At 44.6% G+C, this 69,412-nt stretch overlaps 1 protein-coding gene across 1 annotated transcript; it reads left to right on the forward strand.

The window, feature by feature from the left end:
• Nucleotides 1-12,318: 12,318 nt before the first annotated feature.
• ERH (ERH mRNA splicing and mitosis factor) lies at nt 12,319-51,263 on the forward strand. Its single transcript, XM_089671332.1, has 4 exons — nt 12,319-12,428; nt 18,393-18,480; nt 49,827-49,947; nt 50,821-51,263. The coding sequence occupies exons 1-4, from the start codon at nt 12,426-12,428 to the stop codon at nt 50,921-50,923; spliced, it is 315 nt and encodes a 104-aa protein (XP_089527458.1). The 5' UTR covers nt 12,319-12,425; the 3' UTR covers nt 50,924-51,263.
• The last annotated feature ends 18,149 nt before the right edge of the window (nt 51,264-69,412 follow it).

Raw genomic sequence — 69,412 nt, forward strand, 5'->3', positions numbered from 1 at the left:
GTTTTTTTTTTCAATGCAATCTGCCTGCTCTACCTCAAAACTATCAGCCTGTACAAAAGAGTATACAATTTGTGCTGCAAATCTGTATACTTCTTTCCTCTTCTGTCTTAAAAAGAAAAGCCCACTATATTTTTTGGGAAAATGCAATCTGGTTTTTCTATGGCCGACGTATAGCAGCCTGTGTGAACATGCTTTAAAGCTGTTGTGCACATCTGTTTTGATCCATTCTTGGAACAAAAAACAAGAAAATTATTTATTTCCAGCTGCTGGTTACTTGCTCTTTCCTCTTAAAAAAAGCAGCTTGGCAGAAAAGTATTACAATCTTAGCAACAAATTTTTCCTTATTCAGTCCATGAAAAAGGAAGACAGTTTTTCAGTTGGAAATGCAATCTTCTTGCTCTCTGCTTCATAAATTGCAGCCTATCCAATCATGGATTTAAAGATGTTTTACAGTTCTATACAATGTCTATATTTTCAAATGAAAGCAAAACATAACCATTTTTTATTTCTAGATATAAAATGCCATCTAATTTTTTTAGAAATTGCATGCTGTCCATATAGGCCTATATTTTGTGGTGCAAGCATGTAACCTTTTTCCATCTTCTGTCTCTGAAATTAGACTTTTTAAAATTTTTTGATACGTGATTTAGAAAACCCTTTTTTTTGGTTGATGTGCTGAGCCAAATCCATACTTTTTATGTGAAAATCTTTTGGTGTTCAGATGAGACTAAAACATAATGATTTTGCCTCAACACTAAACAATATGTCTGGCAGAAATCCAGTACAGCTCACCATCCAAATAACACCATTTCTACAGTAAGCATGGAGGTGGCAACATCCTGGTATGGGGGTGTTTCTCTGCAGAAGAGACTGGAGCACTTGTCAGGATAGAAGGAAAATGGATGGGGCAAAATACTATCAAATTCTTGAGGAAAATCTGCTGCTCTCTGCCAGAAAGTTATCAATGGGAAGAAGGTTTACCTTCTAACATGACAATGACCCAAAGCACACAGCAAAAATGACCACACAGTGGTTGGAGGAGAAAAAGGTGAATTTCCTAGTCAGAGCCCAGACTCAAACCCCATTGAAAAGTTCTGCAAAGAGGAGTGGGCAAATATTGCAAAGTGATTAGAGACATATCCCAACAGACTAAAGGCTGTAATTAAAGCAAAAGGTAGTTCAACAATATACTGACACAAGGGGGTTATCCTTTTTTCAACTCAGTGATCCTGTTTTTGAATTTTTTATATTTTTTTCTGACATGTTGGTGTTATATCTTTCAGTTGGATGTAAGTTGCACTGAGCAAATACAGCTGGATAAAACAAAAATTGTGTCTGTCTTCATTTCAGGCTGCAAAGCAACATAATATGATTATATACTGTATATGCTTTTTGTAGAACCACTCCCATAGTAAATGAATGCCCCACCCCTAATGAAAATGCATGCACCACCTGATAGGAATCAGCATATGTCTGTAGCCCCTGTCTTCGTTATTTTCACCCTCAGGCCTGGGAGAAATAAAGCTTCAGACACAGAAGTGTGTAAGCTAAATCTCTAAAAGCTTAATGCATGACAAGAACAGTTCTACAGTAAGCGTTGTTTAATCTTAGGATGACCAATGAAACATTCCATTCTTATCAATATAGTTACATGAAGAACAGAAACTGAGGGATACCATAAAAGGTAGTTTCATTTACAGAAATGAAACTAGTCTAAGAAAATGAGAGAGAATTTATAAAAACGAAACTAACTGTTCACACATCTAGAAATGGAGGCATTATACAAAATGGATGCCAGTTAATAAGACATATTTTCTAACAGTTCCTCTCTTTTGTCACATAGTGACAACACATCAAATTTCACAGTTGTTTTTTCCAATATGCATCCGGATTCTTTAAAAACGTGTTAAAAATACACATGCAAAGTTTAGCAAAAACATAAATATTAGTAACAAAATTAACAAAATCAGTATGCCTACTTTCTTAAACCATCAAGCTTGTAAATCATTTACCTGGGTTCTATGATTCTCAATGACTTCATAGTAGCCTGGGATCTCAGCAAACGTGTTATGTATCCATGTACAACACTCATTATCAGTAGTAGACTCACACAACTCAGTCAAGGACGTATCCATTTGTTCTATTTTCATTTCATTCATGAGCACCTGTTTCCTCAATACAACATTCAAATTCAACATTCAAAAAAACACCTGTAGTTATGTTTTCTATGTATTTTTTTTTCATCTATTCTTAATGGTATTTACTTGTACAAAGTTACCATCCTCAGGTACCTTCCCAGTGGCATTAAGTTTAGACTTACTACAAAATTCTTTCCTTCATTTGATTAGTTGCCTAAATGAAAACACTATTCAGGTTCCTTCATAACTCCCAACACTTCAAATTTAGACCTTGTAGTAACATTTCTAAGGATGATACTCAGATTACCAATAAACATTGATGTCACTTTTTTTTTTTTTTATGCAGCAAACAAAAGAATGTTCACGGTTTCAGGGTGGAGCATACTGCAAACCCAACAACTCTCGATTCCCGAGAGCTTGGTATATCTATACTTAAATTTCAATAGTGACATATTTTCAGTCAATGATCTTTTGTGCTCTTCTTTTATTAGTTCAGTGTCATTCACAGTCTTACTGCTGTAGCCACAGATTGGAAGCCATTCTCCTGGGTGATAGTAGCAGTAGCTAGCCCAGTAAATCATTGAAAAAGTTATCACTGAGAGACAAGTCGATCAAAAAATTCTTCCAAGCTGTCTCTGGATGAACCAGCATTCTGAAAATTGGAGGGTGTTTATAGGTCTGTCTCCTTTCCTTGTTCCATCTGTTGCTCCTGGTTCTTTGGTGGCTCCGGGATCCTCTTTATTCTAGAAACATGTATCCAGACGTTGGAATCAGCAGTCAGAACTGCGGTTCTCATCACAGCCTTCACTATGGTGGATTCCCCGTACGATGGATCTGTGGTCTTGTGTCTGTGAATGTCCTTAACCACTACCCGATCTCCAGGCTTGTATGGGTGGGCTGGATTATCTGCAGAAAAGAGAGACATCACCGTATACACCATTCGACACCCTAATCATAAAATTCCTGAATATATCTAAATCAGCTGGCATAACTATCAAAGAACCTCTTTTCCAGGGGGTGGGGAATGGCTTGCCTGTAGAAATTTCAAAAAGGAAAATTTGGTGACTCTGTTAACCTCTTGCCGACCGCGCATAGCCGAATGACGGCTTCACCGCGGCCGGCCAGTTCTGAGTGGACGTCATATGACGTCCTCCCAGAACGCGCTCTCCTGCGCGCCCCAGGGGGCGCGCACCCGGCGATCTCCGTGATCGCTGTGTCCTACGGACACAGCTGATCACGTGATGTGGTGAAAGGCCGATCCCACCGGCCTTTTGCCACGTGATCAGCGGTGTCCAATGACACGCTGATCACAGGGAAATGCAAGTGCCGGTTCTCGGCTGCACTTTCCTCACGCTGTCAGATCGTGAGGAAAGTACTGCCGAGAACCGGCAGTTGTCAGAGCGGGGATCGGCACCGCTCATCAGGGCACTGATGATCAGTGCCCTGATGATCGGTGCCCAGCAGTGACACCCGCAAGTTCCACCCAGCAGTGCGCCCACTAGCCCCGCCCACCCGTTCCCAGCAGTGCCCCCACCTGTGCCCAGCAGTGCCCCCACCTGTGCCCAGCAGTGCACCCACCTGTGCCACTCTGCAGTGCCACCTACCTGTGCCCAGAAGTGCCACCTACATGTGCCCAGCAGTGCCACCCACCTGTGCCCACCCACCTGTGCCCACCACTGCCACCCACCTGTGCCCACCAGTGCCACCCACCTGTGCCCACCCACCAGTGCTGCCCACCAGTGCCACCCACCAGTGCAGCCCAGCAGTGCTGCCAGTCAGTGCCACCAGTCAGTGCCCAGGGGTTGTGCCAGTCAGTGCCGCCAGTCAGTGCCCAGAAGTGATGCCAGTCAGTGCCGTCTATCAGTACCCATCATCAGTGTCACCTATCAGTGCTGCCTATCAGTGCTGCATATCAGTGCCGCCTATCCGTGACCCCTAATTAGTGCTGTCTATCAGTGCCACCTATCCGTGCCACCTCATTAGTACTGCCTATCAGTGCCCTTTAGTGCTGCCTATCAGTGCCCATCAGTGCCGCCTATCAGTGCCCATCAGTGCCGCCTCATCAACGCAAATCAGTGAAGGAGAAAAAATACCTGTTTGAAAAATTTTATAAAAGATACAAATAAACTTTTTTTTTTTTCAAATTTTTTGCACTTTTTTTAATTTATAGCGCAAAAAGTAAAGCGCCCAGTGGCGATTAAGTACCACCAAAAGAAAGCTCTATTTGTGAGAAAAAAATGATCAAAATTTCATATGGGTACAATGTTGCATGACCGCGCAATTGTCAATCAAAGTGCAGCAGCGCTGAAAGCTGAAAATTGGCCTGGTAAGGAAGGGGGTATAAGTGCCTGGTAGGCAAGTGGTTAAGTGCCATCCTCATCTCAGCCAGAACAGCTGGCAGATACACCTCCCATCCCTTAAATGTACCACCTGCTGCCTTCCTTAGTTTTTTTTCAGGGTTCAATTTGCCTGTTCTTCCTGACCAGAACTCTGTAGATGGTAAGGTATATGGAACTTCCAGTTAATGCTCATCAGTTTGGCTACCTGTTTGTAACCTTTGATGTAGATATTGGTCCTATGTCCAAGTCTATACTTACCAGACATCCCCATCGAGGGATGACTTCCTTTGCAAAAAATCTTTTCTTTATTTCATCTCTCACTACCTGCCAACCGCAATGTCCTATGCCATAGAACTGTGCACTGTGACGTGGGAATTCTGTTATACCTCCCTTTGACATTAGATCATTTGCATCTAATGTCAACCCTTTTTGTTGCATGTCTATTCTGGTAGTGCTGTCCTCATGTATTACCTGAACACAATCATGTTTCTCAGGGGGATTACCAGTTTCACCCTTTATCCCTAGGAAACAATTTAGCATAGCTAAGGGACCTGAATTAGAACCTGCATATTTCACTTCCAAATTAATAGTTGATGTAAAATCACTTCATAACCACTTATCCTTTATGCTGTCATGTGCTGCATAGTAAGGTTCTTAAGGACATGCAGTACATGATGGGCAGTGTGAAAGATGGTTTTATGTCCCAGAGTCACACTTATTGAGTTCTCTACTACCATGGCACAGATGGCCAGGGCTCTCAGATATGCCGGCATGCTCTGCACCAGACTTGGCACTGCTTTTGAAAAATAGGCTACTGGCCTCATGTGCCCTCTATGATCCTGAGCGACCACAGCATCATGGTTTTACAATTATCACAAGCATACACATGAAAATCAACATCAAAACCCAGAGCAGGAGAGGAAACTATTGAGAACCTCAAGATTTGGTAGGCATTGGTGTATACTTGGTCCCACTTAATGAGATCTGAAGCCTCAGTCTTAGTGTGCTGCCAGAGTATGTCATAATGGGAGCAGTCAAGTATCCATTGGCGACAATAGTTGACCATACTAAGGAAGGAGAGCATTTCCTTTTTAGTTTTTGGGCAGGGCAAACCTGTAATAACTTGGATCCTGGACTGGCTCACCATTCTGGTGTCTTGTGACAGAGTGAAACTGTCACATAAGTAATTGGAGACTGAAATGATGAGGTCGGCCTCACTTGTGTCACTAGCCCTGACCCAACTGGAAGTGGAACAGATGGTGTCTAGGAACCAGGGGGACAAGAGCGCCAGCAGATGTTGTTTGCAGCTCTTGCAGTTGGAGACTTTGGAAGACTGATGAACCTCCGATTCAAGCACAGTAGTAACATGCAGAGCTGGTATGGTAGATCGCCAAGTGTGCACCAGAGCAAGGCAGGAAGCAGGGATAGGAGACAAGAGCAGTGTCAAAGGAATAGCCAGGGTCATCAATGGGCAGACAGCGAGGTACCAAATCATAAGCAAGCCAAAGTCAGGAGTAGAGCCGAAGTCAGGAACCAGTATCAAGCAGGAGAGGAATCAGAGTCAGGTCAGGAACAAGCCGGGTCAGCAACAAGGAAATCACACACAGGAACGAGCAGGAAACAGGGAACAGCTGAAGACCAGTCAGCACTCAGCACAGGCAGAGGCACCTCTTTAATAATCTGTCTGGCACCAATCTTCACCGTGCGTGTACACGTGCGTGTGCGTGATCGTGCATTTCTGTGCACATGCGCACGTCTATTCACCAGCCATCTCACGAGAATTCCCTTACAGAAAACCAAGTAATCCACTGAAGTTTTACAACATTATACCTTATGCCTTGCCACCTTGTGTCCCTCTGTACCCAGAAAATTTAACAGAGATATACTGTCCTGCCTATAAGCCTCCCTGTTGGGTGAAAAAGTAATGTCACCCACGTACTTGAGCAACGTGGAACCATGGTGGGGTGCCCAACCCTTTTAGGAATCTCAGAGGGCCCAGGTTAACTGTTTGTTGGCCAGAGTAAAACTTAACAGTAGTTGTGTCTCTTCGTCAACTTGGACGGAATAAAAAATAAAAACTTTGCTTAAATCGATCACTGTATAATACGCTATATCGTGTGGAATGGAGGAAATCAATGAGGGCACATCTGGGACAATGGGTGCAATTGGAATAATGAGATTGTTAATGGTCCTGAGATCTTGCACTAAACGATAAGTACCATCAATCTTTTCTAGTGACAAAGGATACTGCTTTTGATATACTGGACCAACTCCTGGTTTGAGTCTGACCTTTTAAGGTATACAGAGAATATACCCTACATCTTTCTAGAGTACTGTTGGCCCAGACTTCAGGCTTCACTTTGTTTAAATCTTTCATGCTCACAAAACAGTGAGATGACTCCATGTGCACCCCTCCCTTCTCACTCTGCTCTGTGGCCTTGAATTTCCCCAACAGATCCCTGCCTAGCAAATTCACAGGGCATCCTGATATGATTTTGAAAGAATGTTTCACTATGGAACCTTTCCCGTGAGAGTCTGAAACACTCAAATGGGGTGTTTCCGAGGTTTTGGCACATGTCCCAGTGATACCAATTGAAGGTTCACGTTCTACTCTTGTGCCCTATTTCTGCTGCAAACTCTTTCTCTAGGAGTATAACTATGTTTAAACCTCTACAAATGTGCTTTGTAGGTAGATTTGGAGACCTCAAAACATCCAGCGGCGTCTTTCTCCATCAATTGCTTTTCAAATGTACCTGCATCCACCTCTGTACATTTTTAAATAAGCTGTCTTATCAACCGCAAAATTTAAGGTCTGTATCCTGCCATCAAGGTTTGGATATATACAGTGTCTGTGATGGAGGTGTAGGCGGGACAGAACACACGCGGAGAGCAGTGGGCACACAAGGTTTTTATTGAGGGATTTGGGACACTTGATCGGGGTAACAAGGGTTAAGTCTGGGGCACACAACAGAGGGGCAGTTCAGGCAGGTAAGAGGTAATCCGGGCACACAAGAGAGGGGCAGTTCAGGCAAAGATAATCCGGGCACAGCAGAGGGGCAGTTCAGGTAGGCAAGGGGTAGTCCAGGCACACAGCATAGGGGCAGTTGAGACAAAGAGAGTCCGGGTACAACAGAGGGCAGTTCAGGCAGGCAAGGGGTAATCTGGGCACACAGCAGAGGGGCAGTTGAGGCAAAGAGAGTCCGGGCACAGCAGAGGGCAGTTCAGGCAGGCAAGGGGTAATCCAGGGACACAGCAGAGGGGCAGTTGAGACAAAGAGAGTCCGGCACAGCAGAGGGCAGTTCAGGCAGGCAAGGGGTAATCCTCTCAATTGACCAAGCCCCAAGCTCCTGGTGCCCACTCGTCTGGCTTTCACAGCCATAAGACACCATGCTGTCTGCCCCTCCTACTCGGATAACTCTCACCTCCCACCCCCTTCAGGGCACAGGAACTGCAAATTCTAAACAAAGCAAACAAGCTGACTGTTTGCCATGTTAACAAAACAACACAAAAATGAAAGAATATTTCTGCTGTCCGTCACAGTGCCCATTTCTACACTAGCCATTTCCATCCCAGCTTCTTCCTTCCAAACTTTTATATACCTTTTCACATACTCTGTCACTGTCTCTTTTGTTCTTTGCTTACAAGCAACAGCAGTTTCTAACGAATTCCTACTCTTCCATATTCTCTCCATCTTGGCTGTCACCTACTCCCACACCTTTCTCTAAGTGTCTTCCTCTAGCCACACATAAACTAGAACATACATTGTAGGCACCTTTCTGAACTATCAGGACTCTGTGTTTTTCTGCCTGGAACGTCTCTCCAGGACTCTGCAGATCGTGGGACACTCTGGTAACACTTATAGGGCCCTGGTTGCTATTGTGTCACGTTTTCTTATGACCTGGTGTCATGCTGGATCACATATGGCTGTAGTTGATTGTAGCTGACTTGGAAGGCACAGATTCCTTGGGATTCTGGAGATATTCATTGGAGGTTTTTTACACTTGATGCAGTCTGGCACCTGTCACATGTGAGTGCAAATGTGGAAGTTTTTGTGTTAAAAGGGTAAACACTATGTGAAGTTTTTTATTTATGAGGAATACTGCAGATGAAGGGTATTTTTGGAACGTTCCATTGGAATCTATTCCTATAAAGTTAATCTTCAGAGTCCATTATGGGACCAAAAGTGTGGTTTGACCGAGCATTATACATGTGAAGTTGCACTGCTGGAGGTGAGCAGATATCTGTCGTGGGAATTGTGCACATTTTTTTGCGGTTGGAGCACCAGGTGTTCACAGGAGGAAGGATATTCCATTCCATTCAGAAGCAATTTCTTTGGGACTTTTATATGATTATCACTTATAGTATTCACTATTTACTCAATCATTTATTTATGATGGAACTAGCTGGCCGCAATATTAAGGTTCCAGCATTCTTAACATTTCTATTAGTGCGGCGGGTGGTTTTTATTACGCTATGCTGTCAGAGCACCAGACATTTTATATTGGCATGAAAGAGGCCTGGGGGGCACTTGCACCGTGGCCCAGTCCGCCTCTGCTTGCGACCCATTACTTGAAAAACATGGCTCCAAACCGTTACTAATGAACCTCTATATACTGTACTCTGGTAACCAAGTTGTGCCTTTTGGAAAATGAAATCAAAGAGATTTATTATAGCAGATTACATTTCTCATTTCCTTCTCATGTAATTATAAAATCCACTTTTGCTGCACATACCAGTCACATGTATTTATTCCATTTTATTAGCCGCTTGACGACCGCCCTGTAGCAGAAATACTGCTACAGGGCAGCAGCGGTGTGCGCAAAATCACATACATATATATATATATATATATATATATGTATATATATATATATATACAGTGGGGATCGAAAGTTTGGGCACCCCAGCTAAAAATTTGTATTAATGTGCATAAAGAAGCCAAGGAAAGATCTCCAAAAGGCATCAAATTACAGATTAGATATTCTTATAATATGTCAACAAAAGTTAGATTTTATTTCCATCATTTACACTTTCAAAATAACAGAAAACAAAAAAATGGCGTCTGCAAAAGTTTGGGCACCCTGCAGAATTTATAGCATGCACTGCCCCCTTTGCAAAGCTGAGACCTGCCAGTGTCATGGATTGTTCTCAGTCATCGTCTGGGAAGACCAGGTGATGTCAATCTCAAAGGTTTTAAATGCCCAGACTCATCTGACCTTGTCCCAACAATCGGCACCATGGGTTCTTCTAAGCAGTTGTCTAGAAAACTGAAACTGAAAATAGTTGACGCTCACAAAGCTAGAGAAGGCTATAAGAAGATAGCAAAGCGTTTTCAGATGTCAATATCCTCTGTTCAGAATGTAATTAAGAAATGGCAGTCATCAGGAACAGTGGAAGTTAAAGCAAGATCTGGAAGACCAAGAAAAATATCAGACAGAACAGCTCGCAGGATTGTGAGAAAAACAATTCAAAACCCACGTTTGACTGCACGATCCCTCCAGAAAGATCTGGCAGACACTGGAGTTGTGGTACACTATTCCACTATAAAGAGATACTTGTACAAATATGGTCTTCATGGAAGAGTCATCAGAAGAAAACCTCTTCTACGTCCTCACCACAAAAATCATCGTTTGAACTTTGCAAATGAACATATAGACAAGCCTGATGCATTTTGGAAACAAGTTCTGTGGACCGATGAGGTTAAAATTGAACTTTTTGGCCGGAATGAGCAAAGGTACGTTTGGAGAAGAAGGGGCACAGAATTTAATGAAAAGAACCTCTGTCCAACTGTTAAGTATGGGGTTGGATCAATCATGCTTTGGGGTTGTGTTGCAGCCAGTGGCACAGGGAACATCTCACGAGTAGAAGGAAAAATGGATTCAATAAAATTTCAGCAAATTTTGGATGGTAACTTGATGCCATCTGTGAAAAAGCTGAAGTTAAAGAGAGGATGGCTTCTACAAATGGATAATGATCCTAAACACACCTCGAAATCCACGGGGGATTACATCAAGAGGCGTAAACTGAAGGTTTTGCCATGGCCTTCACAATCTCCTGACCTCAACATAATTGAAAATCTATGGATAGACCTTAAAAGAGCAGTGCGTGACAGACAGCCCAGAAATCTCAAAACTGGAAGACTTTTGTAAGGAAGAATGGGCAAAGATACCTCAAACAGGAATTGAAAGACTCTTGGCTGGCTATAAAAAGCGTTTACAAGCTGTGATACTTGCCAAAGGGTTAAATGGTTAGCACTACTGCCTGGCAGTACTAGGGTCATTGGTTCAAATACCAGCCATGGCACCCCCTGCCTGGAGTTTGCATGTTCTCCCTGTGCCTGCGTGGGTTTCCTCCGGGTACTCCGGTTTCCTCCCACACTCCAAAGACATGCTGCCAGGTTAATTGGATCCTGTCTAAATTGTCCCTAGTATGTGTATGTATAAATGTGAGTTAGGGACCTTAGATTGTACACCCCTTGAGGGCTGATGTGAATGCACAATATATATATGTAAAGTGCTGCGTAAATTGACGGCGCTATATAAGTACCTGAAATAAATAATAAAGGGGGCAGTACAAGATATTAACTCTGCAGGGTGCCCAAACGTTTGCAGACGCCATTTTTTTGTTTTCTGTTATTTTGAAAGTGTAAATGATGGAAATAAAATCTAACTTTTGTTGACATATTATAAGAATGTCTAATCTGTAATTTGATGCCTTTTGGAGATTTTTCCATCTTTCCTTGGCTTCTTTATGCACATTAATACAAATTTTTAGCTGGGGTGCCCAAACTTTCGATCCCCACTGTATATATATATATATACGTGATTTTGCATTTCCGGGTAGGGGGCGAACGCGAGCTGCCCACGCCACCATTCGTGGCTGTCGATCACCAGGCCCCGGCCGGTAATTACTCGCCGTCACCCGCTGATTTCTGAGGATCTCCGACAGGGAGGAGGACTGTTTTGTTTACTAACAGTTCTCCATCAGCTCGGGAACACTTGTGGATGGCTGTGCACAGCACAGCCATCCACAGCAGTGTGATTACAGTGAATCAAACACATCCCGCCCCCTAGTAAAACACTTCCAGCACACAGTTAACCCTTTGATCGCCCCTGTTAACCCCTTCCTACCCAGTGTCATTAGTAGTGTCAGTGCTTTTTTTCAGCACTGATCACTGTATTGGTGTCACTGGGGATGTCAGTGACACCAAGTCAGTCCCCCCCAGTGTCAGAATGCCTGCGCAGTACCGCTATAAGTCGCTGATCACCATCACTTCTAGTAAAACTGAAAAAAAATCCTGGTATATATACCACCATTTGTAAACGCTATAACTTTCACGTGAACCAATTAATGTACACGTATTGGGATTTGTTTTTAGCAAAGATATGTAGCAGAATACATTTTAGCATAAATGTGTGACAAAATTTGATTTTTTAAATTTTTTTGCTGTTCACGTTTAATAGCAAAAAGTCAAAAATATTGTTTTTTCTCAAAATTGTCATTTTTTTTATAGTGCAAAAAAAAATGCACAGGTGATCAAATACCACCAAAGGAGAACTCAAATTGTGGGAAAAAAAGGACATACATTTCATTCAGGTGCAGCGTTGCATGACCACGCAATTATCAAAGTAATGCAGCAACGAATGCAAAAATTGGCCTGGTCAGGAAGGGGTGTAAATCCTCAGGAGGGCAAGTGGTTCATGTTATTTTTAAAATGAATATTATTATCATTCTATGTTGTTGTCTATACATGTATTCCTTTCCTCTGCCCCCATTTGCACAGTTCAAACAACAACATAGCCACACCGAGCCACTTCCGGAACATTCCTCTACGTACTTCCGCCATACTCAAAAGTGGAAGTGCGCGTGACCTCACTTCTGGCGGAAGGTGTGCGGAGAACTTCCGGTGGAGTGTACGGTTGATTGGAATTCTGTGAAGAAGTCGAAGATGGTGAGTGAGGGATCGGGGGGGAGTGTACGGTATATTGTGCAGGGTATGGCGGCTCCACGTGCAGGAGAGGAGTACGGTGTGTGTGAGCGCGCTCTGCAGCAATGCCGCATGGTGTGTGAGAGGCCGGCGTGACACGGCATGGAGTGAGGACTGTACACATGGCCGCGGCTCCGTGTTATTCGGATGATATGATAGTTTCTCCTCCATAGATCACTGTATGAGATCGTAATGTGATCGCTGTAGGCCTGCATTGTCTCCCTTCATCTCTCCTTAGTGCAGCCCTCATAGCGCCCCCCATTATCACCAGATGGGAGATAGTATTAATGTGACCCCGATCAGCAGATATCTGCGGAAAGGTGATAGAATTCCCTCCCCGGTGGCCCCAATCTTGAAATTCTATGTTCTCAGCTGCTGCAAGTGTTCATTAGTTTCAGGTTTGTTGATCCTAATCCCCCCCCCCTCCATACACAGTGGTTCCTTCCATAGTCTGATATATCATTACAGGGCATAGGAGGAACCATTGCTTGCAACAGGGGGAATAGGTATTCAACCCATCAGGACAGGAAAGTACTTGTGGCAGCTGACTAGCAGCAGTGTGACTGCCTTTTAAGACCCAGCTCACCTGAATGATTAGTATGGGGCCCCTTGTTATTGTCAGGTATAGCTATTTCTCATTGTCATCCTGTATCTACAAGGTCACGTAAAAGCAGTATTAACCCCAAATCTAACATTCTATTATAGTGCAGCTCAACAACTCTCAGATGCGATGGCTGCATTTGTTTTATATTTTAGGTGTTCTTCCTTTATCACCTGCTGATCTAAACCAGGGTTTCTCAACTTTCTTTCAGGCAAGGCACCCTTTAAAATTATGGATAGTCTTGAGGCACCTCATTCTAAAATGTGAAAAACTATTCTAATAGTTTTATATAACGCAGCAACATCCACACATGTTGGACACCCAACATTGGAGGTGATTTATTCTTCCAGAGCAAATACACGTTTGCACACTGGTACTGACTAGTATTCCACTGTTTCTCTTCTCCCTCAGTTTTTCTCCATCACTGAGCTAGCGTGACCCCAGCACTGATGGAGAGGGACAGGGGAGGGTCAAACTAGGGTGCTGTGCATGCAACCAGCATTTTCCTTATCAACTGATGATGTCATTGGTTGTCAGGATGCCAGCAGCTAGAAGGTCATAATGGTGCACAATGAAAACCTGTGGCTTTGTGTAACTAAAAGGCAGGCTTGTTCCACCCGCTGGCTTGTATACAATTTTTAGACATTTTGCCAAGGCACCCCTGAAGAAACCTCAAGGCACCCTGGTTGAGAGAGACTGATCTAAACAGGAAGTCTGTTGTTTTTCAACAGACCAAGCTGACCTGCAAATGTAGCAGTTGGAGGATTAAGGCAAACCACTTACCACTGATAGGGTTGCTTACAATGATTGTCTTTTCTTTATATAAAATCTTTATCCCAAAAGGAACAACTGTTTGCTGTAACTTCTTATAGTGTGTTAGCTGAAGCTTGGCATTAATTTGTTAATGAATCTAAATATGCGAGTGTTTAACACTCCCCTCCCCGCAGACTGACAATGCTGCTGTCCAGAGTGCCTCAGTTGCCTATTCATCCAGAGTGGGGGCACTCTAATACAGGAGGTGTGTTACTGGCCAGATCACCAGGTGAAAACCAGAGGAGGGAAAATAACCTAAAGAAAAACTAATGCAGCCACCACATCTAATGATCAGTAAGCAGTAGGGATGCACCGTTATCAATGCCGATACTAAGTAATTTTCACGAGTACTTGTGAAAATGCTCCCGATATCTGAAACCGATACTTTGTGATTTGATTTGCTTCAATACGAATTGTATGGACTCAAATTGCACCGCAAGGAATAGCATGTGATTTGAACAGGAATGCGATTCCTTTCCAAATCTCATGCGGTTTCCTCACTGCGCCTGTGTGAACCCAGGTTTGTCATAGCCTGAGTTCACACAGAGGCAATGTGGGAAACCTCCCTGCACCGATTCCATGTTAGCGCAGAAGGAAAGGCTGGGGATTTGAAATTGTGAGACCTGTGAAACAGGTGATGACCAATCAGAAGCTGTCTAGGTCATACTGTCATGGGGAGTTTAAATCCCCCAGACCTGTGAAGCAGCTTTCTCTCCTCTTCTTGCACGGATGACAGCACGGGCTAGACGGCTTCTGTTTGCTGTTCTTTGCAGTGGAATTTGTGTCCATACATTTTGTATGGACGCAAATCGCACCGCACAGTATTGGTATTGGCAAGTACTTGACCGAAAGTATTTGTACTCGTACACGTCAATATAAAAAGGCTATCGGTGCACCCTAGTAAGCAGCAATATATTACAATGCTTTTGGATTTAATACCATTTTAGAAGAGAAGTATGGACTTTAAAAAAGTGGCTGCATCATCAGTCCCATGCAGCAGCTGTCCCCCCCGCTGGCTCTGCTCTGAGAACAAACAATTCCCAAATTTGCTCAATTCCCCCTCCACTCTGAGCAGAGCTGTGACTCGCTTTCTGCTCTTCCCCTCCAGCACTCACTGCAGCGTTGGGCTGTATAGGGGCTGACTCAGGCTCTCAGTGGATTGCTGAGAGGCTAAGCCAGCTGCTGGTCCAGGCTTCTAGGTGGATCCTGGCCATATGGTTGGGATCTTTTTAGAGCCTGGACCAGTTGAGTGACGTCAGCCGACAACAGGCTTTCGCCCACTGTTGGCTGAAAACAGGTCACTGGAGAATTAAAGCCAAATTAGCTTTGGTTATACTTCTTTAAAGTGTAACTAAACCCAAGAACAAAAATCTAATATATTGCTTCTTACCTTTTGATGTGCTGGCCATATTTGCTTTTTTCCCCCAAACTTTCTCCTTTATTTTCATCTGCTGATTCTGCCAGTAACATGTTTCCTGTCCTAGGGTGACAATACTCATTACACTGTAGCTATGGAAGAGCAGCGTTGTTACCTTATGAAAGAATGTATGCTAGGGCCACAGAACCATTTTCTTCTCCACAGTTTAAGACAGTATTCTGCAGTCCAAAAAGAAAATTGTGTAACAGTACAGATAAGAAAGTAGAGGAAGTATTCAACTCAGTGAATTTTTATGTGGATCGTAAGTGTTTATTGCTCTTATTTAAAGGCTAAAGGCATTCTTTGCTTAAAGGTAAAAAAACCTTTTGTGCACAGGATCCCCTCCAGCCCCCTCTTATACTTGAGCCTTATCCTGATCCAGCGCTGTGCCTAAGAGCAGTGGCTCTTTCTTCTCACAGGACAGAGAGGCAGCAGTGGGAGCCATTGGCTCCTGCTGTTAGTCAAATCCTGTCACGTGGGGATGGGGCCAAGGAGCACTGCCTGTATCTATGGATGTAGGCAGTGTGGCTTGAAAACAAGCCCACATGTGTGCCCCTGTAGGAAGCTGCTTCTTATGGGGGTACTCGAAGTGAAGGAGCCACAAGTGGTGGCAGGGGACCCTAGAAGAGGAGAAGGGTTGCACAGAGAACGCAAGTATAACGTGTTTATTAAAAAAATAAGTTAAGAATCTTTAACAGACCTAAAACATGGCAATTACCTAGCAGTCTGATTTTGTTTTTTTTTTAAGTTTGGGTACGTACTTAAATAGAATCTTTTTTTAAAACCAGCGTTTAGTTTTCATTTTAAAGTGTAAAGCTGGGTACATACTTAGTTTTTTGTTGTTTTGTTTTTTCTAACTGTAAGTTCAACAAAAAACTCAGATTGCTACATCCACACAAATGAGGTGGAAGCAGGAATCTCCCTCGTTCTGCTATTGTATTCTGACAGCAGGGACTCCTCCACTTTCAGAATACGTTGATTAGGGGTGCAGCCATTGTTTGCAGACCACTGTTTAAAGCAGGTTTTCCAGCAGGACCATGCTACAGAAGCTGATCTAATGATCGGCTTCTGTTGAACATGGGAGGACCACACATAGATTGAAATTCAGCCAGTTCTGCTGAGGCGGACAAATTTTGGTCTGTGTACCTGGCTTAACTCCAGTTTTGTTAAGAAAAAAAGGAATCTGTTCTGGATGAGCTGTATATATTGCAGATATTTTAGCATGTACAGGTGTTGCATGCATCCCTGTCCTTGCAGTCCCATGGACACAGCTTCATCCAATGTGACAGCTATTGGACTGCTGGCATGGGAATGCATGCGACACCTTTGCATCCTTGTGCCTGTAAACACTGCCCTGTACGGATAAGAATGCGCCATGTGAACGAGGCCCAAGACATGGCATTTCCTGTTGACATTCTGTTCACCAAAAATGTACAGAATTGCTCTAGGTTAGTATGTTCATTTTTTTGGACAGTTTAGAAAATTACAAAGGTTGCATGCAGTAAACAGTGTTATAGGATCTATTGATGACAATGGCAGCACATACAAAACATGGGCATGGAAAGATGCATATCAAGCCTAACATTACTAACTAGAAAAGCTACAATTTCTGGGGAAATTGTGTGAAGTGTTCTTTCCTCCACCAGTAGTCTAGGGCTTAAAAATGAGGGATGGTGGCAGTTTAGAAATCATGTCCTGATTTTTCAGCTCACACTCTAGCTTTTGTCACTCTGCTGCCTGCTCACACACCTGGGTTCCTATAGCAACGCACTCTACAGCAAGGGCAGAGAAGAGCGATTAAAAACAAACTGCTCCAACTTGCTCACTTCACTGGCGGTTGCCATCTTCAAACGATTGTAGTTTAAAAAATATAAATCCTACACCGAAGAGCTTTATATTTTGAGACTCGCAAGGCCCAGACCTACATTTTGATGCATAGTATGTCTCTGAAATATTAAAAATGGAGGCACAGTTGCAGTTTAGAAATTGCCCTTCAAATTTGAGGTGGCTAGAGTGGAGTTTCAATGAATGTCAATGGGCGGCGTGAGTTGCAAACAAATGGTCATATTGTGAAAACTATCAGGACTATGGCTTAGCCGTGGACATTTTTAGTGGCAGCAGGGAAAACTGAACATTTGATATAAGATTTGTGTAGGTGGGCTTGAAAATGAGGGAGTGATGGCAGTTTAGAAATCATGTCCTGGTTTTTCAGCTCACACTCTAGTTTTTGTCAGCTCCCACTCTAGTTTTGAACATTCCGCCATTCATTCTTATGGGACCAATTTCACCACAAAAACGCCGATATTTCATGAACCATTCGGCGAAACGTTCCACAAATAGCACACCAGTCAGGAACAATCCGCACGTTTCGGTATATTACTGTCTATGTAGTATAAAAACTGTGGGAGGAGTTAGGGTGGTAAATTTGGCTATAATAATAAGAATATATATGTGAGATAACAGTAAGTGGTCTTGCCATGCAAGAACACTTAATGAATCGTGTGAAAGTGTGCAGGTTGAGTAAATAATTACAATTGAAAGAGTGTTCCAGTTTGTTAAAGTGGAACAGAACTTTTCCAAAAACAAAAGAAAAGTTTCCAACAGGAAGGCTCTCTTGCTGAATGAGGCATGCTATAATATACCTTTAAATGTTGCGCAACATTTAAAGGTATATTATTTCATATGCACAGTTGAAGTTATGTGTTTAATGTTGGTGATCCATTTGAAGAAACTTAGTTTGGCTTGCAAGTCACACAAACATATATTTTTTCACAGGCATGCTATATCTTTTCTGCAGTAAAAGCTATTTACCTGCCTGTTCAGTGTATATTCTGGATATATTGTTGTACCGGAATGAATTCACTCCCATGTGCATGCACTGAAGTAAGGTCCTCTCTTGGATTGGCAAATCAAAATGGGAAAAGATTCAGGTGCCAATGAGGAAGGTCACAGATATCGTTTTGCTGGAGGGGAGGGGATACCAGACTTTAGTGTCATAAGGACTCAGACGAAAATATATTTGACAGTCTTGTAACGCTACACTTTGTTCTACTTCTGTCACTTGTATATTTTTTTAATGATTTGATTTATTTTGCAGTCTCATACAATCTTGCTTGTGCAGCCGACAAAGAGGCCTGAAGGAAGAACATATGCAGACTATGAATCTGTCAATGAATGCATGGAAGGTATGGAGTAAAGTTGTTCATAAGTGATATGCAATTGTTCAGTTGAGATATTTTAAAGGTCAGCTTCACTTAATGTGTATTTCCACTTTTGCAGTAAAATTAGGGAAAGCACCTCTGTGTTTGCTTTTCCACTCACACCTAAATACCTAAAATTTAAAGTATGTCTTACCTTTTGGATGTTTATTTGGAGCAGATCTCGGTACAGACTGCAAGCTTATCTGAACAATTTCACAGTGATCCTATACAAACTGACAAAGAGGGATCCACTTGGCTTTCCCTCCTTAGGCCTTGTTCACATGAGCATTCTTAAAGTATATGTGAATCTTTGCCTTCAAAAACAGCCCAATTAGTTTAAAATAGAATTGCAGGGCAAAATATTTGTGTGCGTGTAACACACACACACTATATTGCCAAAAGTATTGGGATGCCTGCCTTTACACGCACATGACATCCCAGTCTTAATCTGTAGTGGTTTTGCAGGTATAACAGCTTCAACTCTTCTGGGAAGGCTGTCCACAAGGTTTAGGAGTGTCTATGGGAATGTTTGACCATTCTTCCAGAAGCGCATTTGTAAGGTCAGGCACTGATGTCAGATGTGAAGGCTTGGCTCGCAGACTCTGCTCTAATTCATCCCAAAGGTGTTCTATTGGGTTGAGGTCGGGACTCTGTGCGGTTCCTCCACCCCAAACTCGCTCATCCATGTCTTTATGGACTTTGCTTTGTGCACTGGTGCACAGTCATGTTGGAACAGGAAGGGGCCATCCCCAAACTGTTCCCACAAAGTTGAGAGCATGAAATTGTCCAAAATGTCTTGGTATGCAGATGCATTAAGAGTTCCCTTCACTGGAACTAAAGGGCCAAGTCCAACCCCCGAAAAGCAACCCCACACCATAATCCCCCCTCCACCAAACTTTACACTTGGCACAATGCAGTCAGGCAAGTACCATTCTCCTGGCAACAATTGTAAGCTCCAAGGAGCAGGGCTCTCAAATCCCTCTTGTATTGAACTGTATTGTTGCTGTATTGTCTCTTGTTATATTGTAAAGCGCTGAGCAAACTGTTGGCGCTATATAAATCCTGTATAATAATAATAACCACCAAACCAGACATATCCATTGAATTGCCAGACAGAGAAGCGTGATTCGTTACTCCAGAGAACACGTCTCCACTGCTCTAGAGTCCGGTATTCACTGGAACTATGGAGTCAAGTCCAACCCCTGAAAGACAACCCCACACCATAATTTCCCCCCCCCCCCCCACCAAATGTTACACTTGTCACAATACAGTCAGGCAAGTACTGTTTGTTTTCTCCTGACAACTGCCAGACACATCCATCGGATTGCCAGACAGAGAAGCCTGATTTATCATTCCAGAGAAACACGTCTCCACTGCTCTAGAGTCCAGTGGTGGTGTGCTTTACACCACTGCAGCCGACACTTTGCATTGCACTTGGCAGAGTAAGGCTTGGATGCAGCTGCTCGGCCATGGAAACCCATTCCATGAAACTCTCTACACACTGTTGTGCTAATCTGAAGGCCACATGAAGATTGGAGGTCTTTAGCGACTGACTCTGCAGACACTTTGCGACTTCTGTGCAGTGCGCTTCAGTATGCGCTGACCCCACTCTGTCATAGCACGTGGCCCATGACTTTGTTTCTGAGTTTCTTTTGTTCCCAGTTGCTTCTACTTTGTTATAATACCACTAACAGTTGACTGGAATATTTAGTAGCTAGGAAATATAACGGATGGACTTATTGCACAGGTGGCAAACTATCACGGTACTACGCTTGAATTCACTGAGCTCCTGAGAGCGACCCATTCTTTCACAAATGTTTGTAGAAGCAGTCTGCATGCCCAGGTTCTTGATTTTATACTCCTGTGGCCATGGACGTGATTGCAACACCTGAATCCAATGATTTGGAGGGGTGTCCCAATAGTTTTGCCAATATAGTGTATATACTACTGTGCAAAAGGTTTAGGCGGGTGTTAAAAATACTGTAAATTAAGATACTTTCAGAAATAGAAGTTTATTTTTAATAAGTTAACAAAATGGAAAGTAATGAACAGAAGAGAAATACGAATCAATATTTGGTGTGACCACCCTTTGCCTTCAAAACAGCATTAATTCTTCTAGGTACACCTGCACAGTTTTTGAAGGAACTCAGCAGGTAGGTTGTTCCAAACATCTTGGAGAACTTACCACAGATCTTCTGGATGTAGGCTGTCTCAAACCCTTCTGTTTCTTTATATAATCCGACATAGACTCGCTGATGTTGAGACAAGGGCTCTGTGGGGGCAAAACAATCACTTCCTGGACTCCTTGTTCTTCTTTAACACTGAAGATGGTTCTTAAAGACATTGGCTGTATGTTTAGGGTCATTGTCCTGCTGCAAAATAAATATGAGCCAGTCAAAGGCCTCCCTAATGGTATGGCATGATGGATATGTTTGCCTGTATTTCTCAGCATTGAGGACACCATTGATCCTGACCAAATCTCCAACTCCATTTGCAGAAATTTGGCCCCAAACTGACAAGGAACCTCCACCATGCTTCACTGTTCCCTGCAGACTCTTATTATTGTAGCCAAATATTTAAAATTTTGACAAATCTGTCCAGAGCACCTGATATCAAGTGTACCATGGCGTGTGTGTGTGTTTCTCTTTTTAAAGTGATACTAAACTCTCACGGTTTGATTTACATTATCCCTTCTCTTTCTGTATGTGGATGTTGGTACTGTAAATATTTTAATTAAATTAACTACTTTTTATTTTCATAGTCCAATATATAGCTTTCACATGACCCAGCTTTTTCCCAGCCTGTCTGCAGGGGAACAGTGGCACTGCTACTAGACATATATTCAAAATGAAAAAAAAAAACAGCCTTTGGAATACAGAGTAAAAATAATTATCAAGAACTGTTTTAAATTTTCATACAAATATATATTTAAAAAAAATATTATTTTGGTGATTACATGGTGTGGTTGGATTTTGTCAGGCACAGGGAGGCAGTCTCCATCAATCAAGACGTAATATCCCAACCTCATTGTGTTTAGCTAGTTAGTGACCATGAAGGAGGGGGGGGGCTTGTCTCTATAGTCACATGGGCTGCTTTGATGTGATGGGGAGGAAATGCTCAGGGTAAAAATACACTAAAAACTGAGCATGTGCATTTGCTGCCTACACTGATCTGCAATATCCCCAACTGCAGGGGACATGGATAACCAGGATCAACCAGTTTTTATTGCAGAATACCGAAAACAAATCCCATAGTGAATGAGATTGAATAGCATGAAATACAGTATGTGTTCATAGTTTTTAATGATATGGGTTTAGTGATACTTTAGGTATCTTACTAATGTTTTCAGGCTTTTTTTCTATTTTGTCCTGTCACACTCCCTATCCTCCAGTGATGTACCTCACAGCTAGCAAGCAGTGATGTTATTTCTGGTCACATGCTCCACACTGTGCATACTACAATTCCCATAGAGCTGAATTTTTCTGAATGTAGATGTGTAGTCTGTGGGGGGGTTGGGGGCGGCCAGCAATAGAGGGTGGCGATGTTCACACTTGCAAGGGGGGGCACAGAGAACCCTAGAACAGAAAGTCAGAGGAGAACAGAAAAGGCTTGCATCTGACAGATGAAACAAAGGAAGAGTGATAGAAGATACATTCTTATACAGGGTGGATAAAAATCAATGATTTTTTTAAAAAAATCAAAAAAAATCAGATTTTTTAATTTAAATCGGATTTTTTTGAATAAAATACTTTTTGAGGAAATTATATTACCATCCAAAGGTTATTCCATCATGAAATAAAGATTAGTTTTTTAATTATGTAGAATAAGGCTGTATATGTTTTAATTTTTTTGGTAAATAAATTCCATGAATCCATTCACAATGTCATGCTCTTCCAGAGGTTTGTGTAAGATTATTGGGCAGTTTCTCTGCCTACAAGATATTATCACAGATGCTCGGTTTACTTTTGCAGTTCTCAAAACTGAATCTGACTCAGCAGAGATCACATGCCTCTTCTTCACAGCAAAAATGTTATAACATGAACAGAGTTAAGAAAAAGACCTTAATCCTAACTTCTACAAACCTATGAATACAGAATCAACCCCTTCAGTGCTAAGTTTCAAGAAGTTCAGTGAATAGAATAGAAACAATATTTTTCTGATTGTTTGGAGTGGAATAGATCTGCACAAGAAGAAAGTGAAACTAAGTGTGAGGAGGAAGGGGCTGACAGTCTAAGTTTCTTAAAATATATATATTTTGTTTAGCCAAATTAGTTAAACATGGATGTTTGTTTAAGCAAATAACATATGCTGTAATGTTATTGTTTCAGTTGAATAAATCTATTTAAATTGTTATTACCGTATATACTCGAGTATAAGCCGAGTTTTTCAGCACATTTTTTGTGCTGAAAAACGGCCCCCTCGGCTTATACCCGAGTCAACGTCTGCAGATGACATGCCGTCCCTGTCATCTGGACACACCCCCGGGATCAATCCTCGCCGGTGATTGGCCGCCGGAACTGTAGCTCAGGAGAGGCACACAGGCGCCCAGTCACCAGCGAGGAGGTGGAGCTTGGAGAGGAGGAGCCGAGCGGCACCGCGAAGATCGAGTGAGTGAAGAGGAGGAGAGCAGCCGGAGAAGGAAGACATCTGACCGGTAAGTGTGTACCATGGGAGAGGGAGGGAGAGAGCGAGCCCAGGCTGGAGCAGGGGTCAGCAAGGTAAGTATCATTGGTGTCAGTGGGAGGAATAGTGCCCAATCATTGGTGTCACTAATACCGACGATGGGGCACTATTCCTCCCCCCACTGACACCGACGATGGGGCACTATTCCTCCCCCCACTGACACCGACGATGGGGCACTATTCCTCCCCCCTCGGCTTATACTCGAGTCAATAGTTTTTCCCAGTTTTGTGTGGTAAAATTAGGTACCTCGGCTTATATTCGAGTCGGCTTATACTCGAGTATATACGGTATTAAGGTAATGGTAATTTTTCTCCTTCCTAAGTACAACAGAAAAGTTGTCCAAATATGAATGATTAACCTATTAAACTGGGGATGAAAAAACTAATATGAAAAGTTATTCTAAAAATCTTCATCTACTTGCATATTAAAGTTATACCAGCAAGAATTAGTCTTTATGTAGAAAATTAGGATTTAAATCAAGCCTTACTGACTAGTGATTTAAATCGTGATTTAAATCAGTTTGATTTAAATCAAATCCACCCTGTTCTTCTATTTAAGCATATTTATCAGAAATGTGAGTTTAGTGTCACTCGAATTCTGAATACCAGCAGCTGCCTGAAATCTGATAGTCTGTTTTATTATTACTAGTACTTCTTGACAGATGGGTTATCTACTAGTGTCTTTGAATGGCAAATGGCAGCATCTGTAGTTCTGCCTAATATCCTGTGTTACACAATATAGTTTGTTCACACCTGTCTGCAGAACTAATGTATTATTCATGATTCTGTTCAGTATAGTATAGGACAATACACACAAAGGACATAGAAAAATGACTTGCTACATCCTGTGTCTTCAATGAAGTGATAAGAATTCACCAATAATGAAGAGGCTTCTCTGTAACACTGAAATTGTGCTTGATCACCCGGGGAATGACAGATCTGAACCTAAAAGTGACATAATGCACAACGCTTTCATGTTCATTCACAGGACAGAAGATTTGCGAATGAATTTTCGCTGATCTCCCTCCGCTCTATCTGGCAACATCTGCCACGCCGGTCCCAGGCCCGCTGGTGGGACAGTGAAGCCGACAGTTGGCTTATTAAATGTATACACACTGGGGAGAATTTGCTAAAATTGGAGAAGACAGACTCTGGAGCAGCTGTACACAGTAATCGGTTTCTAACTTGAGCTTGTACAGTTAGTGATTCTAAAGGCTTACATTTTTTTTTCTTTACTTTTTTTTTTTTGTTTTTTTTTTTAATAACAAACCTGTCTCTACTTACTTGCTCTGTATAGTGGTTTTGCACAGAGCATCCCTAATGCAGACCATACATGGTTCGAATTCCTAACGATTTTTCGTCCGAAAATCGCAAACTTTGTTCGCTCAGTTATCCGATGGTGCCATCAATTATTTCGAAAATCGGCTGACCAAGTCATAAAGTTCACCCCATATAACAGGCGAAACTTCTGTTTTTTCCAGGTCACGGCTCATGCGTATATTCTTTTTGGAAAAACGATCATACAATTTGACCATCATTGAGTCGAAAATCGGTTGTTTTTCATGAATTTTTCAACATGCCCGATCACCGAAAAGGGGAGGAACCACAAAAATCGGCCAGTGCCGTTGAGCCACTAACTGAGCGAAAATTGGCCGATTATTCTTAGGTCCGATTTTTGGACAAAAAAAATCGGTCGACTTTCAACCCATGTATGGCCAGCATAATCCTCCTCTTCTCGGGTCCCCCACCAGCGCTTCTGGCCCCTCCCTCCTGTCGGGTGGCCCTACAGCAAGCAGCTTGTTATGGGGGCACCCATGCATGGGCACTCCCCGGCCACTGCTCCATGTGTCTATTCACACACGGAGCCACAGCTCGGTCCCGCCCCTCTCTCCTCATTTGGCTCAATGACAGAGGTTTTCTACGCATGAAAGTAAAACGACCCTTGAGCCTTTAGAACCACTTTAAGCTTTGAAAATGAAAGCTAGAAGCTGATTGGCTGCCATGCACAGCTGCTCCAGATTCTGTCTGCTCCACTCTTGGTAAATTCCCCTCATTGTGTGTGTATAAAAGTCAGCCCTGCTGCAGTAGTGTATTTTATCACTGTCATATGATAGTTTACGGTTTGGGTTTGTATTTGAGATGTGCAAACAGATCACAGAAGAACTTAGATAAAACATATTTAAGTAATGACAGATAATAATAGAAAATATAACAGGAATACTTAACTAAAAATGCTTGTTTCCGCCACTGGTTCCTCCTTTTTATATGCCATGGTGCAGATGATCAGAAGCAGACGCATTCAGTCAGCTAAGGTAAGGTAGGCTTCTTGGAGGCTTTCTTAGATATTGTGCGACAACTTTATTAATTATTATTATACAGGATTTATATAGTGCCGACAGTTTGCTCAGCGCTTCACATTATGATGGGAGACAGTACAGTCACAATACAATTCAATACCAGAGGGATTTGAGGGCCCTGCTCCTTGGAGCTTACAATCTAGGAGGGAGGGGATAGTGGTACAGAAGGTAATAACTGTGGGGGATGGAGTGGTTGGAAGAGTAGAGGATTCCAGTATTAGCTGAGGGTGGGGTAGGCTTCCCTGAAGAGAGGTTTTCAGAGTGCGCCTGAAAGTGAGCAGAGTAGGCGATAGTCTGATAGATTGGGGTAGGGAGTTCCAGAGGATGGGGGAAGCCCTGGAGAAGTCCTGGAGACGGGCATGGGAGGAGGAGACAAGGGAGCTAGAGAGTAGGAGGTCTTGTGAGGAGTGGAGAGTACGGTTTGGGTGGTATTTGGAGACAAGATCGGTGATGTAGTTTGGGGCAGAGTTATGAACGGCTTTATACGTCAGTGTTAGTGTTTTGAATTTTATCCGTTGGGCAATTGGAAGCCAGTGGAGGGATTGGCAGAGAGGGGTGGCAGATACAGAACGGTTAGTAAGAAGGATGAGTCTGGCAGCAGCATTCATGATGGACTGGAGTGGGAATAGCCTGCGGTGAGGTAGGCCAATGAGGAGGGAGTTACAGTAGTCGAGGCGTGATATAAGGGAGTGAATGAGTTGCTTAGTGGTTTCCGGGGTTAGGAACAGTCGTATCTTGGAGATGTTGCGGAGGTGAAGTCTACACTTCACCTCCGCAACAGTTTGTCAGCGAGTGGACCTGGGGCTGAAAGGACAGATTGGAGTCTAGGATGATACCTGGTAACCTGGCGTGAGGGGTGGGACTGATGATAGTGTTGTTGATTTTGAATGAGAAGTGGGGGGGGGGGGGTGCAGGCTGGGGGGGAATAATAATAAGGAAATATGCAATTTTCCTATCAAAGTTGAAGGGTTAAAAGGAAAGTCTGAGCTGCTTTGTGTGTTAACTGCCTCCTTGTAAGCAACCTGAATGCCAGCATTGTTTACATTTTATTGGTAAACAGACATCCCTATCTCTACACATAATGATGCTTGTAGACCATTGTTATATTTTAGAGGTCGTGAAACCATGAAATTTGTAACACCTAGGCTAGTTTTTGGCAAAACAATTCTTGGAGCAGGCGATGAAACAAAGTCCAAATTCTCCCTTTTAGTGTACGCAACCCTTAAAGCAGAACTAAGCTCTCCTATGTGCCAAAGACTACCATCTTAGCATTTTATTTAGATATGTAATCACCATGGGGTTGCACATGTGACCAGCTATGACATCAGCCATATAACAGATTAAAAGTTTGCTTGATAGGTCCCAGACTGACAACTGTGATCATTATCACCAGATACATGCCTTGAATGTAGCATACACATGAGCTAGTAGTCAGAATGTAAATGAAAACACTGCAGAAACGTGTATGTTTAATACCATTTGTTGAACATTTCTAGCTTTAACTCTGCATCACTGTATAGCATACCCTAAACTCAACCCTTCCCTATCTGCTAATGTTAACATTGAATCTGCTAAAACCTCACACCTAAAACGTATCCTTTAAAGCTTAACTCCAGCTTTGCTATCACTTCAAATAGTTCATTTGGGCTTTACTTGCCCAAATGAACTATTTCCTTTGCGAGTAGATGTAGTCACTTTCAGCGCTGTATAATCAGTATGCATCATCAGCTATGTGCAGTATGCAGCGCTGAGTCCCGGCAGTGTTACTGAAACTTCTGCTGCAGGAAGAAAATCGAGTTGGGCTGAGTATTTTTATCAGCAATTATAAGACCTCCTCTGAATGGCTGAGGTGGAGATTTACCTCATCCACCCGCCTCTCCACCTCAGCTATTTTTTTTTTTTTTTTGCACAGTAAAAATACCCAAACACAAGACAGCCAAACACTTATATCAGAAGCAGCCCTTGTTGCATCACATAGGAAACCTGTGGCTGGATTTTATGTTTAATCTTATTTTTGGTGGCTTCTGTAAAAGTAAAGAATAAGACATAGACCATTTAAGAAATGCATACAATCCAATCCAGTTACACACACCACATTGTGATTGTACAGGCCGCCAGATTTCAGTATACACGAACCAATGTGCTGTAATGCATCAACATCACATGGATTTTGGCTAAATGTTGACATAGGCATATCCGATTTGATACAAATTAAGAGTATTTTAATGTTGTCAAGTAAGATCTCATACACGTGCAGTCCTACAGCCTTGTCCAATCTGAATGCTGAAGTGGGAATCTGTATATCTGCTTTGCACCCTTCAAAGCCCTACATGGAGGCTGAAAATAAATCAAATAACATGGAAAATATCAACTTGATTGCATGTGTGTGCAGTGGGAAGCAGGCAAAGAAACCAGTTGAATAATGGAGAGAAGGCAGAAATACCAATAATAGATGAAAAAAAGTAAACTCCACACTTGTCAGGTGTTGCAGCTTATATATGGGCTGGATTTACTAAAGTCAAATAGACTGTGCACTTTCCAAGTGCAATTGCACTCCTTTTCCCCGGAGCTTAATAAATGTGGTAAAACTTTCATGGGCGTGGACATTTTTGAAAAAACTACTTGTCCAGGGATTAAATCGGTGTCCCAATCTACTTGTCCCTCATGACAATCTACTTGTCCTGATTAAAAAAAAAAAAACACATTTTATCCAAAACCGTATTTTAAATTGCTTTCAGTGACGTCTGGGGCTTTTAAAAACAAAAGGGGCTCTATGGCGACTTAAACAATTCATATTTTTAACATTGTGCTGTATATCTCCTCCTCCCCTCCCTGCCTGTCTCCAGCACCGCACCCGGGGACTAGGAGGGAGGTGAGAGACCTTGCAGTGTAATGAGCACTGATTGGCTGCTCCTCAGAAAAGGGGAGTGTCGGGCTTATCCTTTATCCCTTTCGTTGCCAGAGCCATTTTTATGCACACGTTTAAAAAATAATTTAAGGCCTGAAGATGACACAAAACCCCCAACATATATTTTCTAAAATCGGAGATCCTAGAGAATAAAATAGCGGTAGTTCCAATTTTTTATGTCACACAATATTATCACAAAGGTCTAAATTATCCAATTTTTTTGTAAAATATAAAAGACGAGGTTGCATAGAGTAAATATCCAACATGTCAAACCTTAAATTTACATGCACTCATGAAACGGCAACAAACTTTAGTACCCTATATTTTCTACAGGCGGCGCTTTTAAAGCTCCTTATAGGTCATTGATTTAGGGTTATGGAGGAGATCTGGTGCTAGAATTATTGCTCTCATTCTGGTGAGCGCAGTGATATGTAACATGTATCGTAATCGACATTTTCATGTGTAGGCACAACGGTGTGTGCTTTTATGTGCGTGCATACGTATGTAGGGGTGGAGGGCCTTGAAAAATTTGAGGGTTATATGCTGGGTTGTAACTTCCATTAAAAAAATAAAAAATGTACCTAACTTTTTTTGTTAAAGTCCCCTATGTGATGATTTTTTGGTGAAACTACATGTCCCGGGCGTCGGGCTATAGAAATTGGACATCCTTGAGCTTTACTTTGTAAAGAATACCCAATGAGGTGTAAGGAAAATTTAAAAAACAATCATTTGAGCCTTTGTCCTGGGAGAGCATTCGTTCCATTTTATAAATGGAACCTAATTCACGGAGCCATTCAGGTATAGGACTGGGAGTTGCCTTCTTTCTCCAATTCCTAGTGATAGTGGAGCGATCTGCAGCCAGAAATTGATGCAGCAACCCCCTTTTGATTTTCTCTACATGTTCCTAGTGTGGAGTGTCCCCTTCAGTGAGGAACAGTGGCAGGGAAAAAAAAGGTTGTTTTGTGGAGAACAGATGGACAGCTGTACCATTGTGATGGAATTGTTTATTCTGCTCCTGTGCTTTCAAGAAATAAAGGTGAAAGCCTTGTTGCTATGGCTGGGTTTTAAATGAAAATTGATGTAGTGTGTAACAGGTAACAGGTACTTTTGTGAAATACAGTGGGACAGCGTGTTCGCTCTTGCACTGTATATTGGTGCACCAAAATGAAAATTCAGGGTGCATTTCGCCGAAAACCAAAACGGACAGGTTTTTTTTAAAAAAAAATTTAAACTTAATGTGGCTGGCAATTTTGCATTAAAGTCAATAGGGATGAGACTTTGCATAAAAATCTATGAGACGTGATTTTGCATTGAAGTCACTAGGGAGTATTTTTACATGAAAGTCAATGAGACGCATGTATCGGCAGCTTTTTTCCTATCCGTAAAATACAGATAACACTTCTGCCGATATATTGGTGCATCTCTACTGTATATGCAGTTCACCATGTAGAGTTCCTTGCCTTTCTTTGGTAAACTGCTGAAAGTACTTTGAGCGAGATAAGCAACATTGGCCAGTGGATCTTGGTTCCATCTAAATCACTAAACTTTTTGTATATGGTGTAACAATCTTTGAATGAACTTAAAAACTTATCTTTTTAGATTTATTGGGGAACCAGACAGGGTTGCCCTTTTATCTCCTCTTATTAGCACTGGCTATTGAGCCAATGGCTGCAAAATTGAGAGAGGGTATTAATATCAAAGGCCTGTGTATAGGGGGATTTGAAGAGCGAGTTCCATTATACGTTGATGATATGCTCTGATATTTAAAGGATGCAGACTGGTCTCTGTCTTTAGCCTTTTCGATTATTCAGGAATTTGGAGATTTTTCCGGTTTTCGCGTTAACTGGGATAATTCAATTCTGTTCCCCTTAGATGCACAATCTGACCTGCGATCTCCTCCTCATTGTCCCATTCTTGTCTTAGATAAGTTCAAATATCTTGGGGTTTATGTTCAGCCCCCACTGCCCTCTTTTTTTAGATTATCTTTTGTCAGTTCTTAGATCGTTTAAAGACAGGGCTCAGAAGTGGAAGGATCTTCCATTAATGCTGTTGGGCAGGATTAATTTGTTCAAGATGATTTATTTACCTAACTTTCTCTGTATTCTCTCCAGTGCTCCAGTATACATTCCAAATAGGCTTTTTAAACATATTCATTCACTGCACAGTGCTTTTTTTGTGGGGTTCCAAAGTACCCAGGGTATCCCTTGAAATTTTACAGTTTCCAATAGAAAGAGGTGGTCTGGCGTTGCCGGATCTTCTTATGTATTATTTTGCATCTCAACTGATGTATATGCATTTGCGAATGTTCCCTCAGTTAAATAATGCAGCAACGGCAGTTGAAGCAGCAGTGGCCTCCTATGAGGCATTGCTGAACTTTTTCTATAGAGGTGAGGTCCCTACGCCAGGGGGCAAGCCCATTCTGGCAGTCTCTAGGACTATACAGAGGTTGTGTATTAATCAAATTTCGGATGAGTCCCTGGGTCATTTGCCGAGTGCTCCACTATGGTATAATCCACATTCTGAATAATTTTTTTAAGCTAAATGAGGGTCGTAGGTGGGCACGCTATGGGGTTAAATATCTCTGTGATTTATATGAAGATGGGAGATTTGAAACCTTTAGACAAATGCAGATTGAGTGGGGCGTACCAGCTTCGTGGGATTTTTATTATGTCCAGCTTAAACATGCTGCGTTCCGGCAATTTGGCGAGGAGGCGGTGTCTCTAACACTAAACTTGAGACACTCCTGGGACCAGAGCATAATAAATCAGTTTCTAGTTATTACTCAGCACTGATTCTGATAGATAGTAGGCAATGCCATAGAACCAAGGAAAGATGGAGTGCTCTTATTGCAGACCTGATGGCCCAGAGATGGTCAGAGGTGCTTCATTCGTATGTGGCGTCTGTCATCTCCTCTGAGGATAACATGGTACAGATACGATATCTACACCAGACGTATTATACACCGCTAAAATTATTTAAGATGGGTAGGAGGAACTCTGCAACATGTCATAAATGCTTGGTGACTGAGGGAACTTTCCTGCATATGGTTTGGGAGTGTGCTAAGTAGAGATGAGCGAATCGAAGTATCCGAAGTGGAATTCGAGTCGAATATCGGAAAAATTTCGATTCGTGCCAAATCCGAAAAACAGCCTAATTCGGACGCGCGAATCGAAATTTTTCCGAAAATGGCGGCTGACATGTGCGGCGACGGAGCGGGGATGTCGGGGAAGGCGCGCAGACAAGGCGCGCTGCCCCATAATGCATTCCTCAACGACATGTGATCGCATCAGCCAATCAGCAGCCAGCCAGCCAGCACTGTGTAATGGTCGAGGTATATATAGCGGCCATTTTGGAAATCTTCATTTGCCTGCAGTCATTGAACAGAGGCAGACCGCTCTGTACTAGGGACAGGGACAGAGTTAGGGCCACAGAAACGAGAATTGGGGACAGAGAGAAGTTACTTAGGGACAGAGAACCATTACTCAGGGACACAGACTTGTTAATGAGGGCCACAGAATCGTTATTTAGGGACAAAGAAACGCTAGTTAGGGCCACAGAATTCATACTCAGGGACAGACAGAATTGTTACTCAGTGCCAGAGAATTGTTACTTAGGGCCACAGAAACGTTATTAGGGCCACAGAATTTTTACTCAGGGACAGACAGAATTGTTACTGAGTGCCAGAGAATTGTTACTCAGGGACAGACAGAATTGTTACTGAGTGCCAGAGAATTCTTACTCAGGGCCACAGAATTCATTCTCAGGGACAGACAGAATTGTTACTCAGGGACAGACAGAATTGTTACTGAGTGCCAGAGAATTGTTACTCAGGGACAGACAGAATTGTTACTGAGTGCCAGAGAATTGTTACTCAGGGACAGACAGAATTGTTACTGAGTGCCAGAGAATTGTTACTCAGGGACAGACAGAATTGTTACTGAGTGCCAGAGAATTGTTACTCAGGGACAGACAGAATTGTTACTGAGTGCCAGAGAATTGTTACTCAGGGACAGACAGAATTGTTACTGAGTGCCAGAGAATTGTTACTCAGGGACAGACAGAATTGTTACTGAGTGCCAGAGAATTGTTACTCGCACAGACACAAAATTGTTACTTGCACAGACACAGAATTGTTACTCGCACAGACACAGAATTGTTACTCAGGGCCACAGAATTCATACTCAGGGACAGACAGAATTGTTACTGAGCGCCAGAGAATTGTTACTCAGGGACAGACAGAATTGTTACTGAGTGCCAGAGAATTGTTACTCAGGGACAGACAGAATTGTTACTGAGTGCCAGAGAATTGTTACTCAGGGACAGACAGAATTGTTACTGAGTGCCAGAGAATTGTTACTCAGGGACAGACAGAATTGTTACTGAGTGCCAGAGAATTGTTACTCGCACAGACACAAAATTGTTACTTGCACAGACACAGAATTGTTACTCGCACAGACACAGAATTGTTACTCAGGGCCACAGAATTCATACTCAGGGACAGACAGAATTGTTACTGAGTGCCAGAGAATTGTTACTCAGGGACAGACAGAATTGTTACTGAGTGCCAGAGAATTGTTACTCAGGGACAGACAGAATTGTTACTGAGTGCCAGAGAATTGTTACTCGCACAGACACAAAATTGTTACTTGCACAGACACAGAATTGTTACTCGCACAGACACAGAATTGTTACTCAGGGCCACAGAATTCATACTCAGGGACAGACAGAATTGTTACTGAGTGCCAGAGAATTGTTACTCAGGGACAGACAGAATTGTTACTGAGTGCCAGAGAATTGTTACTCAGGGACAGACAGAATTGTTACTGAGTGCCAGAGAATTGTTACTCAGGGACAGACAGAATTGTTACTGAGTGCCAGAGAATTGTTACTCAGGGACAGACAGAATTGTTACTGAGTGCCAGAGAATTGTTACTCGCACAGACACAAAATTGTTACTTGCACAGACACAGAATTGTTACTCGCACAGACACAGAATTGTTACTCAGGGCCACAGAATTCATACTCAGGGACAGACAGAATTGTTACTGAGTGCCAGAGAATTGTTACTCAGGGACAGACAGAATTGTTACTGAGTGCCAGAGAATTGTTACTCAGGGACAGACAGAATTGTTACTGAGTGCCAGAGAATTGTTACTCGCACAGACACAAAATTGTTACTTGCACAGACACAGAATTGTTACTCGCACAGACACAGAATTGTTACTCAGGGCCACAGAATTCATACTCAGGGACAGACAGAATTGTTACTGAGTGCCAGAGAATTGTTACTCAGGGACAGACAGAATTGTTACTGAGTGCCAGAGAATTGTTACTCAGGGACAGACAGAATTGTTACTGAGTGCCAGAGAATTGTTACTCGCACAGACACAAAATTGTTACTTGCACAGACACAGAATTGTTACTCGCACAGACACAGAATTGTTACTCAGGGCCACAGAATTCATACTCAGGGACAGACAGAATTGTTACTGAGTGCCAGAGAATTGTTACTCAGGGACAGACAGAATTGTTACTGAGTGCCAGAGAATTGTTACTCAGGGACAGACAGAATTGTTACTGAGTGCCAGAGAATTGTTACTCGCACAGACACAAAATTGTTACTTGCACAGACACAGAATTGTTACTCGCACAGACACAGAATTGTTACTCAGGGCCACAGAATTCATACTCAGGGATAGACAGAATTGTTACTGAGTGCCAGAGAATTGTTACTCAGGGACAGACAGAATTGTTACTGAGTGCCAGAGAATTGTTACTCAGGGACAGACAGAATTGTTACTGAGTGCCAGAGAATTGTTACTCAGGGACAGACAGAATTGTTACTGAGTGCCAGAGAATTGTTACTCAGGGACAGACAGAATTGTTACTGAGTGCCAGAGAATTGTTACTCAGGGACAGACAGAATTGTTACTGAGTGCCAGAGAATTGTTACTCAGGGACAGACAGAATTGTTACTGAGTGCCAGAGAATTGTTACTTGCACAGACACAAAATTGTTACTTGCACAGACACAGAATTGTTACTCGCGCAGACACAGAATTGTTACTCAGGGCCACAGAATTCATACTCAGGGACAGACAGAATTGTTACTGAGTGCCAGAGAATTGTTACTCAGGGACAGACAGAATTGTTACTGAGTGCCAGAGAATTGTTACTCAGGGACAGACAGAATTGTTACTGAGTGCCAGAGAATTGTTACTCAGGGACAGACAGAATTGTTACTGAGTGCCAGAGAATTGTTACTCGCACAGACACAAAATTGTTACTTGCACAGACACAGAATTGTTACTCGCGCAGACACAGAATTGTTACTCAGGGCCACAGAATTCATACTCAGGGACAGACAGAATTGTTACTGAGTGCCAGAGAATTGTTACTCAGGGACAGACAGAATTGTTACTGAGTGCCAGAGAATTGTTACTCAGGGACAGACAGAATTGTTACTGAGTGCCAGAGAATTGTTACTCAGGGACAGACAGAATTGTTACTGAGTGCCAGAGAATTGTTACTCGCACAGACACAAAATTGTTACTTGCACAGACACAGAATTGTTACTCGCACAGACACAGAATTGTTACTCAGGGCCACAGAATTCATACTCAGGGACAGACAGAATTGTTACTGAGCGCCAGAGAATTGTTACTCAGGGACAGACAGAATTGTTACTGAGTGCCAGAGAATTGTTACTCAGGGACAGACAGAATTGTTACTGAGTGCCAGAGAATTGTTACTCAGGGACAGACAGAATTGTTACTGAGTGCCAGAGAATTGTTACTCAGGGACAGACAGAATTGTTACTGAGTGCCAGAGAATTGTTACTCGCACAGACACAAAATTGTTACTTGCACAGACACAGAATTGTTACTCGCGCAGACACAGAATTGTTACTCAGGGCCACAGAATTCATACTCAGGGACAGACAGAATTGTTACTGAGTGCCAGAGAATTGTTACTCAGGGACAGACAGAATTGTTACTGAGTGCCAGAGAATTGTTACTCAGGGACAGACAGAATTGTTACTGAGTGCCAGAGAATTGTTACTCAGGGACAGACAGAATTGTTACTGAGTGCCAGAGAATTGTTACTCGCACAGACACAAAATTGTTACTTGCACAGACACAGAATTGTTACTCGCACAGACACAGAATTGTTACTCAGGGCCACAGAATTCATACTCAGGGACAGACAGAATTGTTACTGAGTGCCAGAGAATTGTTACTCAGGGACAGACAGAATTGTTACTGAGTGCCAGAGAATTGTTACTCAGGGACAGACAGAATTGTTACTGAGTGCCAGAGAATTGTTACTCGCACAGACACAAAATTGTTACTTGCACAGACACAGAATTGTTACTCGCACAGACACAGAATTGTTACTCAGGGCCACAGAATTCATACTCAGGGACAGACAGAATTGTTACTGAGTGCCAGAGAATTGTTACTCAGGGACAGACAGAATTGTTACTGAGTGCCAGAGAATTGTTACTCAGGGACAGACAGAATTGTTACTGAGTGCCAGAGAATTGTTACTCGCACAGACACAAAATTGTTACTTGCACAGACACAGAATTGTTACTCGCACAGACACAGAATTGTTACTCGCACAGACACAGAATTGTTACTCAGGGCCACAGAATTCATACTCAGGGACAGACAGAATTGTTACTGAGTGCCAGAGAATTGTTACTCAGGGACACCTAATCGTTGAATTAAATAGTATGTCAGACAACATGCAGAGGAGTGGCAGAGGAGGCAATGTTTTAGGAGCGAGCAGACGTGGCAGCAGAGGAAGGGGTCGAGGCAGCAGTATTCGCAGCCAGAGGCCAGTGCTCCCGGTGTCATCCAGCGGTCGTGTCTCCACCGACAACCCTGCCGTCATTGATTGGTTGGCTCGGTCGTCTTCCTCTTCCCAGGTCACCTCTGACACCTACAGCCAACGGTCGGTGGGTACGTCAGACACAACCGTTAGTTGGCATGGCCCGGGACCAAGCCCACTGAAATCACGTGTCCTCTACCTGCCCCTGTCCTTTGCTGTTCCCTCACCAAGCGAAGTATCGCATGCTGTGGGCTCAGCCCCACTGTACAGTGAGGAAGAGCTAACAGAGGGCGGTCAGGAACGGGGGGAGACATCGGCCTTTTCAGCAGCCAAGCGAACAAGTACTGGCGAGGAGAGTGGCTCGGTAGCCGGTCTAGAGACAGGTCTGTCTCCTGACCCAGACGCAGCCGAGGGGGCTAGTAGTGAGGCGGAGACCCTACTTGATGATGAGGAGGTTGATCGCACTTGGCAGCCTCGTCGTCATCAGGCAATTTCTTCCGCATCATCAGGAGAAGAGGGTGGCAGCTTGGCAGCGAGCAAAACAGTCGGTGGGTTGCCCAGGAGACAGCAGCAGGGTCGCATCAGTGTCAGTGGAGCCAAACGTCCACGGAGTAGAGCACCAGCTCCACTGCAGCCTACCACCACGGCCAGTAGTGGTGCCGGTGCGCACGGAGGAAGTAGCAGTCAGCCAGTGAAGAGTAGCGGGGGCAAAGTTTCCTACTCGGTGGTGTGGCAATTTTTCCTCAAGCCGCCCGAGGAAGTAAACGTAGCCGTATGTCGACTATGTGGCCAGAAATGCAAGCGTGGCCAGGGGGCCCATGTTGGGACTACAGCGTTGCGTCAGCATATGCAGCGTCACCATTCGGTGGCCTGGGAAAACCGTGATAAACATACGGCGGTTCTGCCTGCCCCAGCCCCCGCTCCATCACCCGCTCCGTTACTTGCTCCGTCACCCGACGTCGTCAATCGCCCTCTATCAGCCAGTCAAGGCTCCAACACCTCTGCTGAGGGGAGTTGTCGCTCATTGGCATCTTCCGCTCGTTCAGATGCTCCTTCTCCTGCTACTCCTCTTCTCGGATTCCGTCAACAGTCTTTCTTGGAATCCGTATCCAAGAGACAACAGTTTGCGAGCACGCACCCGACGGTGCAAAAGCTGAACGTCCTCCTGTCCAAGTTGCTGGTGCTGCAGTCCCTCCCTTTCCAACTGGTGGACTCAGCACCTTTCCGAGAAATGATGGCTTGTGCCGCGCCGCGGTGGAGAGTGCCAAGCCGTCATTTCTTTGCCCAAAAGGCAGTGCCAGCCCTGCATTCACATGTAGAAGAGATGGTGGGCCAGTCTTTGAGCATGTCGGTCTCTGCCAAAGTGCACGGCAGCGCCGACGTGTGGAGCTGTAACTACGGTCAGGGACAGTACATGTCATTTACGGCCCACTGGGTGAACGTGGTGCCGGCACAGCCGCACCAGCAACTTGGACAGGTCACGACGCTTTTGCCTCCACGTTTGCACGTCCTTGGTCCAGCAAGCATGTCCGCCTCTACCACCTCTTTTTCCGCCGTGTCCTCAGCCGCCACCCCCGTGCCAAGTCCCATTACCCGACCGGCATATCACATGTGCAGGGCGCAACGGTGTCACGCTGTGCTGCACCTGGTATGCCTTGGCGAACGTAGTCACACAGGGGAGGAACTGCTGAGTGTAATGAACAGAGAAATCGACAGATGGCTGTCTCCGCGCAAACTAAAAATCGGAACCATGTTGACTGACAACGGAAAGAACATGGTGTCTGCTCTGCGTCAAGGAAGGTTGTGCCATGCGCCATGCATGGCTCACGTGTTCAATCTGGTTGTCAAGCGGTTCCTAAAATCCACCATCCCACTGCAAGACATCCTTAAAATGTCACGTAAACTGTGCATGCATTTCAGCCATTCCTACACCGCAAAGAACACCCTCATTGAGCTGCAGCGGCAGAACGGAATTCCACAGCATCGCCTGATCTGCGACGTTGCAACAAGGTGGAATTCAACCCTACACATGTTAGACCGCCTTTACGAGCAGCGAAAGGCCATCACCGATTTCCTGATGTTACAAGCGGATAAAGGTACTCCCCTGTGTAACTTAGATGTCAGCCATTGGCAGCTCATGCGTGACACCTGCCGCTTGCTCAGGCCCTTTGAGGAGGCCACGCTATTCGTGAGTCGGCAGGACTATGGGATGAACGACGTCATTCCTCTGTTGCACGTCCTGGAACAAATGCTGTTAACAATGGCTGGTCAGGGTGCGGTAGACGTGGCGCACAGATCTCAACGCCACATGACCCCTGTGGGGGCAGGACAGGAAGAAGAGGAGGAGGTAGAGGAGGACATTTGTGCTCAGGAATTATTGAGTGAAATGGGTGGTTTTTCCACTCAGCGGACAGGAGTGGAGGAGCAGGAGCATCTGGTAGAGGAGGAGGAGGAGGAGACAGAGGACCCAGACGCACCGTGGCAGTATGCTGTGGAGATGGAGGCAGGGAGTCCCTCGCATTCCTTGGCACAAATGGCCCATAGCATGCTCGGTTGCTTGCGTAGCGACAGCCGAATAATAACCATCAGACAGAGGGATGACTTTTGGCTGTCCACCTTGTTGGACCCTCGCTACCGGTCCAAAATGGTGGCCTTTTTCACACCTGCTGAGAGGGAGGCCAAAATTACGTACTATAAAAACCACCTATGTAGTCAGTTGGTCTCTGCCTTTGTGCGCCAACGTCCATCCTCAGACACTGTGGGCCCTGTGCGCTCGCGTTCCGCTGGCATGGCAGCAGGGGAGGGGTGGGGTGGTAGGAGCAGTGGCAGCTCCACCAGCAGCGGCTGCCTCAGTCTGCAGTCGATGATGAGTAGCTTTCTTCACCAGCGCAGTGAGGAAACTACTAACCAGCCGCAGCAGCAGCATCAGGTGGACCTGGAGCAGGAGCTCAAACAACAGGCTTGGGCCTACTTGGACAGCACCCTGCCAACCGAGGTAGACAATCCCCTTGACTACTGGGCAACGAAACTTGACCTTTGGCCCCAACTAGCTGAATTTGCCCTTGAAAGGCTGTCATGCCCGGCCAGTAGCGTGGCATCGGAGCGCGTGTTTAGTGCGGCAGGAGGTATTGTAACTCCGCGGAGGACACGACTGTCCACCCAAAGTGTGGAGAGACTCACGTTTGTGAAAATGAATCAGGCGTGGATTAGTCTGGATTTCAAACCACCAGTTCCTGACACAACTGACTAAATCCGCCATGAATCATGCCTCAAACATGTGCCACTTTCAGGTCTCCTCACACTGCTGGTGTGTTAAATTTTTTGACATAGGGTGCAGGCAGATTACGGGCCTCCTATAGCTGCTGCCAGGCCCCTAATCTGCCATGGGCCCCTATATACCGCCTCATGCTGCTGCCAAGTCCAGAGTCTGTCATGGGTCCCTGTACGGCCTCCCATTGCTGCTGTCTCCATCGCCACACTCTGCTGCCATGTGCCACTTTCAGGTCTCTTCACACTGCTGGTGTGTTAAATTTTTTGACATAGGGTGCAGGCAGATTACGGGCCTCACATAGCTGCTGCCAGGCCCCTAATCTGCCATGGGCCCCTATATACCGCCTCCTCATGCTGCTGCCAAGTCTAGAGTCTCTCATGGGTCCCTGTACGGCCTCCCATTGCTGCTGTCTCCATCGCCACACTCTGCTGCCATGTGCCACTTTCAGGTCTCTTCACACTGCTGGTGTGTTAAATTTTTTGACATAGGGTGCAGGCAGATTACGGGCCTCACATAGCTGCTGGCAGGCCCCTAATCTGCCATGGGCCCCTATATACCGCCTCCTCATGCTGCTGCCAAGTCCAGAGTCTGTCATGGTCCCTGTACGGCCTCCCATTGCTGCTGTCTCCATCGCCACACTCTGCTGCCATGTGCCACTTTCAGGTCTCTTCACACTGCTGGTGTGTTTAATTTTTTGACATAGGGTGCAGGCAGATTACGGGCCTCACATAGCTGCTGCCAGGCCCCTAATCTGCCATGGGCCCCTATATACCGCCTCCTCATGCTGCTGCCAAGTCTAGAGTCTCTCATGGGTCCCTGTACGGCCTCCCATTGCTGCTGTCTCCATCGCCACACTCTGCTGCCATGTGCCACTTTCAGGTCTCTTCACACTGCTGGTGTGTTAAATTTTTTGACATAGGGTGCAGGCAGATTACGGGCCTCACATAGCTGCTGCCAGGCCCCTAATCTGCCATGGGCCCCTATATACCGCCTCCTCATGCTGCTGCCAAGTCCAGAGTCTGTCATGGTCCCTGTACGGCCTCCCATTGCTGCTGTCTCCATCGCCACACTCTGCCATGTGCCACTTTCAGGTCTCCTCACACACTGCTGGTGTGTTAAATTTTTTGACATAGGGTGCAGGCAGATTACGGGCCTCACATAGCTGCTGCCAGGCCCCTAATCTGCCATGGGCCCCTATATACCGCCTCCTCATGCTGCTGCCAAGTCCAGAGTCTGTCATGGTCCCTGTACGGCCTCCCATTGCTGCTGTCTCCATCGCCACACTCTGCCATGTGCCACTTTCAGGTCTCTTCACACTGCTGGTGTGTTAAATTTTTTGACATAGGGTGCAGGCAGATTACGGGCCTCCCATAGCTGCTGCCAGGCCCCTAATCTGCCATGGGCCCCTATATACCGCCTCCTCATGCTGCTGCCAAGTCCAGAGTCTGTCATGGGTCCCTGTACGGCCTCCCATTGCTGCTGTCTCCATCGCCACACTCTGCCATGTGCCACTTTCAGGTCTCCTCACACACTGCTGGTGTGTAGAATTTTTTGACATAGGGTGCTGGCAGATTACGGGCCTCCCATAGCTGCTGCCAGGCCCCTAATCTGCCATGGGCCCCTATATACCGCCTCCTCATGCTGCTGCCAAGTTCAGAGTCTGTCATGGGTCCCTGTACGGCCTCCCATTGCTGCTGTCTCCATCGCCACACTCTGCCATGTGCCACTTTCAGGTCTCCTCACACTGCTGGTGTGTTGAATTTTTTGACATAGGGTGCAGGCAGATTACGGGCCTCACATAGCTGCTGCCAGGCCCCTAATCTGCCATGGGCCCCTATATACCGCCTCCTCATGCTGCTGCCAAGTCTAGAGTCTCTCATGGGTCCCTGTACGGCCTCCCATTGCTGCTGTCTCCATCGCCACACTCTGCTGCCATGTGCCACTTTCAGGTCTCTTCACACTGCTGGTGTGTTAAATTTTTTGACATAGGGTGCAGGCAGATTACGGGCCTCACATAGCTGCTGGCAGGCCCCTAATCTGCCATGGGCCCCTATATACCGCCTCCTCATGCTGCTGCCAAGTCCAGAGTCTGTCATGGTCCCTGTACGGCCTCCCATTGCTGCTGTCTCCATCGCCACACTCTGCTGCCATGTGCCACTTTCAGGTCTCTTCACACTGCTGGTGTGTTTAATTTTTTGACATAGGGTGCAGGCAGATTACGGGCCTCACATAGCTGCTGCCAGGCCCCTAATCTGCCATGGGCCCCTATATACCGCCTCCTCATGCTGCTGCCAAGTCCAGAGTCTCTCATGGGTCCCTGTACGGCCTCCCATTGCTGCTGTCTCCATCGCCACACTCTGCTGCCATGTGCCACTTTCAGGTCTCTTCACACTGCTGGTGTGTTAAATTTTTTGACATAGGGTGCAGGCAGATTACGGGCCTCACATAGCTGCTGCCAGGCCCCTAATCTGCCATGGGCCCCTATATACCGCCTCCTCATGCTGCTGCCAAGTCCAGAGTCTGTCATGGTCCCTGTACGGCCTCCCATTGCTGCTGTCTCCATCGCCACACTCTGCTGCCATGTGCCACTTTCAGGTCTCTTCACACTGCTGGTGTGTTAAATTTTTTGACATAGGGTGCAGGCAGATTACGGGCCTCACATAGCTGCTGCCAGGCCCCTAATCTGCCATGGGCCCCTATATACCGCCTCCTCATGCTGCTGCCAAGTCTAGAGTCTCTCATGGGTCCCTGTACGGCCTCCCATTGCTGCTGTCTCCATCGCCACACTCTGCTGCCATGTGCCACTTTCAGGTCTCTTCACACTGCTGGTGTGTTAAATTTTTTGACATAGGGTGCAGGCAGATTACGGGCCTCACATAGCTGCTGCCAGGCCCCTAATCTGCCATGGGCCCCTATATACCGCCTCCTCATGCTGCTGCCAAGTCCAGAGTCTGTCATGGTCCCTGTACGGCCTCCCATTGCTGCTGTCTCCATCGCCACACTCTGCCATGTGCCACTTTCAGGTCTCTTCACACTGCTGGTGTGTTAAATTTTTTGACATAGGGTGCAGGCAGATTACGGGCCTCCCATAGCTGCTGCCAGGCCCCTAATCTGCCATGGGCCCCTATATACCGCCTCCTCATGCTGCTGCCAAGTCCAGAGTCTGTCATGGGTCCCTGTACGGCCTCCCATTGCTGCTGTCTCCATCGCCACACTCTGCCATGTGCCACTTTCAGGTCTCCTCACACACTGCTGGTGTGTAGAATTTTTTGACATAGGGTGCTGGCAGATTACGGGCCTCCCATAGCTGCTGCCAGGCCCCTAATCTGCCATGGGCCCCTATATACCGCCTCCTCATGCTGCTGCCAAGTTCAGAGTCTGTCATGGGTCCCTGTACGGCCTCCCATTGCTGCTGTCTCCATCGCCACACTCTGCCATGTGCCACTTTCAGGTCTCCTCACACTGCTGGTGTGTTGAATTTTTTGACATAGGGTGCTGGCAGATTACGGGCCTCCTATAGCTGCTGCCAGGCCCCTAATCTGCCATGGGCCCCTATATACCGCCTCCTCATGCTGCTGCCAAGTCCAGAGTCTGTCATGGGTCCCTGTACGGCCTCCCATTGCTGCTGTCTCCATCGCCACACTCTGCCATGTGCCACTTTCATTTCTCCTCACACACTGCTGGTGTGTTGAATTTTTTCACATAGGGTGCTGGCAGATTACGGGCCTCCTATAGCTGCTGCCAGGCCCCTAATCTGCCATGGGCCCCTATATACCGCCTCCTCATGCTGCTGCCAAGTCCAGAGTCTGTCATGGGTCCCTGTACGGCCTACCATTGCTGCTGTCTCCATCGCCACACTCTGCCATGTGCCACTTTCATTTCTCCTCACACACTGCTGGTGTGTTGAATTTTTTGACATAGGGTGCTGGCAGATTACGGGCCTCCTATCGCTGCTGCCAGGCCCCTAATCTGCCATGGGCCCCTATATACCGCCTCCTCATGCTGCTGCCAAGTTCAGAGTCTGTCATGGGTCCCTGTACGGCCTCCCATTGCTGCTGTCTCCATCGCCACACTCTGCTGCCATGTGCCACTTTCATTTCTCCTCACACACTGCTGGTGTGTTGAATTTTTTGACATAGGGTGCTGGCAGATTACGGGCCTCCTATAGCTGCTGCCAGGCCCCTAATCTGCCATGGGCCCCTATATACCGCCTCCTCATGCTGCTGCCAAGTTCAGAGTCTGTCATGGGTCCCTGTACGGCCTCCCATTGCTGCTGTCTCCATCGCCACACTCTGCTGCCATGTGCCACTTTCAGGTCTCCTCACACTGCTGGTGTGTTGAATTTTTTGACATAGGGTGCTGGCAGATTACGGGCCTCCTATAGCTGCTGCCAGGCCCCTAATCTGCCATAAGCCCCTATATACCGCCTCCTCATGCTGCTGCCAAGTCCAGAGTCTGTCATGGGTCCCTGTACGGCCTCCCATTGCTGCTGTCTCCATCGCCACACTCTGCCATGTGCCACTTTCAGGTCTCCTCACACACTGCTGGTGTGTTGAATTTTTTGACATAGGGTGCTGGCAGATTACGGGCCTCCTATAGCTGCTGCCAGGCCCCTAATCTGCCGTAGGCCCCTATATACCGCCTCCTCATGCTGCTGCCAGGTCCAGAGTGTGTCATGGGTCCCTGTACGGCCTCCCATTGCTGCTGTCTCCATCGCCACACTCTGCCATGTGCCACTTTCAGGTCTCCTCACACTGCTGGTGTGTTCCATTTTTTGTCATAGGGTGCTGGCAGATTATGGGCCTCCCATAACTGCTGCCAGGCCCCTAATCTGCCATGGGCCCCTATACCGACTCCTCATGCTGTGACGTTGCAACAACGTGGAATTCAACCCTACATATGTTAGACCGCCTTTACGAACAGCAAAAGGCCATCACAGATTTCCTGATGTTAAAAGCAGATAAAGGTACTCCCTGTGTAACTTAGATGTCAGCCATTGGCAGCTCATGCGTGACACCTGCGCTTGCTCAGGCCCTTTGAGGAGGCCACGCTATTCGTGAGTCGGCAGGACTATGGGATGAACGACGTCATTCCTCTGTTGCACGTCCTGGAACAAATGCTGTTAACAATGGCTGGTCAGGGTGCGGTAGACGTGGCGCACAGATCTCAACGCCACATGGCCCCTGTGGGGGCAGGACTGGAAGAAGAGGAGGAGGTAGAGGAGGACATTGGTGCTCAGGAATTATTGAGTGAAATGGGTGGTTTTTCCACTCAGCGGACAGGAGTGGAGGAGCAGGAGCATCTGGTAGAGGAGGAGGAAGAGGAGACAGAGGACCTAGACGCACCGTGGCAGTATGCTGTGGAGATGGAGGCAGGGAGTCCCTCGCATTCCTTGGCACAAATGGCCCATAGCATGCTCGGTTGCTTGCGTAGCGACAGCCGAATAATAACCATCAGACAGAGGGATGACTTTTGGCTGTCCACCTTGTTGGACCCTCGCTACCGTTCAAAAATGGTGGCCTTTTTCACACCTGCTGAGAGGGAGGCCAAAATAACGTACTATAAAAAACACCTATGTAGTCAGCTGGTCTCTGCCTGTCTGCGCCAACGTCCATCCTCAGACACTGTGGGCCCTGTGCGCTCGTGTTCCGCTGCCATGGCAGCAGGGGAGGGGTGGGGTGGTAGGAGCAGTGGCAGCTCCACCAGCAGCGGCTGCCTCAGTCTGCAGTCGATGATGAGTAGCTTTCTTCACCAGCGCAGTGAGGAAACTACTAACCAGCCGCAGCAGCAGCAGCAGCATCAGGTGGACCTGGAGCAGGACCTCAAACAACAGGCTTAGGCCTACTTGGACAGCACCCTGCCAACCGAGGTAGACAATCCCCTTGACTACTGGGCAACGAAACTTGACCTTTGGCCCCAACTAGCTGAATTTGCCCTTGAAAGGCTGTCATGCCCGGCCAGTAGCGTGGCATCGGAGCGCGTGTTTAGTGCGGCAGGAGGTATTGCAACTCCGCGGAGGACACGACTGTCCACCCAAAGTGTGGAGAGACTCACGTTTGTGAAAATGAATCAGGCGTGGATTAGTCTGGATTTCAAACCACCAGTTCCTGACACAACTGACTAAATCCGCCATGAATCATGCCCCAAACATGTGCCACTTTCAGGTCTCCTCACACTGCTGGTGTGTTCCATTTTTTGTCATAGGGTGCTGGCAGATTACGGGCCTCCCATAGCTGCTGCCAGGCCCCTAATCTGCCATGGGCCCCTATACCGCCTCCTCATGCTGCTGCCAAGTCCAGAGTCTCTCATGGGTCCCTGTACGGCCTCCCATTGCTGCTGCCTCCATCGCCACACTCTGCCATGTGCCACTTTCAGGTCTCCTCACACTGCTGGTGTGTTCCATTTTTTGTCATAGGGTGCTGGCAGATTACGGGCCTCCCATAGCTGCTGCCAGGCCCCTAATCTGCCATGGGCCCCTATACCGCCTCCTCATGCTGCTGCCAGGTCCAGAGTCTCTCATGGGTCCCTGTACGGCCTCCCATTGCTGCTGTCTCCATCGCCACACTCTGCCATGTGCCACTTTCAGGTCTCCTCACACTGCTGGTGGGTTCCATTTTTTGTCATAGGGTGCTGGCAGATTACGGGCCTCCCATAGCTGCTGCCAGGCCCGTAATCTGCCATGGGCCCCCGTACCGACTCCTCATGCTGCTGCCAGGCCCGTAATCTGTCATGGGCCCCTGTTGTCGCTTGTTGGCATATTCCGCTCGTTCAGATGCTCCTTCTCCTGCTACTCATCTTCACGGATTCCGTCAGCAGTCTTTCTTGGAATCCGTTTCCAAGAGACAACAGTTTGCGAGCACGCACCCGACGGTGCAGAAGCTGAACGTCCTCCTGTCCAAGTTGCTGCTGCCAGGCTCGTAATCTGTCATGCGCCCCTGTACCGCCTCCTCATGCTGCTGCCAGGTCCAGAGTGTGTCATGGGCCCCCGTACCGACTCCTCATGCTGCTGCCAGGCCCGTAATCTGTCATGGGCCCCTGTACCGCCTCCCCATGCTGCTGCCAGGTCCAGAGTGTGTCATGGGTCCCTGTACGGCCTCCCATTGCTGCTGCCAGGCCCGTAATCTGCCATGGGCCCCTGTACCGACTCCTCATGCTGCTGCCAGGCCCGTAATCTGTCATGGGCCCCTGTACCGCCTCCTCATGCTGCTGCCAGGTCCAGAGTGTGTCATGGGTCCCTGTACGGCCTCCCATTGCTGCTGTCTCTATCGCCACACTCTGCCATGTGCCACTTTCAGGTCTCCTCACACTGCTGGTGGTTTCCATTTTTGTCATAGGGTGCTGTATGGCCTCCCATTGCTGCTGCCTCCACCGCCACACTGTGGCTCCACACTCTGGTTTTGGCCCCGTGACTGCCCAAATGAGTGAAGTGTGCGGTGATTCTAAGATCGACGGCACTCATCTGCATGTCATACTGACTGACAGTATTATTTCTCTTCCCCAGCAGACTCCAAGGGCATTTAAATTAAAGGTACAGTGTTCTGCACTAATATTAAGTCTCTCTGAAGCCTAGAAACACCCTTTTTTAAGTTAAATTCACAGCGAATTTATTCGACTCGAATCGAATATTGTCCACGAATTCGCCGAATCAGTCGAATCGAATTTTTCATTTCTTCGCTCATCTCTAGTGCTAAGGTCTGACCATTGTGGTCCCATGTTACGCTGACGTGTTTGATTTGCCAAACATTTGTAGCCCACTTATTAGCTTCCTGGAGGTAATTGAGGATGATATTATGGATAATGTCACACAAACCTTTTTGAGATTACTATTCTTTTATGTGTGTAAATTGATAGTGTTACATTGGACACGAACGGATGTCCTTGGTTTGGCAGCCTGCAAAAAATTGGTGAATTATATGTCCCACTATATGAAATGACATGAAGCCAGAGGATGTCCAAATAAATTTCTACGAATTTTGGTCTTGATGGATAGAATCCTTAGTTACAGTGGAAGACATCCCTGGAGTGGCATAATTTTGGTGTATTGAGTATGATACATGGACCATTTGTCCGCTGTTGCCTTTGGTTAATTAATGCACTGGTACAGAATATTGTATTGATGCTAGTATGTTAAAATGTAAAGGAAGAGTAGGAGTTTACTCCACAAAGTTTGGTTTCAAATCTGTTCTCTTTCTGTGTTCCTTATTCTTTTTTCTCTTATTTGAGTTTTCTTTTTTTTGTTTTAATCGCTGTTATTATGCCGCAACCTCTCATTGCTGCTCTCAAACTAATACTTGTGAAACTGATATATGTACTTATGGTATCCTTATTACTATATTTATTGTATGACTTTGCAGATAATATTTGAGCAGACATTTGGTTGCGTTACATTGTGCAATGTCTTGGTAGAACTGGATAATACTTGCTGCCTTGATTTTGTTCCTTTTAAGATTTTGTACTGGAAATTGTGTTTTACTATTCTGTTATGCTGTATATATTTGTGCATATGGCAATAAAGCTCTTTTTTTTTAAAAAAAATGGCGATATTTTGCCAAGTTTGTCTGTTGGATTTTAAAATACACTGCTCAAAAAAATTAAAGGAACACTTTTTAATTAGAGTATAGCATCAAGTCAAACTCCTGGGATATTGATTTGGTCAGTTAAGTAGCAGAGGGGGTTGTTAATCAGTTTCAGCTGCTTTGTAATTTAATGAAATTTATTAGGAGCACCAGATGGTCAATAATGAGACGACCCCCAAAACTGGAATGATTTTACAGGTGGAGGTCACTGACATTGTTTTTCCCTACTCATCTTTTCTGACTGTTTTTTACTAGTTTTGCATTTGGCTAGGGTCATTGTCACTACTGGTAGCATGAGGCGCTACCTACACCCTACAGAGGTTGCACATGTAGTCCAACTCCTCCAGGATGGAACTTCAATACGTGCCTTTGCCAGAAGGTTTTCTGTGTCTCCCAGTACAATCTCAAGAGCATGGAGAAGATTCAAGGAAGCAGGCAGTCACTCTCGGAGAGCTAGACAGGGCCATGAAAGGTACTTAACCCATCAGTAGGACCAGTATCTGCTCCTTTGTGCAAGGAGGAACAGGATGAGCGCTGCTAGAGTCCTACAAAATGATCTCCAGGAGTCCACTGGTGTGAATGTCTCTGACCAAACAATCAGAAACCAATTTCATGAGGGTAGCTTGATGGCCCGATGTCTTCTAATGGGCCCTGTGCTCATTGCCCGGCACCATAGAACTTGATTGGCATTTGCCATTGAACACCGGAAATGGAAGGTCCACTACTGCCCTGTTCTTTTCACAGGAGAGCAGGTTCACCCTGAGCACATGTGATAGACGTGAAAGGGTCTGGAGAAGCCGCGGAGAACGTTATGCTGTCTGTAACATCGTTTAGCATGACCGTTTTGGTGGTGGATTAGTGATTGTCTGGGAAGCGATATCCATGAAGGGACGCACAGACCTCTATAGGCTAGACAATGGCACCCTGACTGCCATTGGGTATCGGGATGAAATCCTTGGACCCATTGTCAGAACCTATGTTAGTGCAGTGGGTCCTGGGTTCCTTCTGGTGCTCGACAATGCCCGCTTCATGTGGCGAGAGTATGCAGGCAGTTCCTGGAGGATGAAGGAATTGATACCATTGAATGGCCCCTCGCTCGCCTGACCTAAATCCAATAGAACACCTCTGGGATATCCTGTTTCAGTCTCTGATGCCGCCAGGTTGCACCTCAGACTCTCCAGAAGCTCAGTGATGCCCTGGTCCAGATCTCGAAGGAAATACTCCAGGACACCATCCGTCGTCTCATTAAGAGCATGCCTCGATGTTGTCAGGCATGCATACCAGTACGTGGGGGCCATACAAACTACCATTTTGAGTTGCTGCAATGAAATTTCAGCAAAAATGGACTAGCCTGCTGCATAATTTTTTCACTTTGATTTTCAGGGTGTCTTTGAATTCAGTCCTCTGTAGGTTGATAATTTTCATTTCCATCAAACGATGGGGCATTCTTACATTCCTAACACATTACCCAGTCCATGTCAGTATAGATATCCAGCATGATATTTTTCCCTCATTGAGATCTGATGTGTTTTCAAAGTGTTACTTTAATTTTTTTGTGCAGTGTACTACAATCCAGCACTACTGAAAGTAAATGTTTTTGCTGTACACTTTTGTGCATAGTTGACTGTGAAATACAAAAGTGTGAACGGTCCCTGATTGAAGTCTTTCCCTTGTTTGTTGATCTCATGTCTTTCTTTTTTAGGGGTATGTAAAATGTATGAAGAACACTTAAAGAGAATGAATCCCAACAGTCCATCCATAACATATGACATCAGTCAGTTGTTTGATTTTATCGATGACTTAGCAGATCTTAGCTGTTTGGTGTAAGTATATGCCGCCAACCCTGCCCCCCCCCCCTTTTTTTTTATGGCAAATGTGATATCGTAATCGTATGCATGCCTGTAAATCCTGGTACACACGATGAGAATATTTGTTTTTGCATGCTAGTCTCATATCGAAACCAAATGGGTTATTAGAGTTACAAAAATTCTCAAAACAACAAAATACGACTTCCTGCAGTGATGTAATCTTTCCTTTCTCAGCATGCATGGTCTTGGTCACACAATTTGTTTTTTCTTTTTTGACGGATGCATACTATACTGATTAGGTGAAAATTATTTGTTCTGTTATCGATGACAGAATTGTTCCTTGCTTGTCCCTTTTGGATAATTCCGCACCTTGTCTGACAGCACAGCAAATGTTGCAAGGCACCAATGAAGATGGACAGATTACTCACTTTGTCCCATCAGGAACTGAATAATGTATATTAAAAAAAAAATAAAATTTTTTAATGTATACCTTTTTTTTTTTTTTATAAGGTGGTTGTTTTGCAACTACTTGTGCTGTTTGAAAGCAACATGGATATTGAAGACTCGACAAGTTGTATCTATGTACTGTGTTTAATATTGAAGTGAACTATTGGCAAAATAACACATAACTGTTTTATAAAATAACACAAAATAACACATAAGCAGTTTTTCAGTAGCACTAACACAGCAGCATTGTATTAAAAAAAGCTTCATCCCTGCACTGGCATTTTTAACAGCTGATCAATTAATATTCTTGTTCCCTTTACTAATATCTGAATTTTCACAGAAATATCATGCTTCTGATAAATCATGGCTCAAGCCCCCAAGCCTTTGCAATGTTAGCCGCAGTGGTAAATTAATGATCCCCAATTTACTGTTCTCTTGCAGGTACCGTGCAGACACTCAGACATACCAACCCTACAATAAAGACTGGATCAAAGAGAAGATTTATGTTCTGCTCCGTCGACAGGCTCAGCAAGCAGGCAAATAGGGAGGCAGTGAGGAGAGCTGACATGTACAGCGGACACCAGAGGGTGTTTTGTTTTGTAATATAGTGGATTTGTGTTTTCTTTATGCTTTAGGGGACAGAGTTTTAGATCAAATTTGTCATATGTTGGAAGTTTTTCCTTTTTTATTCAACCTTGTTTTAGCCAACTAGTCTGTCTGGTTGGGCCTTTCACCTACCAATCACTGTAAAGTTCAGCAGCACTAACAGTGTAGAGCTAGACTGTTCAGTGATTTTTGGCACCCCCCTGTTTTGGCAAGTTAAGTTATGCCTTACATCAGATGTTTTAGAAACCATTAATAAAATCCTAAGTTGATAGTTAAAATGTGTTTTTTGTGTTTTTTGGGGTTTTTTTTTTTCTTTTGGTTTTGTTTTCATTTTCTTTTTTCTTTTAATTTTTTTTTTTTTTGCTGCTGTTAGTGCAACTATAAATTATCATACATCTGAAATAAGCTGTTGATTATGTTAAAGGTTAAATTATAACTGTTTAGTGTTCATGCAGATTAGCTACATCAACAGAAAAGTTGAGCTTTGGACAATATTATAAGCCCATTAAAGCAAGCCAGCACCTCGGTGGCTAAAATCCAGAAGTGTTCTGAACCAGCATCTCATGTTGAGAGTCTGGCCTAATGCTCTGACTTCCAGGGCCTCCCTAGTGGCCTGGCCAGAAAGGCTATGCATTATGGTAATGAGCCAAGACTGAGATTTAGAAGTGTGGCAAGCTAGTTGATTTTTTCTTTTCATACCCAAAGTCCTCTTAGTGGGGCTTTAGGTGCACGGAATTAAGAAATAGTCACAGATTTTCCGTCTTGTAGAGCTAAACCTCAAAACAAAAATATAATGTATTGCAGCCTACAAGTCCTTCAATATGGAGCTGCATTAGTGGGGCTTGTCTTCCCTTTTTTTGCTTTTTAGTCCAAATTTGGGAGAAGTGACATTGTTGCTTCTTTGTGATTGAGCATTGCTACCTTGGTACAGGAGATGTTTTACTGGCAAAATTACCAGGTGAAAAAAGAGGAAAACCTAAAGAGAGAAAACAAATGCAGCCACAACATTTGAGGCTGGTAAGCTGCAATACATTGTGTTTGTTTAGGTACAGTTTTTAAAGCCTAACTTCTGCTTTGTAAAGGGGAAAAACGTGTGTGATGATTGGACCCTGGAAAAGCTTTTGAGGATACTATACCCCCTATATAGCACTGCCCCAATCTGTGAGTCCTCGTGTGGTTTTTTGTTTTTTTTTTGCTTGTGTCCTAAGGTGATGGATCTCTTCTCCTCCTTTGCGGAGAAATCACTCTTAGAATTTTTCTTTCTTTATTTTATCTTTGGATTCTTCAATCAACTCCTTCACTATCCTCTAATACAACAAAAGAAGCAGTTCATCTGGATTGGTGCAACTTCAAAACTATAGCTACATGGTTCCAAGAGCAAGGTCCATTGCTGTGGAACCCAGGCCCGGAAGACCCCTTCGGGCATATGCCCACTGTGAAGTATGGAGTTTTAGATCTTAATGTCCAGCATTGGGAACAGGTAAGACACAGTCACCCTGTTCCTCTGGCTGTTAAAGTAGTCCCACTGCAAGTAGAATTATTTACCTCCATTACTTACATTAAACTATATTAGGTGTATCCTGAATAGTTTGCGCTTATATATTAAAACTACTAGGAAACCAAGAATGTGTTTGAAATGTATTCACCTACAGTGTAAACTTTCTGAACTTGGTGCTAAAATTCAATCACAGGCCAGCGCAAACTGTAGCGGCAGAAATCAACTCATTCCTGCTGAAACAGCCGCCAATCCCGTTCACTATAATGATAGGTCGCATGTGGCCACAGCTATTCATGGCTTTCTGCACAGCCAGTAATTACCTTCGTGTTGCACACAAAATGTCTAGCAGGTAATCACTGGCTGTGTGGACAACTGCGCATACCTGTAGCCACCAGCAACCTGTCATTATAGTGAATGAGGCCAGTGGCTGCACCTAGCTGCTCAGTCGCAGCAGGAATCAGAAGATTCCTGCTGCTGCAATTCTTACCAGCCTTAATTGCCGGTGTGAATGGGACCTTAGAGCTTAGTCTCAATTAGATGACCAGGTGTTACATAACACCACAGGTTGGACATTTTAAAACCATTTCTGCCTAGAGCCTTATAAGGTACTCAGGTGCCACCTCCCAACCTTTTGCGCAAGTACTTTGCTACAGTGCAGCCTACACTGAGTAGGGCTGCGTCATCCTTCTGGACATGCTTACCCTACTTTCAGTACCCCATAGAGGAATACCTATCGCTTTGTCAAAGGGTCGAACAACACTCAGCCTCAGTGACCATGCTTCCCTTGTACCAGAGGAGGACACCATTTTTAACACTGGTCTCTGCATCTAGTTCTAGCTATATCTCTAGCACACAGCATGAGGATTATTTTACAGAGGCAGAATTTTCTGCAGTTCTGTACCACTTCTTCAACAGCGAACAGCTTTTATACAGCTATTACTGCCAAAAGCTCTGAAACGCCAGTCTCTTTCCTCCTCTGCCTTTTCTAGAGTCAGATCTTGCTATGCCCTTCCTGAAAGAGGCAGACTAAAGGAGAAATAGAGGACCTTGAGAAAGTCGAAGATATCGCTCCCTCAGACTCCTTTTATGCCTAATACTATGGCTTTACACAATACACTAGCCGCTATTCCCTTCTGTGTTGCTCAAAGATCTTAGCATTGGCCTACTCCTTTTCCATCTCTTATGTCCCTTTTGGGTCCTAGGAGACCCCTTAAGTCTAAAAGGGAACTCCCCATTCAAGAATGAATAAAAGTGGAAATTAAGGACAATTGAGTCAATCCTGGAATGATTTTAACTCCTCCAAAAATTATTACTGAACTCTATCCAATGGAAAACATTTTGCTACGAAGTGAGCTTTTTCAGTAGTAGATTCTGCTGTTTCAGTCTTAAGAAAACATTTCACTGTTTCAATTAAAAAAAAAAAAACCAAAAACAAATTCCTAAATTGAGGGATTCCGCAAATAGGAAGTTTTGAGATGCTCAGCTCTTTACACTTGCATGACCAGGTTTGCAACCAACTATCTCTGTGGTTTCTGTCAGATCGCAGCTACTTGTACCACCTTCACAATCCTGGTTTCTTGGACTGTACCTTAATGGAGCAACTACAGCAATTGCCCCTGTCTTGCTCCATTGTGCAGATGCACCACAACTAATCATAACACACATTTCTAGAATGTCTTTGATTTCCATTCACATGCACAGAATCTTTGTGGCTGAAAGCCTGGTCAGCAAAAGCGACCAGTAAAAGATGCCTCAAAGGAGGATGTCTCTGGTGAAACACTTGACAAATTCATCAAAGATGTCCGGGAATCAAAAATTCAAAAAGCCTTCCCTTCAGGAGCCATTTTCATTTTCCAAAACATAGAGCATTTATCCATTCTACCCAGGCTTCAATTTCTAGACTGATGTTCAGCCCTTTCTTCCAGCCCAAACCTAGGTTCTTAAAACCTGCCAAGAGTTCTGCAAAGCCTTTTTCCCAAAGAAAAAGTACCCTCACTCTTAAAAGCAGCGGAACGTCTCTTGTAGTTCTTGGTCACTGACATTACAGACCTGTGGATTCAATTAAGGGTTCAGAGAAGTACAACATAAAGTGCAAACCTTTATCCACTCATGCCTCCTTCCCTATCCTGCTCAAAGACAGATTTGCGGGACATCCTGAAATTCTTTCCTGGGATCCTATTTTCTAGTAACTCCTAGAGGACAGGTTTAAAAGATTTTACTTTTTTTTTTTTTTTTTTTTTTAAATATTTATAAAATTTTTCATGTTAATACAAATACCCAAAAAGGGAAATAATTCTCATACAAATAGACATTTGTAACATTTCTACCTTTCCCTTACTAAAAACTTTTCTTTCCCATCCCACTACCCCCCCCCTTCCCGCCCCTCATCCCCCCTCCTCCCCCTCTGCAGACTCTAGCCCATTCTAATCACTTGAGGCTTAATAATTTTTTGCTATCATCCTAGTTCATATTTTCCTATATTTCTCTTTCAATCCCGCTCTTTCCCACTTTTCCCATCTCCTAAAATAAACTCTCTCCTAAAATAAACTCTCATCCTATCTTCCTGCATATGGTATGATCTTTCCATTCTACCTATCTGGTTTACTCTATTAATCCAGTCTTCCTCCTTCGGTACCTCAGCTCTCTGCCAAAACTTGGGTATCAACCCTTTCGCCGCATTCAAGAAGTACCATATACCTGAATCTTTATATTTATTTACAGATGTCTCTACATTGTGTAGGAGGCACGTCGTTGGGTCTAACCCTATGTCAATTTCAGTTATTTCTTCAATCAATTTGACTATTATCTTCCAAAAAGCCTGGATTTTCGGACATTCCCACCATATGTAAGCTCGAAAGAGCAGGGCCCTTGATCCCCTCATGTTTTGCATTGTATTGGTATTGTTCTGTCACATGTTCTGTCTCCCTTTTGTAATGTACAGCGCTGAGCGAACTATTGGCGCTTTATAAATACTGTATTATAATAATAATAATAATAATGTGAAACACCGTGCCTATCTCTTCACATCCTCTCCAACACATATTTGAATTTTCCCCATTCATCTTGTGCTCTACACTCGGTGTAATGTGCCATCGTGTCACACACTTATAATTAACCTCAACCTCTCTCATACTAACATTATCGTGTATCAATCTAAACATCTTTCTCTGTCTATCTTCATCAAACCCAACTCCCATATCCCTTTCCCATTTTGTTATAAAAGTTAACTTTGTGTTTGTGTCTAATTCTGTGAGTATTCTATACACTTTTGAAATACCGTGCTTCTCATCCCTTCGTGTCTCTAACAACCTTTCAAACATATTCCACTCCTGTTTTAGTCTCGGGTTTCGGTAGATTTCCAATAAAACATTTCAATTGATGATATTTCCACTCATCTATTCTAATAAAAATATCTCCCTTCTTCTCTATTAAATCTTTAAGTGATCTCAATTCCCCCTCCACCAAAACATCTCTCAGTTGGGTATCCTCCTTTCTAAACCATCTCCCTGATATCTTATTCTTTCCTGGGGGAAAGTACTCAGTATTTGTGAGAGGCATTAATATAGAATTAAATTCCCATTTCATGTTTTTGTGTAAATTGTCCCATACCCTAAAGACATTTAAAGTGTAGATACTTGTGCTTTCTTTACTTCCCCTGAACTGTGGTGGAACCCATATCATCTGACTCAATCTAATGCCACTAAGATCATTTTCAATTGTTACCCAGCTTTTCCCCTTATGGTTAAATGTCCAGTCATATATTCTTGCTAATACCACTGCTTTATAGTATCTCTTGACATCTGGTAGACCCAATCCCCCCTTTCTCTTTAGTCCTACTCAATGTTTCATATGCTATTCTAGGTTTTTTATTCTTCCATATGTATCTTAACATTTTTTTCATTATCTTAAAGAAGGCTTCTGGAATTTTAATTGGTACCATTTGAAATCTATACAGTATTTTAGGCATAATTACCATTTTGACTAGGTTTATACGTCCTATCCAGGATGGATTTTCTCCTTCTAGTCTTTTTAAATCTTCCCTGATCTCATTTATCAAAGAGATATAGTTTAATCTATACAAATGCTTAGATGAGGCAGTGAGTTTTATTCCTAGGTATTTTATCTCTTTTTCTCTCCATATAAAGGGGAATTCTTTTTGTAGTTTTTCTTTTTCATTCTTTGATATATTAATATTCAAGATCTCTGTTTTCGTTGGATTAATTTTTAAATTTGATAGTTCACCGTACTCCTTCAGAATCTTCATTATATTTGGGAGAGTTATTCGGGGATTCTCCACATAGAACAATAAGTCGTCCGCAAAGGCCGCTACTCTATGTTCTATGGATTCTATCTGAATTCCCTTTACCGATCCACTGTTTCTTATTATTGACAACAGAGGTTCGAGTGACAATACATATAGTAGAGGGGACAGTGGGCAGCCCTGTCTTGTACCATTAGACATTCCAATGGGTTCTGATCTCTCCCCATTTACCGTGATGATTGCAGTAGGCTCCCTATATAATTTACTTATCCACTCTCGCATTCTATCGCCTATCCCCAGAACTTTTAAGTTGTCCATCATAAAGCCCCAGTCCACTCTATCAAATGCCTTCTCTGCATCAATTGACAAGAGCACCACCGGGGCTTTCCCTTTTCTACTTTTCTGAATAAGCATCAGGGTTCTCAAGCCGTTATCTCTACCTTCTCTCCCCGGTACAAAGCCCACCTGGTCTCCATGGATCCATTCAGGCATCAGATCCCTCAACCTGTTTGCTAACACCTTTGCATACAGTTTAGTATCTGTGTTCAATAATAAGATAGGTCTGTAGCTGGAGCACTGAGATGGATCTTTTCCCTCTTTGTGAATAAGTACTACATGGGCCTGTAGGGATTCTCTCCTCACTTCCATCCCACCTCCCAGAGCATTCATATATTTCTCCAGCTTGGGTAACAGTACTTCACTAAATTTCTTACAGTACTTAACTGTATAGCCATCCGGGCCTGGGCTTTTTCCCCCCCCTGTGCTTCTTAATACTATTTTAATTTCTTCCTGGGAAATTTCTGCGTCTAGGGAGTTCAACTGTGCTTCACTTAGTTTTGGTAATCCCGCATTTTTTAAGTATATCATCTTTTTTTCATTAATTCCCTCTTGAGCTTCTTTTAGAGGGCCTTGGGGACTAATATTATATAACTTTTTGTAATACTCCGTAAACACTTTAATAATCTCTTTATTTGAGTGGACCAACTCCCCCTTTGAACTTTTTATCTTTTCTATATAATTCCTATTTTTCTTTTTATTCAAACCTCTCATTAGATATTCTTCCTGGTCTGTCTCCCCATCTATATCTCTCATTCAAAACCCTGTTGTATACTCTTCTCTTCTCCTCATCCATCATCCTCTCTAGCTCATCTTTTTTATCCAATAACTTCTGTCTCGTATCTTTTGTTATTTTCTTCTTATGGATCTGCTCCAAGTCCAATATTTCTTTTAAAACCCCACTGACCCTCTCTCTTCTTTCCTTTTTCTTCCTTGCTCTTTCCGATATCAAGATTCCTCTTATGAATACCTTATGGCTTTCCCAGACTGTAGCTATCGATACTTCCTCTGTTTCGTTCTCCTTAAAGTATACTTTAATCTCTTTCTCGATTTTCTGAACTAAATCCTCATCCAGAAGAAGAACCTCATTTAACCTCCACCCTAATCCTCCCGTCCACCTTCTTCCCCATCCCATTTTCATTACGACCGGAGCATGATCCGAGAACGTCCTTGTCTCTATATCAATTTTAACCAGATGATCTATAAGTTGATGGTCTATTAAGATGTAATCTAATCTCGAGTATATCTCACGTGCATTAGAGAAGAAGGTATAGTCTCTATCTTTCATATGCATTATTCTCCAGGTGTCCACTAGTTGATATTTATGCATCACTTTTTTTCAAAGCTCTCAGAGACCTACTCCCCTCTCTTTGCACGGAAGAGGTATTATCCTTTTGTGGGTCCATACAGAAATTTAGGTCTCCAGCTACTATCAAGCGCCCTTTTTTAAATTCCATTAATTTTTTCAACAGACCCTTCATATACATCTCCGGGTTTTTATTAGGGCAGTATATATTGGCTAATGTACACTCAATCCCCTGAAGTCTACCTTTTAAGAATAAAAACCTCCCCTCCAGGTCGGTTCTTCTATCCTCCAGCTCAAATCTCATATTCTTTGCCAAACCTATTGCAACCACTTTTGCTCTTTTAATTGGAGAATCTGCATAGTACCATGTTGGGTAGTGTTTGGATTTCAATTTCACATTTGCCTCTATCTCAAAGTGCGTCTCCTGTAAAAATACCACTGACGTACCCCTATGATGTAACTCATTAAACAACCTAAATCTCTTCCCTGGACAACTCAGCCCGTTCACATTATAGGTTATAAACTGTATTTCTTCCATCATTCCCAATTAACTCCATCTCTCTTCCAGATTGCCTCTTCCTCTTTATCCCTTCTGTCAGAGTATTGACCCAATACCTCCTCCACTCCCTCCCTCCCTCCCTCCCTCCCACCCAACTTCCATCCCCTCCCCTCCCCCCTCCCTCCCATTCTCCCTCTCTTCCCACCATCCCTCCCCTCTCCCTCCCCTCCATCCCCCCCCCCCCCCCCCCAACCTCACCACCATCCCTCCCCCCCCCTTCCCCCTCTTTTTAGGGCTTCACTTTGCCTATTCATCATTTGTGGAACTAACATCCACCTTTGATTTGATCCTTAGGGCTACACTCCTCCCATGGCTAGCCTCCCCTCTGTCCAGATCTCCCCATTGACCCCTTTCTACTTGTACTTCTTAACAAGAAGGGGGAGAATTATAGCAAAGCTAGAGGAGTGTAGGAGGAAACAAGAGGCAGATTAGGGACACTGAGGGGCAGAGAGAGGGGGAAAAAAAAAAAAACCCTCTCTCCCCTCCACCCCCCCCCCCTCCGCCCTACCTCCCCCCCTCCACCAGTCTCCACTCATCCCCTCTCCTTAGTCCAATTCCCCCATGTTTTTCTTTCCATTCATTAATTTCAATTCTCTGCATTTCCAGTCTATCACAAAAGTTTCTCAAGTCCTCTGGGAACCTCAAATGGGCTGTTGTTCCGTTTTTCCATCCTATTAAACACTCTGGTACCCCCATCTATATTGCACCTTCTGTTTTCTCATCTGCTCCAGCAAAGGCCTCAGAGCTCTCCTCCTCCAGAGAGTCTCCGATGACAAGTCTGCATATATTTGAATGTCCATTTCTCTGTATTTTATTACTGGTTTTCCTTTAGTTTTCCTCCAAATTCTTTTCCCTTTGCTGCAGATCCATAAATTTAACCAGTATGTCTCTCAGCCTATCCTTCTCATGGTTCCCCTGGATTTTCCCATTTCTGGAGATTCCTTCTATATTGATCCTTTCCATATCAGAGTTTCCCATTATATAGTTCAGTAATTTGCCAACCACCTCTTCCATTAGTTCTCCTTTTAGGCTTTCCGATACCCCTCTTATCCTTATATTTCTCCTTCTTTCTCTATTCTCTTGGATTTCCGCCTTATACCGCAATTTTTCCTGAACTTTTTCCATGTTAGTTATCTTCTTTTCTAGTTCGGATATGATCTGGGTCTGATTTTTAACTTTCTGCTCCGTTTCCTCCACTCTTAGCAACAGCTGGCCCAGATCACTCCGAATTTACCATTTCTTGCTTTATTGTTCTCTCCAGTTCTTTAAACATTTCTGTCATCTCTTTTTTTATTTGGGATTTGTAGGTCTTTTTCTGTCTCTGGTATTTGTTGATTACTACTGTCCAAATCCATTACTTGTTTGGGGCTACTTTGAATACTTAATTCTAAATCTCCTTTGTCATTTCTGCTCTGGGGCCTTCCCGGAGTCCCGTTTCCCAGGGATGTGTACCTTTTAATTGTACCCGTTTGGGTCCCTTTAGGCCCAATTCCTTTTACACTTTTGTTCTTCATTGCTTCTGAACCTTTTATTGTTTGCTCATGAATTCGTATTTCACAAAACAAAAAAAAAAATAAAAAAATTATGTGATATAAAACTGGAAATCCCAGGCCTGTCTGTTAACTTTCTGTGTATTTCTTTGCCAGCACCATATATTCTTCTCTTCTTTATATTCTCTGGGGGTCCCCTCTCTTCTCTCACTCTCTGCTTTCCTTCAGCTTAACACAATTCCTCCCATATCATCACAGTTTTTTATCATCACAGTTTTTTTTTATTTTGAGGACACAGCCGGAGTCACTCACCCTCCCTGCGCCTCTCATGGGATTTATCCAGCTCCTCCGATGAATTGGCTCTCTTGCTCGCAGGGGGACCCTCCAGGAGTTTCCAGGGCTTTCCCCCTCTTCCTTGTTTGGAAGGGAGTCCTTCTCCGTTCACCCCCACAGGGCTCCAACCATGGCTTTCCGTCTCTAGCTTGTCGGCCGGCCGGCTTCCTCTCCTCCCAGGGATGCACTGCGGTCGGTCACATGTCCCGGCCGCACCTCCCTGTTTCCCGGCAACCACAGTCAGCTTCCCCGCCACACTCTGCTGGTCTCAGTTACCCCGCTCTTCCTCCCGCGGGTCGCCACTCGGCCGAAGGAGCCCACCAGACCAAGGTAGGTCTCTGGTTTCTAGGGCACCATACCTTCAGGGGGATTCATGAGTCAACAGGGGATCGGTTGGAGGGGATCCAGGCGGGAGCTCCTACCGCGAGCTCTCCACCGCCGCCATAGTTAGGCTCCGCCTCTAGCGCCAATTAACTCAGTTATGTAAAAGATTTTACTTCTGTTTCCATACACTTGGGAGTTAAAAACATGCATGCATCATATGTTCTAAGAACAGCTGGGAGAGTCAAATGATTGAGGAGGATCTGGGTGTTCCAATTAGGTTATGAACTTAATGATAGCATGCAATACCAAGCTGCAGTTTCTAAAGCTAGCACATTTTTGTATTAAAAGAAAGACACATAATTTTGCCCCTGTACCTCATCTGCAATATGAAGTTCAGTTTTGGGCAACAGTTTGCAAAAAGGATATTGGTGAATGTGCAGACAAGGACAGCAAAACTGATAAGAGGCAAGGAGAAGCTCCACTATGAAGAAAAATTTGCTGAACTGAATGTGTTCTTTTTTGAGAAGAAGCAATTAAAAGGGGAGGATATGATCACCATGTATAAATACATCAGGGGTCCATTTAGTGAATTTGGAATTGTTTTATTTGCTTTTAGGTCATCACAGAGGACAAGGGAGCACTCCCCCTTTTTTTTTTTTTCCCCCCAACCTGATTGTGTAAATATGATACACTCTGGACATGTCCAGATTTTGACAAGCTACCTCTGTGATAAACCAAGCCTTGATTGCTCCCTTGTCACGATTTAGTCTGCAGTTTTCCTACCTGTGCAATTCTTGCCTCCTTGCTGCAGTGTGCTTCTAGACCTGTAATTTTATTCATGTGTTGTTTGGCTTCTGTGCCCACCTATGGGCATTTCCTGCTATTCTGTGGGTTTATATTTCCTTTCCCTTCTATCACTTCCTGACCCTCCTCCATGTTTGCTTCCACATATGACATGCTCAGTGCACCCCTTTGTTGCCTGATCAATTTCCCAGTTCTCTGAATTCCTGTTTGCCTACTATTATGTGTATGCAGTGTCTGACTTCCCGTGTACAGACTCCAGCTTCGTCTACCGTTTGTGTTTGCCTGCTGCCCACCCTGATCTCAGTTTGTTTCCTGGATTTCCTTCAGTCTCTTGGGATTTGTACTCTGCACACACGAGTGGTCTCTGCATCCTCGGCTGGGCGTACCTGGGGGTCATGACCTGGTTCCAGCTTGCTGACTTTTCATCCATATCAGGTGCCCTGGTGCCCAACAAGGCTGAGGCTTAGACTCTGCACCCTGTGGAACCCTGAGTTGGCAATTTGCAAGGTCTCACTATCACAAAAACCTGACATCCCTGGTATCTACCTGGGAAAATTCTTCTCAATTTTATTTATTTTTTTCCCTCTCTGCCCTACAGACACTACCCTTTCAATCCATTGGGAAATCTAGGATGAACACGCCCGTAAATAGTTTACCTTGGCAACTCCCATATTTTCAGACATGTTGCAGTACCGGTGCTCTTTTTCATGGGGATCCCCTCCTCATACTTCTAAAAGACAGGATAGTCATGCACCATAGACTATCCTCCTTAGGTTAGTGTCAGTCTTTCACCTCAAGGAAGACATAGCACACCTATCTGAGTCCATCACCAAACCACATCTTCTAGTAGGTGAAGACAGACTTCCTACACTTGGGACTTCATTAGAGCATTCCTGCATATATATGCACCATTACTAGAAGGATGCGTTGATTCATCTTATGAGCCTCCTTTCTAAACATCGACTCCCACAATATTGTGTGTTCTTGCCACCAAATTGAAGGGCTTTTGTGGCAGTTCTACTAGGTGGATGTCCAATCTTCTGTGGATGTAGTTTTCAGCTGCAAAGCTTCTGCAGGACACTCTGAAGTTGGACCTGTTGGCACAATCCTGTTTTGTTTGTTCTGGTCCACCCTTCTTGATCATTGTGTGGGGATGTTCCATGCTCTATGAATATTATGCCTGTGTTCTGTACTACATTGGTTACTACAAAACTTTTAATTCCCTGGGGTTGATTTACTAAAAGTAAATAAACTGGGAAGTCTATTTGTTTTTAGTAAAACAACTCCACTGAGTGGGGGCGGGAGTATAAGGGAAGCCCCCTGGGGGCATGTTCATGAGAGCTTTGCCAATGTCCAGTCGTCTGAAGGTACAAGCCTAGAACCCAGGTTCTTTCATTACTATGCCTGTGTCCTGTTCTACAATATGTGGAATTTACAGGTAAATCATAATTCCTTTTAAATATTGCTGGCAAAGCACCCAAATTTCTCTTGATATTGGCCTTCTGTAATCCACTACATTGCCTTACTGGGGAAGAGAGTCCATTCCACCAGTTAGGCTCTACTGCATGTACAGAGTTTCTCCTATAACCACAGAAGTTTCTTGACAAGAAGGGAGGATAATGTCCTAGAGCAGACTGCATTGGATAGTGCAGCATAATCTGAGGTAAACGGAACCAGGCTTTTGCTCTCTGCCAAGGGAGCATAAATTTCAACAGGTGTCAGCAACCTGTAGATTGCGGTCTCTGCTTGTTGACTCCTCATTCCAGAGCGTGAAACCGAGTACAATACAGAGGGACTACTTGTAAAGTTGGAGCTTTAGTAGGGAGCAAGAGCTGGATAAGCCGATGCCTCGCTGTAGTGCTGGCTCCTGTCCCATGAGGTGTGGTACCAACTGCACTCCACCTCTTATCCTGGCTGGAGGTCTCCAGAGTGGTGCCAGCAGCAGGAAAGAAGAGATCTTCAGGTTAGTGTGACACAATACACTGGGCATAATAACGGGCTGCTTTCACACTGATGTGCTGCGGTTTAGTGGGTGCAGTGTAGTGTTCCTGCGGGTGTGCTGTGCTTAGCCATAGAGTTCTATTATATCCTGCCGGTATGGTGCACTTTCTGAAAGCGCACTAAAATTCCTGAATGCAGGAGTTTTTGTGTGCTTTCACAAAGTGCACCATACCGGTAGGATATGATAGAAGTCTATGGCAAAGCGCAGCTAACCCATGAAAGTCTCAGATGCACTGCGCTGTACCCGTGGTGCAGGCAAATCACAGCACATCAGTGTGAAAGCAGCCTTATAAGGGGCTCAGAACAGTAAGCACCCACTTTAGCTGCAGTGGCCAGAGGTGTACACATTTTGCAGCAGCACCAGGAGTTATATGTCTTGTCATGGTTGCAGCTCCTGCCAAGCATGACCCATTCAAGTGAATGAGGCCAGTCTGCATGTGCCCTGCAACCTTGTGCAATACAGCAAACATGGGGTTAAAGCAGACAGTGTTGTGTTGCTTTCTCACCACCTACTTTAAGTCCTTGGACCCTGCATAAGCATGCATTTGCGGTGCACATGCAGAGTGGCCCCATTCCTTCCGTGGCATGTGTACACCTTTTGGCTGCCTCAGCAGCTAAAGGGAGTGGGGTTGGTAAAACCATGACTCAACTTCAGGGTTTTACCACCCCCAATATAACATGTGAATGAGCCCTAAGGGTGCCACTGCCGAATGCAACTAAGAGCTCATTCAGGCACTGCTGTTGCTCAGAAAAGCAAACTGTGTTTGACATTGACATGCAATGCACATGGTAGTACGGCAATTAGAGGTTCATATCAGGTGTGAGGAGGTGACACTGTGCCTGCTGATCTTTGACTTCTCCCATGTTGTTCAGGTAGATCTCCACATATTTAAGGTTGCCTACCCCTGGATTGCAAGAATGATTGAATAGCAATAAAGCCTTTGATGGGTGAAGCAGGCGCTATTTGCAGCATCCTACCTGCTTCTGCTCTGTAGTTATTGACATAGATCTTGTTAGTGCACTTTATGAAACGCAGAGGGGTTTTGTTTCTCAACTAAAGAGTTATTCTTTAAGTTGATTTTGAGAAGAACAGCATGGGGACAATATGACAGATTCATGATTTCAAGTCATGTACAGAACACAGTGCTATACTTTTAAAGTGTTCATCTTTTCAGAAAAGAATTAAAAAGGGAACTAACATCATACATCCTCCTCCTGGTCCTCGATGTACTTACTTCCTGTGCGTGATGCCCTGTCAGTGCCCATCTAGCCAGTGTAGCAGTCTGGGGATTTAAAATCTCCACTCTTTTCCCTCTTCATTCTGCAGGACTTCTGGGGCAACTCAGAGGGCCTATGACCAATCAGAAACAAGCTGATCTGCCCTGGAAGCCCTAGAGATGGATGTGCCTCCCTGTGTCTGAAGATCTCCCTTGTGAACTTTGTTCCTGTAAATCCTTTGCCTTTCATATCTGGTGGGGGCAGAGATGGGCTTTATCTTGGTTGGTCGCTATGGCCAGCAGACCAAGAGGGGAGTGTACTCAGACCCACAAGCAAGGGTGTGGGGATAGCTTGTAATGTCTTCCTGTCAGTAGTCTCCAGAGTACAATGTATCCAGTGACATCTCTGGCAGGGTGCTCTACAGGTCCAAGGCAGTGAGGGCCTATGGTGCACCTACCATGATTGATGAAGACTGGGCCTGCTGGCCCTTCCTATATGGACTAGTGAGTGAGTAATAGTGGAACAATGTGACAACTCCTTCAGACAGTATTTTTCCTTTGTTATGGGACTTTTTTTTTTTTTTTGCCAGAGTTGATTGACATTCTTCCCTATTTGTTGTGTGTGGTGTTCAAAGGCCTCTTTATCCCTCAGAAAGCTATGGCGTCATGCAGGTAGAGGGGTGAGGAAAGGATGATGGAATGAGCGAAATCCCTCTATAAGGTTGGGAGACAACCAAAGTTTGCCCTTATCTAGTATTTCCACTGTTTTAGGGGCACAATCCTCCTACTTCCTTTGCATCAAGGGAATAATCTTCTTCCATATCTGAGCTGTGTGATCAGCTCTCAGGAATTTTCAATAGCTTGGAATGCCTGTAACGTACTCATGGGGGCTCCTCTTTTCCCTCCTCCCCTTTTGTGGGAGGATGAGGTGTTGGAGGAAATTCCTCTGGATGCGGAAGGGATGGAAGCTGTTGAGAATGGAAGAAGTTGAGACAGCTGTTGATCAAGAATCCTCCACAGACAAATCCTCCCAGGAAGAATCTCTAGGTCCAGGTCTGTCTAAACCAGTGATGGTGAACCTATGGCATGCATGCCAGAGCTGGCACGCAGAGCCATCTCAGTGGGCACGCCAGGAAGAAGAGGAAGAACGCGCTCTCCTGCGCATCGGGCGATCTTAGTGATCGCTGTGTCCTATGGACACAGCTGATCACGTGACGTCGTAAAAGGCCGATCACGTGACGTCGTAAAAGGCCAATCACAGCGGCCTTTTACCACGTGATCAGCCGTGTCCAATGACACGCTGATCACCGGGAAATGCAAATGCCGGTTCTCGCCTGCACTTTCCTCACGCTGTCAGATTGTGAGGAAAGTACTGCCGAAAACTGGCAGTTGTCAGAGCAGGGAACGGCACCGATCATCAGGGTCACTGATCATCAGTGGCCTGATCGGTGCCCAGCAGTGCCACACACACAAGTTCTGCCCACCTCTGCCCAGCAATGCACCTGCCTGTGCCCAGCAATGCACCCGCCTGTGCCCAGTAGTGCCACCCACCTGTGCCCAGCAGTGCCACCCATCAGTGCAGCCCAGCAGTGCTGCCAGTCAGTGCCCAGCAGTGATGTCAGTGCCACCTATCAGTGCTGTCTATCAATACCCATTATCAGTGCCACCTATCTGTGACACCTCATTAGTGCTGCCCATCAGTGCCACCCATCAATGATGCCCAGCAGTGCCACCGGTCAGTGCCGTCTGTCAGTGCCTCCAGTTGGTGCTATCAGTCAGTGCCGCTTATCAGTGCCCATCATTTCCTGCATATCAGTGCATTATCAGTGCCTCCTCATCAATGCTCACCAGTGCCGCCTCATCAGTGCTACCTATCTGTGCCGCCTCATCAATGCCTATCGGTGCAGCCTCACCAATGCACATCAAAGAAGAAATATTACCTGTTTGCAAAATTTTAGAATAGAAGCAAAGGAAACCTTTTATGTTTTAAATTTTTTGCTCTTTTTTCATTTATAGTGCAAAAAATAAAACACCCAGTGGTGATTAAATACCACCAAAAAAGCTCTATTTGTGGGAAAAAATGATAAAAATTGCATATGGTTACAGTGTTGCATGACCGCACAATTGTCATTAAGTGCACCAGCACTGAAAGCTGAAAATTGTCCTGGGCAGGAAGGGGGTAGAAGTGCCCGGTAGGCAAGTGATTAATTCCAGTGTTGGCACTTTGAAATAAAAAAGTTGGTTTTGTGTTGCAGTTTGGGCACTCGGGCTCAAAAAGGTTCGCCATCACTGATCTATACCATGGTGAGCTTTCTGTGGTGCGGACTAACCTTTAGTTACCACTGCTGGATTCCTCTTCCCCTAAAGTCACTGGTTTTGGGTCCTGGCAGCCCCTGAAAAAATAAGACCTTTCTAGTGCACCCTTTAAAAGTGTTGGGTTCACTTGGAGAAGGTGTCTTGCTCACCAGTGTCCCATGGAGGAGCAATTCTGTACGAAATTGGATTATCAAACGGTCAACCAGACTATTTCCTACAAATAAGACTCTGCCGATCTCTTTTCTTTTTGGTTGCCATTAACCTGGCCTGCAGGGTTTCTGAGTTGATTGCACTTTCTTGCAAGGAATATTTCCTTTTTTTTTTTCACCAGGATAAGGTTTTTAATGTCCATCCCATTTGTAGTGTCAGTGCCTCCTGGGCAATGCAGTTTTTTAGGTTTGTAAGGCTGACACCTGGTCTACTCTTCTTCAGGCACCTGTTCATGCCTCTGCAAACACAGTCTTTAAGCGGAAAGTCCTTCAACTAGTAAACTGACTTTTCCTGGCTCACTTAGCTTTGGTTTGCAGTTCCTTGCTGCACTGGCCTACTCCTGGCCTCAAACAGGATTCTTCAGTCCCCCTGGTTCACTCACTTTCTCAGAGACCTCCAGACTTTCTACAGCCTTCCTGGACCCGCTAACCTCCTCCATTTTCTGAACCTCCCAGACCCTCTCTTGGTTTCCCAGGTCCACGTAACTGTTTAGTTTTTTCCAGTCCTTTGGCAAGAATTACACCCCACAAGAGATTTAGTCTCTGAAAGACTTCACCAGGTCTCCTAACAGTGATCTGTCTACACGCGGCAGCAACAGCACCAACTACAACTGTAATTCCTACTCCACCTGCAGCTCTCACCAGACTATCATTATAGGGGCTGTGTGCACCTGCGCACACACTCTGCTGGTTGTCCACAACACCCAGACATTGTCTCCAAACTATGGAACCCCATCCAGAACTATCAAAATCTTCAGAAAGCTGCAAAAGCCATTTCTCTGCTTAGAATCAACGCTCCATAGTCCTGAACTCAGCAAAAGTGCAAACCCTGTGTCCTTTTCCTAACCATTTCCACAGTGACAGTCTCTCACTGTCACAGTTTCTTTTTACATCCACCCACTCTTAGATATACAAGGGTTTGTTTACTAAAGCTGGATAGTGCAAAATCGGGCTCACTTCTGCATAGAAAGAAACTTTTTCTTGCCAAATCCTAATTGAACAAGCTGTGGTTAGAAGCTGAATGATTTCTGTGCAGAAGTGAGACTGATTTTGCACACTCCAGCTTTAGCAAATAAGTCCAACATTGTGGTTCAGTCTGGAGCCATTTGAAAAAACTGTGCTGTTTGCATGCCACTCCTTGTTCAGGCTCTTCCTGTTATAGGGTGACAACCATCAGTGCCTGAGAAGTTGCACAGCAGTGGTGTTGAATAAAGTTCTGTTTTTTGTTCATATTTTCACTTTTTTTTTGTTTTTGTTTTTTTAATTTTTCTGTTGTTTAATCAAGTATCGCTACAACTTCTACTAACTACAACAAAATCACGTTTGTATCTCCCCTAAGGCCATGTGCATGTAACATTCCTATTGGCAGGGTGCAGCGCAGCAATGCAACCATGAGCCTTCTTCCTTGTACTAGATATAAGGGAGCATGTATACTTCTCACAGTGAGCAACTGAAGAAGCATAGGGAGTGTTTCAGGCAGTGTAAGAAATGTTTGCTAATAGCCTATACTTTCAGCTAACTCATCCCATTTTACCTAACCATATACTAGGACTGTCCAACAGGCACTTCAAAAAAATAACAGCGTTCTACACACTTCAGTTTATAGTGTTACTAAACCCACAACAGTAAAATCAGTCTGTATATGCAGTAAAGCATGCTTGTTATACTCACTGTGGAACCTAAGAGGTAATTCTCCACATTGTGTAAAAAGGATGTTTGATCCTCTCTTCTCTGACCCTCCCCTTCTTCCTGTGTCTCCTAAATATCTCCTGA

Source organism: Staurois parvus, unplaced genomic scaffold (assembly GCF_062004578.1).
Source record: "Staurois parvus isolate SC_StPar_1 unplaced genomic scaffold, SC_StPar_1.0 ptg000104l, whole genome shotgun sequence".
Classification (NCBI taxonomy): domain Eukaryota; kingdom Metazoa; phylum Chordata; class Amphibia; order Anura; family Ranidae; genus Staurois; species Staurois parvus.

Bases quoted from the DNA above. Each gene is read 5' to 3' on its own strand.
- ERH (XM_089671332.1), top strand. The intron at 18,481-49,826 runs GTATGGAGTAAA...TTTCTTTTTTAG, and splicing joins TGTCAATGAATGCATGGAAG to GGGTATGTAAAATGTATGAA. The intron at 49,948-50,820 runs GTAAGTATATGC...GTTCTCTTGCAG, and splicing joins GCAGATCTTAGCTGTTTGGT to GTACCGTGCAGACACTCAGA.